The sequence below is a fragment of the Bufo bufo genome, chromosome 3, assembly GCF_905171765.1.
Source record: "Bufo bufo chromosome 3, aBufBuf1.1, whole genome shotgun sequence".
NCBI classification, from domain to species: Eukaryota; Metazoa; Chordata; class Amphibia; order Anura; family Bufonidae; genus Bufo; species Bufo bufo.
The window spans coordinates 395,152,592-395,224,680 of NC_053391.1; the positions used below are offsets into that span (position 1 = coordinate 395,152,592).

General features: G+C 43.7%; 1 long non-coding RNA gene across 1 annotated transcript; it reads right to left on the reverse strand.

Annotated features, from left to right (window-relative positions):
- Positions 1–8,623: 8,623 nt before the first annotated feature.
- LOC120993439 lies at positions 8,624–37,666 on the reverse strand. The gene is made up of 3 exons (XR_005777261.1): positions 37,631–37,666; positions 22,899–22,902; positions 8,624–8,888 (listed from the first exon to the last, which is right to left on the reverse strand). It is a non-coding gene; the product is annotated as an uncharacterized LOC120993439 (long non-coding RNA).
- Positions 37,667–72,089: the final 34,423 nt, after the last annotated feature.

A 72,089-nucleotide genomic window follows, 5' to 3' on the forward strand; every position in this document is an offset into this window, starting at 1 on the left:
TCATTCCATGTGGGGTCTAGGACCTCATCGTCCCCTGCATCGTCTTCCACCCAGTCTTGATCCCTGACCTCCTGTTCAGTCTGCACACTGCAGAAAGACGCAGCAGTTGGCACCTGTGTTTCGTCATCATCAGAGACGTGCTGAGGTGGTATTCCCATGTCCTCATCATCAGGAAAAATAAGTGGTTGTGAGTTAGTGCATTCTATCTCTTCCACCCCTGGGGAAGGGCTAGGTGGATGCCCTTGGGAAACCCTGGCAGCAGAGTCTTCAAACAGCATAAGAGACTGCTGCATAACTTGAGGCTCAGACAGTTTCCCTGATATGCATGGGGGTGATGTGACAGACCGATGGGCTTGGTTTTTATGCGCCATCTGTGCGCTTTCTGCAGAAGACTGGGTGGGAGATAATGTGAACGTGCTGGATCCACTGTCGGCCACCCAATTGACTAATGCCTGTACCTGCTCAGGCCTTACCATCCTTAGAACGGCATTGGGCCCCACCAAATATCGCTGTAAATTCTGCTGGCTACTGGGACCTGAGGAAGTTGGTTCACTAGGACGTGTGGCTGTGGCAGAACGGCCACGTCCTCTCCCAGCACCAGAGGGTCCACTAACACCACCACGACCATGTCCACGTCCGCGTCCCTTATTAGATGTTTTCCTCATCCGTTCACCACAATTTTGAGAATGGCAAATTTGGGAATGCTTTTTCAAGCCAGAACAAAAAGTCTGCTTTTACGGTCACTACAAATAACTTGACCAGCTAAAACTGTGCAGATTTGGTTGAATAGAGATGTGAGACCTGGTTTTTTCTTGCGCTCTGTGACAGTTATAGGTTTAATCACAGAATTACACTTCTATCAGCACGCTAGCGTGTGTCTTAGGTTTTTCTGAATGACACTATCAATACCTTCAATGTAAGATTTTCTTTTTGGGATAGATTTCAAGTAGGCCTCAAATACCACAAACTAGTTATTTTCAGAATGGCAAATTTGGGAATGCTTTTTCAACCCAGAACAAAAAGTCTGCTTTTACGGTCACTACAAATAACTTGACTAGCTAAAACTGTGCAGATTTGGTTGAATAGAGATGTGAGACCTGTTTTTTTTTTGCGCTGTGTGACAGTTATAGGTTTAATCACAGAATGACACTATTATCAGCACGCTAGCGTGTGTCTTAGGTTTTTCTGAATGACACTATCAATACCTTCAATGTAAAATTTTCTTTTTGGGATAGATTTCAAGTTGGCCTCAAATACCACAAACTAGTTATTTTCAGAATGGCAAATTTGGGAATGCTTTTTCAACCCAGAACAAAAAGTCTGCTTTTACGGTCACTACAAATAACTTGACCAGCTAAAACTGTGCAGATTTGGTTGAATAGAAATGTCAGGTCTATTTTTTAGGCGCTGGGTGACAGGCTCAACTTGCCCCTGATGTAATATATGGCCAAAAAATAACCACACTGTTGATGGTTAAATGCACTTGGGTGACACAGGCTCAGCCTGCAGCTGATGTAGTATATGGCCAAAAAATAATCAGACTGTTGATGGTTAAATGCACTTGGGTGACACAGGCTCAGCCTGCAGCTGATGTAATATATGGCCAAAAAATAACCAGACTGTTGATGGTTAAATGCACTTCGGTGACACAGGCTCAGCCTGCAGCTGATGTAGGATATAGCACAAAATAACCACACTATCGATGGTTAATTACACTTGGTGATAGCTCGTGCTGGCGCACCACAAGTCACAAAATGGCCGCCGATCACCCCAGAAAAAAAGTGATCTAAAAATGCTCTGGGCAGCCTCAAAAAAGTGAGCAAGTCAATAATAGCACTTCAATGATCCACAGCTGCAGATCGATCACAGAATGAAGTCTTTTGGAGGAGTTAATCTGCCTAATCTCGCCCTAACGTCGCAGCTGCAACCTCTCCCTATACTGATCATAGCAGAGTGACGTGCGGCGCTACGTGACTCCAGCTTAAATAGAGGCTGGGTCACATGGTGCACTGGCCAATCACAGCCTTGCCAATAGTAGGCATGGCTGTGATGGCCTCTTGGGCCAAGTAGTATGACGCTTGTTGATTGGCTGCTTTGCAGCCTTTCAAAAAGCACAAGGAAAGAGCCGAACACCGAACCCGAACCCGGACTTTTACGAAAATCTTCGGGTTCGGGTCTGTGTCACGGACACCCCAAAATTCGGTACGAACCCGAACTATACAGTTCGGGTTCGCTCATCCCTACTCATTACAAAAGCCATTAAAACCAATTGAAAAGTCAGTTAACGTTTTCTTGCCATTCTTTACTTAATGAGTTAACCATCAAGTTTAGCTCGGCTGCATCTGTATATATAAATCTTTGATTTTTCTGCTCTACTGCGCACTGTTCGGAACGCGTTGAAAGTTTGGCAATCACAAGTACCCATAGCTCTGATAGTGACGTCACTATTCGCTCCACATAAGCACGAGCTTATAACTATATGGAACGGCGCCACCGGTCGGGGCATGCTCCATGATATAGATACCAGACCGATATCCCCTGGACTTAAGACCTCAGGAAAAAAAGAAAATATTCAATATCAACAACAAGGTAATCTTGGGTTTTGGATTGATGTGTACTATGGCCGTTTTTAGTGGGGGAACCTGCAAGAGTACCGGGAGTGGTAGTGAGTGGTTTATACAATTGAAAAGTCAGTTAACATTTTCTTTCCATTCTTTATTTAATGTGTTAACCATGAAGTTTAGCTCAACTGTATCTGTATATATAAATCTTCTTATATTTTTCTTCTCTATAACATGCTGCCTTGAATAACTAGATTGCAGACTTTAATTTGTAGATATGTGCATCCTAATTGGAGGACAGGTTTGGGAATTACAGCTCTTTAATATGTAGCTGCCTCTTTTTCAAGGGACCAAAGGTAATCTGATAATTATTTCAAAAGCTTTTTAATGGGCTGCATGGGCAATTCCCTCCTTCTTTAATCCAGTATCAATTAAGCAGTTAAAAGGTCTGGAGTTGATTCCAGGTGTGGCATGTGCATTTGGAAGCTGTTGCTGTGAACCCACAATATGTGGTCAAAGGAGCTCTCAAAGGAAGTGAAACAGGCCATCATTAGGCAAAAAAAATAAAAAAAATCCATCAAAGAGATAGTGGAAATGTGAGGAATGGCCAAATCAACAGTCTGTTACATTCTGGTAAAAAAGAGTGCACTGGTGAGCTTGGGAACTCAAAAAGGCTTGGACGTCCACAAAAGACAGGAGTGGTAAATGATCGCAGAATCCTTTCCATTGTAAAGAAAAACCCCTTCACAAAATCCACCCAATAGAAGAACACTCTCCAGGAAGTAGGTGTATCAGTAGCTAAATCTACTATAAAGAGCAGAGGGTTCACCATAAGGTGCAAACCATTAATCATCCTCAAAAATAGAAATGTCAGATTAGACTTTGTCAAAAAAACATCTAAAGAAGCCAACCCAGTTCTGGAACAGCATTCATTGGCAGATGAAACTAAGATCAATCTGTACCAGCAATGACAGGAAGAAGAAAGTATGGCTAAGCCTCAAAGTTCATGAGTAGCGTAGATCGTGAATATTGTAATCGCTAATTTTTATCGCAAATTTTCCATGCAAATGGTTTTTCAGCTGAAAAACAATGCAGATTCTGCTCATTTGTATGTCTTTCCCGTATGCTCATGTTTATGCAAATTAGTTTACATGACAAAACTGTATAGAAAGGTTATTGAATATTATGTTAGGACAATCAGAAAACTTTTTGTCACCCTAATGATAATGATCCAGGTGCGCAGGTCCACCCAAGCCATCCAACAGTTATGATGCAACTTTGAGGCTTACTGGCTCTCAGTCAGATGAGAGCTGGTTTTGAATGTCTCATAGTGCACAAGGCTGCCATTGTAAGGTATGCTGACAGTATCTGTCTCATGGATATAATGTTGGCTTGCACATACCCAGCTTTTTGCATATAGCCTTTGTGTGGTTGTCTATTGTTTGTCATAGATAATGGGAGCCCAAGAAGCATCCAGACATCCTTCCCATGCTGTTTTCAAACCATTACAGTGGTGTTTCCATCAATTTCTAACCTTTTTCTATGAACCAGAAACCCTCTCTTCTTCAGAGCAGGGGGTGCCTGATTTATTGCTTGGGTCTCCTATTTATTTTCATTGTGTTCAGTTGTGCTCGAGCATACACAGTATTCGGCCGAACACTGCGATGTGTCAAGCATAGCAATGTTCGAGCCGAACTGCTCGCTCAACACTACTTGGAACGGCTCATGATCCAAAGCACACCACATCCTCTGTAAAACAGGGTGGAGGCAGTGTGAAAGCATAGGCATGGACAGGCATGTCTTCCAATGGCACTAGGTCACTTTATTGATAATGTGACTGAAGACAGAAGCAGCCGGACAACTTTTTAAGTGTACAGGGATGCACTTTCTACACAGATTCAACCAAATGCAGCAAGGTTGTACAGCGCTTCACAGTACAGATAAAAAATGACCCAAAGCATACTGCGGAGGCAACCCAGGAGTTTTTTAAGACAAAGAAGTGGAATATACTGGAAATCACCAGATCTCAACCAGATCGAGAATGCCTTTCACTTGCTTAAGACAAAACTCAAGGTAGAAACAAACAAGGAGGAAACCCAGCATTTGGTGAAGTCCATAAGTTTCAGACTTCAGTCAGTCATTGTCTGCAAAGGATTCTCTACAAAGTATTAAAAATTAACATTTTATTTACGGTAAGATTAATTTCTCCAATTACTTTTGAGCCCCTAAAATAAGGAGGCTTTGTAGAAAAATGGTTGCAATTCCCAAAGGTTTCATAGGATATTTTTGTTCAACCCCTTGAATAAAACTTTAAAGTCTACACTTCAATTTAGTGTTGAGCGCATAGAAGTTCGATCCAAATTTCTGGAAAAATTTGATTGGCCACGAAGCTGAATTTCCTATGGCTTCGTGGTAACGAATAAATTTTTCCTAAAATTGCAGTAAAAAAAACAAAAAAAAACAACAACACATAGTCACCTCATCCATTTGCTCCCAGAGAGACCGTCCTAGTCATCTTGATTGAAGAAATGCACCAAATCTCGCGTGCGCTGAAATGTGATGTCACCACATCATCACGCTGGCCGGGCGTGAGATTTTAGGGGCATTTTCTTCAATCAAGATGGCCGCAATGGCCTGTCCGCAAGCAAATGGATGAGGTGAATATGTATTTTTTTGTTTTTAACCCCTGAAAGGCCTGAATGTGATAGTCAGATGCCGCTATCAATGCGGCTTGAACTCGGCACCTGAGGGGTTCAATGACGGAGGGCCATCATTGCGCCCCCTACATACTATCAAATACGATTCATGGCAAAGTAATTCCTAATGAATTGAATTTCTTTGTGGACTTTGGCTAAGCAGCCAAATCGAATTTTTGATAACTTCGCTCATCTCTACAATTGCATCTCAGTTGTTTTATTTCAAATCCAATGTGGTGGCATGCAGAGCTCAAATCATGAATATTATGTTATATATATATACTAGCTGAAGGACACAGCTTTGCTCGGGTATATTTAATCTATTTAATTTAATGTATGTGTGTGTCGTTAAAAGATATCAACACTATCTATTATAACAGTGACATCTACAGCATTCCGCCCCCTTAACAGAGACCTCCACAGCCCCCCACCCCTTAACACTGCCCCCCCACAGGCCTGTCACTTAAAATTGGACCTCCACAGCAGCCCACCCCCTGACGTTTACAGCAGCCTTCCCCTTTAACAGTGAGTTTCACAGCACACCACCCCCTTGACAGTGACCTCCACAGGGGCCTGCCGCCTTAAAAATGGCCTTTACATCAACCTTCCCCTTAACACTGACCTCCATAGCGGACCATCACCTTAACTTTGACCCCCACAGAAGCCTGCCCCTAGGGTGGCCAGAGGTCCAGTTTTAGGCCAGACAGTCCGGCTTTCAGACTCCCTGTCCTCCGTCTGGTGCAGGGCCTGGACAGACACAAGGATGTCTTTTTGAACAGCTCACTCTCAGACAGCAGCACTGGGCTGTCTGAGTGTGAGCTGCAGGAAGAAAGTCACCGTCCCTCCCACCCCTGCAGCTGACAAAAGTTGATTTTTAACTTCATTTTTACAATCCCTGTAAGCTGAGGAGTGGGAGGGGGCATGGCCTAACCAGATCGGGGTGTGGTTTAGCGGGACCTAGAAGTTAATTTTTAACTTCATTTTTTCAATCCCTGTCGGCTGAGGAGTGGGAGGGGGTGTGGTCTAACGAGATCGGTGGCGTGTCCTTTTGAACAGCTCACTCTAAGACAGCAGCACTGTGCTGTCTGAGTGTAAGGTGCAGGGAGAATGTCACCCTCCCTGCCACCTCTGCAGCTGACATAAGTAGATTTTTTACTTAATTATTTCAATCCCCATTGGCTTAGGAGTGGGAGGGGAAGTGGCCTAACTGGATCAGGGGCATGGCTTAGCAGGACCTGGGGACTGGGGTTTTAAGTTTGTCTTTTGAGGATGGACACATTGTGGCAGGGGGCGTGTCTGGGCTCCTTCCTACAAGAGTGACGCCCCTCTGGGCACCTTACTGGCTCATTTGCATACCAAAAATGTTGGATTAAAAACATCTATTGCTGGAACAAAGGCACATCTTAAAATAAGGTACTAACTGCTATTAGGCCATGGCTTTACTTCAATAGTGATTATCCTGGTGACAGATTTTCTTTAAAGTTCACCTACAGCAGTGAAGAAAAATGGCTGGGTTGTTATGGAAACCTGGTGTAAAGCTGTGTGTGTGTGTGTGTGTGTGTGTGTGTGTGTGGAGAATGGTCTGCGAGCTTCAATTGGCTGATAAGGGTCATGTGACCAAGCTTCTATTGGCTAATGCATTTTTTAGGAATATCTCAGGAACGGTGTGTCCTAGAGAGCTGAGACCTGGTCTAAAACCTTCCCGGACACCTGATGTACCTGTGTGCCAAATTTTGTGATTGTAAATGCAACATACATACACACACATACACTCAGCTTTATATATTACAGCGGTTGTGTCGCTACTCTAAACCAGACCGATCATCTTGAACATTGCATAGTAAAGCTTCTCTTTACACATATGATAGGAGAGAGGGGGATTGGGAGCCATGCTGTGCTCTTTTGCTGTTGGGGGATGGAAGATGTCCATAGAGGAGGCAGATAAGTACCTGGTGTTGGAACCAGACCGACATAAATGTGCTGGTATCAATAAGACATGCCCTTATTGCTGCGGTGTTGCCATGAAAACATTGACCCAGTGGGCCATGAAAGACATGTAATCTCCCTGCCCGTAACACACGAGTGCACACCATCAGCTGCTTTAAGGCAGCACAACCCACTAAATGTTTAGCGAATCGAAGCATCCAAAGTGGAATTCGATCCGAAATTTAGAAAAAAAAATTGGTTCGCAAAGAATCCGAATTTCCTGTTGCTTCATGGTAGTTAATTATTAATTTTATTCCTAAAATGGCGGTGACATGTGTTACAAAGTGAAAATAAAAGTCCGGGCACAAGAGATCACCCATAAGGCAGAGCAGCCAGCCAATCAGCAGCTATCCAACCCCTGTGATGTCACAGCCCTATAAAAATCCTAATCCTGCCCGGTCTTAGCCATTTTACAGTGAACTGAGCATAGGGAGAGACGTGAAAAGTACTAGGGGCAGTGTTTAACAAAGAAACTTGGATAAGGACACTGCAAGGACAATGTAGGGTTTAGGGAGATCATAGGGAGAGTTTTTACACACTAGGAATAGCATAGGGAGAGTGCAGGGACAGTGCACGCTGTGTAATCAGAAACTGAAAGAGTCCCTGCACTGAGCTATCTAATTGAACAGTGTCCACCTTGTTTAATAGATGCGCAATTCTAATACTCCTTGTTTATCATATTGGGGTTAATAACTTGTCTAATTTAACTGTTATTGGGGTGTCCCCCTTATTTAATAGATATGCAATTCTATCACGCCTTGATTCTCAAACTGGGGTGAATAAGTAGAGTAATTCAACTGTTATTGGGGTGTCCCCCTTATTATATAGATAAGTAATAGATGAGTAATTCCATTAAGCCTTGCAATTCTATTACTCTTTGCTTCTCAAATTGGGGTGAATAAGCTCTCTAATTTAAATGTTATTGTGGGGTTCCCTTTGTTTAATAGATATGCAATTTTATTGCGCCTTGATTCTCAAATTGGGGTGAATAAACTGTGTAATTTAACAGTTATTGTGGTGTCCCCCTTGTTTAATAGAAACAGAATTCTATTACACCTTGATTCTCAAATTGGGATGAAGCAGTAGTGTAATTTAACTGTTATTGGGGTGTATCTCCTATTTAATAGATGAGTAATTCCATTACGCCTTAATTCTCAAATTGGGGTGAAAAAGCTGTCTATTGGTTCTGTTATTGGGGTGTCCACCTTGTTTCTTAGATAAGCAATCCCATGAGGCCTTGATTCTCAAATTGTGGTTAATGAGGTGTCTATTTTTACAGTTATTGGGGTGCCCACCTTGTTTCATAGATAAGCAATCCCATTAGGCCTGGATTCTCAAATTGGGGTTAATAAGCTGTCTAATATTACTGTTATTGGGGTGTCCACATAGACATTGAATAGCTTATTTTACATATATATTTACTGTTACTGTACAGTATGTCAAACAGACAGGTGCCAGGGCCCTCTGAGGGAACTGGCAGTGGCAAAAATGTTGCTGGAGCCAGCAGGAGTAGCAACAGAAGAAGAGGAGGTGGGTGGTAGCAGCAGTCGCAGTGACAGGCCAGAGATGCCAGTGTCATCCAGTGGTCGTGTTTTGACCAGCAACCCAGCTGTCCTTGAATGGTTGACTGAGTCTTCAACATCATCTCACGTGACATCAGAAACTCACTGTCAGAAATAGGTGGGTTCCTCTGACATCACACTTACTTGGCATGGCCCAGGAACAAGCTCTGTGCCCTCACCTGACCTGAACCTGCCTCTTCCTTTTTACACTCCTTCTGATCAGGAAGTATTGTATGCTACCGGCTCTGCTCTGCTTTTCAGCGAGGACAAGCTTATTGAGGACAGCTACTGCCCAGCCCAGATTTGGAGGAGAGGTCTGCTGCAAGTGTTGCGGGGGATCAGGGACGCGGCCAGGAGACTAATGAGTGTGACATAAGTGAGGAGCAGACAGTAGTGGATAACCAATCGCATGCAGGAGCCAGGTGAAGAGGGGGCTTCATCACCCTCATCATCAGTGGGTAAGGGTGTCATCTTGCCCGTGAGACAGCAGCAGGGTGGCAGCGGCGTGTGGCTGAGCCCACATTGTGCAAGCATGGCCGTGAGTCAGCAGGGTGGCAGCAGTCTAAGATCTGGAGTTAAACATGCCTGTGGTAGACCGTCTGCTACTCAGGAGCCTACCTATCCAGAAACAACTAGTGATGCATGGGTTCATAGATACAGCGGCAGGCAGTCAGCATGCAGTGGTGGGGGAAAAATGCCATACTTGCCGGTGTGGTAATTTTTTTATCAAGTCAGAGGAGGACGTCAACGTCACTGTCTGTAGGATGTCTGGGCAGAGTGAAGAGCAGACAGGTTGCTAATGTTGGCACCATGGCCCTGCGTCAACACATGGAATGTCATAAAGTGGCTTGGGAAAACCGTGATACCAATGTAGGGATATAGTCTGACGTAGCAACTGCTGAATCTCCCAGTTGCCTGCACCCCTTCTCCAGCAGTCAAGGCTCCACCACCTCAGCAGAAGGGAGTTTGTTTTCTTCCCATTGTTTACAGGTCCTAATGCTCCTCCTCCTCCTCCTCTTTGTCACACATTTTGACAGAAATCGATCACCAAGGCGATTGCAAAAAGATTGCAAAATTGTATGTGTGCACTCAACCAACACTGCAGAAGTTCTTGGCCAAATTGATGGTACTACAGTCCCTCCCTTTCCATGTGGTTGACTCTGCCCATTTCAGAGAACTGATGGCTTGTGACAAGGCAAGGTGGAAAGTCCCAAGCCATCATTACTTCTCTAAAAAAGCTGTATGAGCTCTACACACATATGTTGAGCAGAAGGTGGGCCAGTCCTTGACCCTGTCAATGTCTGGTACAGTTCAAGACAGCACCAACATGTGGAGCTATAACTAAGGTCAAGGACAATAAATGTCCTTTAAGGTCCACTGGGTAAACGTGGTTCCTGCCAAGGCAAACCAGCAACTTGGCGAGGTGATGGCAATGCCACCTCCCTTATTCTGTGTGATTGTGGCGCCAATGTCCTCCTCTACCTTCTCGTCCTCCACCTTGTTCTCAACCTCCACTATAGACACAGTTTGGAGTGGTCCTCGAGCATACTACCTATGTAGAGCATGGCGGTGTCACCCTCTTCTGTACCTAGCCTGCTTGGGCGAATGTACTCACTGGGGAGGAACTGCTCCGCGTCATCAACCAAGAAATAGAATGCTGGCTGCCTCCACACCAAATGAATATCGGTACCATGGTTCCACTCCTTTCACGTCCTGGAGGAGATGCTGATAAATCTGGCTGGCCAGGAGACATGCTGCCTACATCTAATCGCCACCTGAGTCCAGTGGGGGCTGCACTGGTGGAGGAGGAGGATGAGGAGGACATTAATGCCCAGGAAATGTATACAGAAATATGTGGTTTATCTGCACAAGTGACAGAATAGGAGCAGGGGAGTAGGAGGAGCTAGAGGTCATTGAGGAAAACCAGGCAGATGACCCTGACAGACCATGGCAGTATGCAGTGGAGATGGAGGCAAGAAGTCCCTGCGAATCCCTTGCACAAATGGGAAGATGTATGCTGAATTTCTTGCATAGTGATAGCCGCATTACCACCAATCGGCAGAGGGATGACTACTGGCTCTCCACAATGTTAGACCCTTGCTACCGGGCCATAATGGGGACTTTTTTTTTACACCTGCTGAGACGGATGATAAACTCAACTACTAAAGAGACAGCCGAGGAAGTCAGTTGGTCGCTGCTATTGTACCCATAGAGATGTATTAGGGCAGAGCAAAACGGAATGCCTCTTAAAGGGTTTCTTTTTTCATTCCATCCTAAAATTCTATTATATTACGTTATAACTTGTCACAAACCAGCGGGTCTGAACCCACTGTGCCATGCATCCTACCTCCTCTCAGGGCATTGCTTAAGTGAACCCATCGTTCTTCACAGTCCCCCTGATGGGAACACCAGGTCGCTACCTCCTGAGAAGGATTGGCACACGAGGCAGTACCAGGAGGTACCAGAGGTACAGACGTAGTCAGCAGGCCGAGTCGTAACCAGGAGCAACAGTTCAGGACCGAAAGATGAGGCAGAAGCAGAGTATCCCACTAAAATCATATTGACTTCTGTAAGCTTTATATCATAACAAACAATGTGCCGCTAACAAAATAAAATAATAATTATTATAAATAAAATTTTACTGAAAATCAACAAATGACAATCAGACATTGCTTTTGAATTGTGGTGCAACAGAATAATAATAAAAAAACTAACGAAAATGCCCTGAACAAAAATTATGGTAACCCTAGAAAAGATTGAATATAATTTGACCATAGGGACATATTAACGCCTTCAGGACCCTGCCATTAAGGATCAGGCCATTTTTTGCATATCTGACATGTGTCACTTTATGTAATAATAACTTTAAGAAGCTTTTACTTATCCAAGCCATTCTGATCACATATTGTACTTCATGACAGTGGTAAATTTTTTTTTACACCTGCTGAGACGGATGATAAACTCAACTACTAAAGAGACAGCCGAGGAAGTCAGTTGGTCGCTGCTATTGTACCCATAGAGATGTATTAGGGCAGAGCAAAACGGAATGCCTCTTAAAGGGTTTCTTTTTTCATTCCATCCTAAAATTCCATTATATTACGTTATAACTTGTCACAAACCAGCGGGTCTGAACCCACTGTGCCATGCATCCTACCTCCTCTCAGGGCATTGCTTAAGTGAACCCATCGTTCTTCACAGTCCCCCTGATGGGAACACCAGGTCGCTACCTCTTGAGAAGGATTGGCACACGAGGCAGTACCAGGAGGTACCAGAGGTACAGACGTAGTCAGCAGGCCGAGTCGTAACCAGGAGCAACAGTTCAGGACCGAAAGATGAGGCAGAAGCAGAGTATCCCACTAAAATCATATTGACTTCTGTAAGCTTTATATCATAACAAACAATGTGCCGCTAACAAAATAAAATAATAATTATTATAAATAAAATTTTACTGAAAATCAACAAATGACAATCAGACATTGCTTTTGAATTGTGGTGCAACAGAATAATAATAAAAAAACTAACGAAAATGCCCTGAACAAAAATTATGGTAACCCTAGAAAAGATTGAATATAATTTGACCATAGGGACATATTAACGCCTTCAGGACCCTGCCATTAAGGATCAGGCCATTTTTTGCATATCTGACATGTGTCACTTTATGTAATAATAACTTTAAGAAGCTTTTACTTATCCAAGCCATTCTGATCACATATTGTACTTCATGACAGTGGTAAATTTGATTCAAAATATTTAATTTTTATTTATAAAAAAATACCAAATTTACCAAAAATTTGGAAAAATTAGCAATTTTAAAGATTTCAATTTTTCTGCTTTTGAAACAGATAGTGATACCTCCTAAAATATGTATTACTTTACATTTCCCACATGTCTACTTCATGTTTGGATCATTTTGTAAATTACATTTTCTTTTTTTGGGGACGTTGGAAGGCTTAGAAGTTTAGATGCAAATCTTGACATTTTTCAGAAAATTTCCAAAACCCACTTTTTAAGAACCAGTTCAAGTTTGAAGTCACTTTATGAAGCTTACATAATAGAAACAACCCATTAATGGCCCCATTTTAGAAACTACACCCATCACTTTGTTAACCCTTTAGGTGTTCCACAAGAATTAAAGGAAAATGGAGATGAAATTTCAGAATTTCAAATTTTTTGGGCAGATTTTCCATTTTAATCCATTTTTCAAGTAACAAAGCAAGGGTTAACAGCCAAACAAAACTCAATATTTCTTACACTGATTCTGTAGTTTACAGAAACACCCCATATGTGGTCGTAAACTGCTGTACGGGCACATGGCAGGGCGCAGAAGGAAAGGAATGCCATATGGTTTTTGGAGGGCAGATTTAACTGGGATAATTTTAAGTTGCCATGTCACATTTGTGGACTCTCCGCATCTACATATAGAGCAACCATAAATCATATGTACCCTAAAATAGTGCCAACAAAACTGCCTCCTTATCCCGTAGTTTCCAAAATGAGGTCACTTTTTTGGAGTTTCTACTCTAGGGGTACATCACCCCTAGAGTAGAAACTCCAAACAAGTAACCCCATTTTGGAAACTACAGGATAAGGAGGCAGTTTTATTGGTACTATTTTAGGGTACATATGATTTTTGGTTGCTCTATATTACACTTTTTGTGAGGTAAGAGATCGTGTGCTAATTTTATAGAGCAGGTTGTTACGGGCGTGACAATACCAAATATGACTTTTTTTTTTATTTGTTTTTTTCAATTTTACATAATAAAGCATTTAAAAAAAATAGTTTTTACTGTCTCCATATTCTGAAAGCCATAGTTTATTTTTATTTTTTGGGCGACTGCATTATATAGGGTCTCATGCAGCAGGGACCCAGCTGTCAGTGGCTGCCGGGTCTGTACCGCTGATAGGGTGGGAGCAGCTCCTTCACCCGCCCGATCAGCCTGCTGTACATGTACGTCGCTGGTCCTTAAAGGGGTTGTCCGGGTTCAGAGTTCTGCGTCTGGAGGAAAGAAGGTTTTTACACAAACATAGAAAAGGATTCTTTATGGTAAGAGCAGTGAGACTATGGAACTCTCTTCCTGAGGAGGTGGTGATGGTGAGTACAATAAAGGAATTCAAGAGGTGCCTGGATGTATTTCTGGAGTGTAATAATATTACAGGCTATAGCTACTAGAGAGGGGTCGTTGATCCAGGGAGTTAGTCTGATTGCCTGATTGGAGTCGGTAAGGAATTTTTTATTCCCCTAAAGTGGGGAAAATTGGCTTCTACCTCACAGTTTTTTTTTTTGCCTTCCTCTGGATCAACTTGCAGGATGACAGGCCGAACTAGACGGACAAATGTCTTTTTTCGGCCCTATGTACTATGTTACTTATGTACTATGTTACCCTTATTTTCACCCAGGCAGCCCCCCTGAGCCTAGCATCGGAGCATCTCATGCGCGCAGGGCACGAGCTATTTTGTTTTCAGTAACACACTGCCGGGCGGAAACTTCCGCCCAGCAGTGTGTTCGGTGACTTTACCGTCTCTGATGGGCAGGCTTTAGCGCTGCCCTAGCCGTCTTACTGATAGTAAGCAGCTGTTGGTGGGCGATTCTATCATAAGAGGTGTGAAGTTTGAAGAAAATGGTTTTGTGAGATGTCTCCCTGGTGCTACCGCTAGCAGGGACAGACGACGTATCCTTAATATTGTTAGGCAAGCAAAGCAGGAAAGGGAGGTGGATGTTATTGTCCATCTTGGAACAAATTATCTGGCTTGCAATAAGGTTTCAAAGGTGAAGGAAGCTTTTCAGACACTTGGTATTGATATACGGGAGGTTGCATCGACTGTTTCATTCTCTGCAGTTTTGCCTGTGCATAACCTTCAGCATGACAGGAAGATGCGCATTAAGGAATTCAATGTATGGCTTGGTGAATCGTGTCTGAACCAAGGGTTTGGCTTTGTGTCTCATGTTAGCTCTTGTTGGAATGGAAAAGAACTGTACAAGAAAGATGGTTTGCATCTTTCTCTCAAGGGAACGAATGTCCTTAGTGAACAGTTCAAAGTATTTGCAAAGGAGCATTTAAACTAGGAAAGGGGGGCAAAAGAGTGATAATCCAGCAGTCCGACTGACCCCTGGAACAATGCCAGAAGATGCCAGTAGCACATAGGTTAAGAAATGACAAGCTCAGAAGGGAAGCGTGGCCTGAGCATGGAGCCGTGAACACGCATTTCTCAGAGCTCCCGGACCCTGGGCCCTTTCATCTGCTTTTAAAAGCATTGATTCAAATCCAACTGTTCCGAAGAGAATGGTCAGACGTTCGGGTCCCTGAGGGTCCACATACATGGCCTCGGAACCTCACATTATGAGGTACTTTTCCTACACGCTGGCTCCCATGCCAGAACCCTCCAAAATGGCGCAGATGGATGAAGAAACAGCAGAGCCACCCACTCCCTTAAGTCCCAATCAGGCTGACAACTTACCGGCTCTTACACAGTCGGTCTCCCCATCGCAGCTGACTCCAGCAGCTGATCTTGCTGCAGTGGCCTCCACAACCATAGGTCACACTCACCTCCCAGGCAAGAAGGCGCAAGTTCAGTCGGCCCTCCGATCCAAGATGGCGCCCGAGGGAGCGCAAGAGACGACTGCTCCCGCCTCCCAGGACTATGTTCAGGGCCTTGCCAGGCCGACGTCTCTGCATAAGGCCCATTTGCCTCTCGCATCAGCCTCCGGAGACCCACACTCGCAGCTCTCTGAGACCACGCCTGAGTTCATGGGTACAGATGGGACTCCCACACTTACCCCGTTGGGTTAAATACCCTATGGCACCGCATCTGGGCCTCATACCGGCATCTTGCCGGCCTTGCCACATCTCTTCTGCTGGCCTGATACGCTGGCCCCACAGTCTGGCGGTATCCAGCATCCGCTAGTGGCTCAGCTATGTATGTGGACCCAAAGCTACTTACCCGCCGCAAACAGGGATGATCGGCCCTCCCAAAATCTGCAAGTAGATCTCCCCTCTACCCCGGCTTTTTTTGATTCTTCAGCCGTTTCTGATTCCTCAGAGACTCCATCCTCTGCCTCCTCTTCTCAGGGTAGACATTCCAAGCGTCCGAAATTAAGAGATATATGGTCACTCCTCGGTACGCTTCCTACTAAAATGAATCTGGAGGCGATCATACAAAGGGTTGAAGCTAAGCATGATCAGGCTATTGCAGTAGTCAAGGCAGAACTAACAGATATTTCTACTAAACTGACTTCACAAACTCAAGTTTCAACTGAGTTGGATGTCCGACTCACCAATGTGGAAACAATCATTGCCTCGCAACAGGCCTTAAACAGACATCTACTTTTACAGCTAGACAACCAAGAAAACAGGGGCCGATGAAATAATATCAAGCTACGTGGGATCCCTGAAGAGGACTCCGCCACAGATTTACGCCCAGAGAACTCAGCTCCACGCGACGTTCTATGCAGAGTTCACTTCTTCAGAGAAAAAGAGGAACTTTTACAAAGAGCCTGGAGGCAGGGCCCAACATTATTCGCTGGATCACAGATTCAAATCATACCTAATGTGTCTAGGAGAACCTTGCTTAGGAGCCACTCTCTCAAACCTCTCCTGCAAGTTATTACCAATGCTGGAGCCACTTATCGTTGGGGCCACCTGTTCCACCTGATCATCCGTAAGAATGGAACTACATTTGGCCTACACTCCCCGGACCAGACAGGAGAGCTTGGTCAATTTCTGGACATCCCACCCTTCTCACTGCCGGACTGACTTGACGTTCCAGTCTTCTCAACTCCAGCATCTGGGCACCCACCACAGCTGAGAGGTGGACCTCAACGAGACCACTCCCAAGACCCTCAACCTCCAGGACAGGGGACTCTCTCAAAATAGTTCCAGGTCCTTTGGGTTGAGAAGGACCCCTGCTATTTGACCTACAATGCCTAGTATAGAGCTAGAGGGAATGTAGATGCAGAGTCCAGTATGTGGTACCGACACGCTCGACAGTTTTTTTTCCCGTTGATGGCTGTTAAATCTTAGTTTCCTGCTGCTCTCTATATCTACTATCTTAAAGGTAGTCTGTCACCTAATCTGAGCCTTTTAGACCGCTCAGATCAGGTTATAGACTCCTGTGCCCTCATTACAATGGTACCTTTATTTGTGCTGTCCCTCGCCGAGATCTTCCAAAAAAGACTTTTAAAACATATGTTAATGAGATTCGGCAAGTGCCCAGGGGCGGCGTTACTGCAGCAAAATGTGCCCAAAAAAACCACACCTATTTCACCCCTCTGGCCCGCCCTCTTTTCCTATTATTACCTCCTCCTCTCCCTCACAAATCTCGCGCCTGCTAGAGGAAAGATGCTGCTGCGCCGACCCGCCCCTTCTTTGGCTTCACTGCAGTCCTCTGCAGTGGCTGGTTACTTCCACCCACTGGATTTCGAGCTACGGACCGGTGCATGCGCAGTCCAACTCCCTGTTCCTCTGCCCATAATGGGCACAGCAGTGCGCAGGTGCAAGACAAGTGTGGAGTGGCGCAGGAGCAAGATTTGTGAGGGAGAGAAGGAGGTAATAATAGGAAAGGAGGGCGGGCCAGAGGGGTGAAATAGGTGTGGTTTTCTGGGCACATCGCCGAGGGGCCTGGGCACTTGCTGCAGTAATGCCGCCCCATGGCACTTGCCGAACCTCCTTAGCATAAGTTTTAAAAGTCTTTTTTGGACAATTTCGGCGAGGGACAGCACAAATTAAGGTACCATTGTAATGTGGGCAAAGGAGTCTATAACCTAATCTAAGCGGTCTAAAAGGCTTAGATTAGGTTACAGATTCCCTTTAAATCTCCTTTCGTTGTCTGAATATGTCCGGTCAAGGGAAAGGGACGCTTCTAAGATAGCTCGCCTTCACCCCTACTACAGTAGTACCATGAGTCTTGGTTCGTTCAAATTGGGCTTACCAAGAGTCGCATAGTGGATACCATCTTCCACAGTTTTGTTTTATCTGATCCGGATTAAGCGGTTTGGGTATTTGACCTTATAGGCATATTTGTCTTCTTTTGATTTAAATTTTGTGCACTGTCCACCTTACCTCTTGTTTCTCTAGATATTACCTTTGCATCAATCAACGCCAACGGGCTGAATACACCTGAGAAACGCTCCTCCATTCTCTGGCTCCTGTGGTGTAAAAAGGTACAAATTGCCTTCATTCAAGAGACTCATTTTCGCAGGGATGTGATACCGAAGTTTAGATCCCCCAGATACCCAAATGCTTATCATAGCTGTTACAACGTATCAAAGTCAAGAGGTGTGAGTATCCTCATTGCTAGATCCACCCCCTAGGAATTGCTGGACACTAGCTCAGATGACACTGGCAGGTTTCTGTTTGTCAAAGGTCGTATAGGGAGTCAGGTGTATACCTTGGCTAATATATACTTGTCCAATACTAAACAACTAAGGGCCTTAACTGGAATCCTATCTAAACTGGATAGTTTTGCAGAGGGCACACTTTTGGTCGGAGGAGATCTAAATGTCGCTTTGGACCCACTTGTAGATGTTTCCAAGGGAACTTCTTATCTAGCCTACTCCTATATACGTCGCATTAAGATCTTGGCAACTATTTTTTCTTTTTCCGTACCAAACCCGCCAGTTTTTTTCTTATTATTTCTTTAAAACTTACCCCTGAGCTTACTCCGTCGGTCCTGCTTGCATCATTTGGTCATTGTGGCTAGGTCCTGAATCCCAGTGAAATGGAAATCTCCTGTTCCACCATCCACTGAGCTTTGGGTACAGAAAGTGGAAGAGATCCGGAGAATGGAGGAACTAACGGCGTTATTAAAGAACAATCATAAAGCCTTTGTTACTACTTGGACTCCTTGGTTTGTTTTCCAAGACTCCTTGGAATACCAATCCTTACTGGCTTTACCACTGTTACCTGCTTCGTCCTATTATTGTTCTCTTTTACCTTTATGTGCTCTACCTTTCCTCATGTGTGTTAGTCTTGTTATCCCCCTCTATCTGTTCAGTCATTATTATGTTTCACTCCCTTTTTTGTTGGATCAAGTTCTAATGTTTTGTACCGCTCATAGAGTGGTTGTATTTCTTTCTCATGCTAGTCCTTTAATATGACTGCTGTTTTACCTTGTATACATTTGGACCTTGATGACAGGATGTAAATGTGTTACTTATGATTTTTTATCGGCCAGGTGCCAAGATATCCATCCTGTTATATGTGGATTAACATAATGTAACCTTAATCATATTTCTGAAAAAACATAAATAAAGAATAAAAAAGAAAAAAAAGAAAAAAAGAAGTGACAAGCTCAGAGTCTTGTTTACAAATGCTCTCCGTTTAGGGAATAAGATCAATGAACTTGAGTCTATAATGGCATCTGAGAATATAGATTTATTGGCTGTTACTGAGACATGGTTCAATGGGAGTAATGACTGGCATATAACAATACCAGGGTTCTCTCTATATAGGAAAGACAGAGAAGGCAAGAAAGGGGGAGGGGTGGCCCTGTATGTGAAAGATAGCATAAAATCGAATTTAATACAAGTTAGCGAGACCAATTTAGAGTCAGTTTGGGTTACGTTGCAGCTTGATAATCATAAGGTAAATCGTGTAGGTGTGATATATAGACCACCTAGCCAAGTCCAAAAATTTGATGATATACTAGTTGAGGAAATAGCTAAAATGACATTGAAAGGGGAAGTTATCATTATGGAGACTTTAATCTTCCTGATGTAAACTGGAAAACCAAAATAGCTAGTTCTGCCAGGAGTACAGATATTCTAAATTCCCTACTGGGATGATCTCTACAGCAAGTAGTGGAGGAGCCAACCCTGAAGGAGGCCATTTTAGATTTAGTATTCACAAATGGGAATTTGGTATCTGATATTACTGTAGGTGAAAGCTTGGGATCTAGTGATTACCAGTCAGTGTTGTTTACTATAAGTACAGTGACTGAGTCACACCACACAAAAACAAAAGTTTTAGATCTTAGAAAAACTGACTTTTCTAAAATTAGATTAGTGGTATACGAGTCCCTATCAGATTGGAACAGTTTCAATGGAGTCCAGGAGAAATGGGACTACTGAAAAGTGGCACTATTGAAGGCAACAGATAATTGGATTAGGCTTGTCAGTAAAAGCAAAAAAAGGAAGAGACCACTGTGGTACTCAGCACAAGTGGCCAAAATCATTAAAAGCAAAAATATAGCTTTTAGTAATAATAAATAAAAAAAAAACGAGGATGACAGGCAAATTTATAAGATTAGGCAGAGAGATGCCAAGCAAGTTATAAAAGCTTCTAAAGCACAGGCAGAAGAGAAATTAGCTCAGTCAGTGAAAAAAGGCGATAAAACATTCTTCAGATACATAAATGAAAAAAGGAAACTAAAACAAGGAATTACCAAATTAAAAACAAAAGAAGGAAGGTATATGGAAGAAGATAAAGAACTAGCTGACTGCCTCAATGAATACTTTTTACAAAGGAAAATGAAGGAAAAGGACCTCAGTTAGGAAGGAAGACTAATGAATCTTTTGATGCATGTGTCTTTACAGAGGAAGAGGTTCTAAGTCAGGTGTCTAAAATTAATACAAATAAGTCACAGGAGGCTGATGGGATACACCCAAAGCTATTAAGATAGCTTAGCGGTGAACTAGCAAAACCATTAACAGATTTATTTAACCAATCACTGGTAACAGGAGTTGTCCCAAAAGATTGGAAATTAGAAAATGTTGTGCCCATTCACAAGAAAAGTAGTAGGGAGAAATCGGGCAACTATAGGCCAGTAAGCCTGACTTAAATAGTGGGGAAATTAATGGAAACCATACTTAAGGAGAGGATTGTGGAACATCTTAAATCCCATGGATTAAAGATGAAAAACAACATGGGTTTACTTCAGGGAGATCATGATAAACTAATCTTATTGATTTTTTTGATTGGGTGACTAAAATAATAGATGGCGGAGGTGCAGTAGACATCTCTTATCTAGTCTTTAGTAAGGCTTTCTATTCTGTCCCACATAGAAGGCTTATCAATAAATTGCAGTCTTTGGGCTTGGACTCTCATATTGTTGAATGGATTAGGCAGTGGCTGAGGGACAGAGGGTTGTAGTCAATGGAGTATATTCAGACCATGTAATAAAAAGAGAGAATTGTAATGGCACACTCGCACTTGGTTTAAATTAAAAGATATTTATTATTATTGGTTAAAATATTTGATTAAAATAAAAATGCTATTAATAAAATTATAAGAGGAAAATAATGGTAGGAATCTCTAAAAATTGCAAATAGTAAAGTGAGATGATAATTCGTGATGTTGCTTGGGATAAGGTCTGATTGAACTGCTTTATGTGAAAGAATGGGCAATAATAAACAAGATCAGGGTATTTATGGCAGGGATGATGTTCCAATGTCCAAAAGTTTTTTTCAATATATTCTAGAGTCTGTGAAAATATAGTCACATAAATATTTAGTGCTGCGTAGATTAAATTTTATAAAGTGGTAGTAGTCTTTAAAAAGTGTGAGATATCTTCTCATATAACATCCAATAAAGAAAAAATATATAAAAAATGTCCGTGCAAAACAATTGTGAGAAAATGCTGCTCAATTGAGTAAAAATGTTTTGTGCACAACAAAAATATTAAATAGCAAATCAGTGCTCTTTGAAAAAATTAATTAAAATATAAACCATAGCATGTATGTCGCATAGATAGTGTTCATGTGTTGGAACACTTAGGGTTAACTGCTATTATAGCCTTATAGGTTATATAGTAGGATGCTCGTCTTTTAAAAAAGAGAGCGTCACTCCTGGTAATTTGCTGGTTCGCTCAAATTTGCATATAGGCTTTCCAATTAATCTTAGTGGATATTGCCTATATTGTTATAAAAAGTACATTCCATAAAAATGCATATGAGCAATTAGGGTTGCGTTGTACTTTACCCCTCTTCGGTTTATTGCAGTGTCTTCTGTTCTGCAAGGACCTGCGTGGCGTCCCACGTGATCGCTTGCCTTACCATGTGATGCTGCACGTGATAGTGCACGTGATGATGATGCAGCTTGGTGTCACACGGATCCTGGTTGTTGATTGGCCAATCCTTTGACTGTGGGAAGATTTGAAAATTTATAGCGGTAGCGAATATTTTCATCCAACAATCTTCACTTTCAGGGTCGGATCCTTTGAAGTCCTCACTGTTTCCCCAGACCAGACGCGTTTCGAGACACTTTCTGGTCTCTTCTTCAGTGGTCAATTACTGGTGTATCCGGAACAAGTGAGGATTTATGTGCGGGTTTCTTTAAGGGGTGTTACCCTAGTTGTATTGGGTTGATTCGGAATCCTGGACTGGATTTCCTTGGCAACAGCATTGTTTATTTTGGGTTGTGATTGGAAACATAATGCCTTGGAATTATTTTATGCTATAAATATAAGTAAAATATGTTCCTGTATTATGAAGTTTGTACAGGCTGTTTCTATTGTATTGAGTGCATTGTTTGATACTTGCGGTATGTTGTGCGGTTATGATGCGTTTTTTTCCCCTTAATTTAGAGTGCGTTTTTTTCCCCCTTTAATTTAGAGATGATTATTTTATCTTGCAGTTATAGATATACTTCTTTATTGCTGGTATTTGTCAATAGGTATTTAGGAGTGTTTGTTTTATAGTTGAGATGTTGTTATAGGATTTCTATGCTTTTTTTTTTTTTTTATGTTCTTACCAATCTATTACTGGTAAGTGACTTATATTTTTGTGCTTTCTTTTTGCTCATTGGGTGAATCCTATTCTTTGGGTGTATGCTTGTATCTATATATATTTTGCACTCTCCATTGCTGGTGTTCAATCTGTTCGTGCGGTTCTCATGCGGTTATGAGGTTCTCATGCGTTATTTTAGATATAAAATAACGCATGAGAACATAAATAACATCTGCATATATTATGTGTTCCATTGTTGTTACTTTAACAGTTCTTGCATTTGTTGTGCGGTTCTCATGCGTTTTTTTTGGATGCGTTTTTTTAATGCGTTTTTTTTTTATGCGTTTTTTTAACATATAACGGGTATGTGTGTGTATGTGTACATCACGTATTCCCTTGTTAGTGTTTCAATGATCCATAGGTTTTATAGTACAATTCTGATGTATTTTTTATATATATATAAATGTAGATTGTTTTCTAATAGCATTTTTTTCGCAATGTTTTTGAGGGCAAGATTGTTTTAGAGTTAAAATTTCTTATTTTAACGGTGTTCACTTCAAATTGTGTTTGTAGTTTTCTTATTTGCTGATGGGTGGTATGGGATTGATAGTTACGTGTGGGAGGGAGAGGGACCTTAATAGGAGAGGAGATAGAGGTGCTGATAGACAGCCAGACCTCTATTTCACTTTCCCAGAAAGGCACCACCCCATTTATAGGAATCCGAATATTTCTAATTCCGCGTTTAGACCTGCGGGTATTAAAGTGTCAAATTCGTAGATTCTCTTGGATTCATTACGTGACATGTTGTTTATATGATTTCCTCCTCTCCAGGATTTATTAATTTTTTTGGAAGCTACGTATTTCAAAGATGAGGGGTCACTGTTGTGGTGGGTTTTGTAGTGTTTAGATAATGTATGTTGTTCATATCCTTTTTTGATATTGGATATGTGTTCTGATATTCTTTTTTTCAATTGTCTTTTTGTTCTTCCAATGTATTGTTTGTGGCAAGGGCATTCCAGTAAATATATGACATCGGTTGTGTTACACGTTATGCATTCTTCTATTTGTAATTTGAATGAATTATGTGTTGAACAGACTTTTTGGGGAAATTGGTCTGTCTGCAATTATTACATCGCCCGCACCGGAAGAATCCCTTCAGGGAAAGCCAATTATTATGTGTATTTTTTGTTGTTTTTTGTTTTACTGTGGGAGCTATTTTTAATCCTAGGTTGGGGGCTTTTGTGTATACTATCGGTGGTGTGATGTTGAGTGATGAACCTATAATTTTGTCCCTGAGCAGGTGGTGCCAATGTTTGTTAATGATTTTGACGATGGATTTGTGTTGGGCGTTATAAGGGACGATTAATCTAGCTTCCTCATTTTGTTCTTTATTTGTATCCTCTTTTTCTTTGAAGAATTCTTGTCTGTCCATTTTTTTAACTTTGTCTAGTGCGTTGTTTAAGAGTTTATCTGGGTATTTTTTACTTACAAATTTCTCCTTCATTTGGGTCGCTTCTTCTTCAAATTTGGTATTGATTGTACAATTTCTTTTTAATCTTCTGAATTGATTGGTTGGAATGTTGGTTAGCCATTGTGGGAGATGGCAACTAGAGAAAAGGATGTGGTTATTTTTCATTACAGGTTTTTGGTACGTGCTACATATTAGTTTATTGTTTTCCACTTGAATGCATAAATCTAGGAATTCTATCTAGATCAAATAAACTTACTTAATAAGGGACTCAACTTTGCACCTACAACAAATATAAACAAATTTGCAACTTATATAGGCATAGAAAAATATATCAGAAAACTGTGCCTAAAGAAATACCATTTAAAAAATACACTTTCCTCACAGGAACCAAATAGTAGTGAATTTGTACATACATCCCTAAAGAACAAATCAAAATCCTTTCCCAGGCAAGAAATAAGCCAGGAAATTGCAACATTCTGCAAAAGTGTAGAACAAGATATCAGGAAGCTAAGAACACATCCCACCTTCAATAATCTAACAAGAAAAGAAAGGGAATCAATGAAACAGCTTCAAGCAATGGAATCAATCACTATCAGACCAGCAGACAAAGGAGGGGCGATAGTCATACTGGACTCTGCTAACTATAACCAAGAATGTATCCACCAACTCACAGATGGTCTAACATATCGAAAATTGAAACAGGACCCGACAGAAGAGTATCAAAAGAAACTAGTAGAATATTGCAGCATAGGTCTAAATAAGGATATACTTTTAGAACGAGAACATAAATTCATTATATCTACTCAAAAACGATTACCAGCATTCTACTGCATACCCAAATTACACAAAAATCCGATTGCACCCCCTGGGAGACCCATTATATCAGGTATAGGGTCAATAACATCAAATTTATCAGAATATATCGACAAAATGCTGCAACCATATGTAAAAATCATCCCCTCCTACATAAAAGACACTACAACTATCATCACTACATTGGAAACAATAGAGTACAATGAAAACTGGACACTTGGAACACTCGACGTCAATTCCCTATATACGATAATCGACCATACACAAGGTATATCAGCTCTCAGAAAACACCTGACAGACTTTTCACCACTCAAAGAGGATCAAATAGATTTCATCACATCCGGTGTTCACTTCATACTGACACATAATTACTTTCAATTCCGAATACTATCAACAACAAGTAGGCACAGCCATGGGCACCAGATTCGCCCCGAGCTACGCCAACATCTTCATGGCCCAATGGGAACGGGACGTGGAGGGTCCGCGGCTCGGGAAGAGTCTGGTGCTATGGAGAAGGTATATAGATGACGTGATCTTCATATGGCAAGACACAGACAGCTCCCTACAAACTTTTTTTAACTAAATGAATGTCAATAACTTAAATCTAAAATTCACATCCAACACAACCAAGACCCAGATAGAATTCCTAGATTTATGCATTCAAGTGGAAAACAATAAACTAATATGTAGCACGTACCAAAAACCTGCAATGAAAAATAACCACATCCTTTTCTCTAGTTGCCATCTCCCACAATGGCTAACTAACATTCCAACCAATCAATTCAGAAGATTAAAAAGAAATTGTACAATCAATACCAAATTTGAAGAAGAAGCGACCCAAATGAAGGAGAAATTTGTCAGTAAAAAATACCCAGATAAACTCTTAAACAACGCACTAGACAAAGTTAAAAAAATGGACAGACAAGAATTCTTCAAAGAAAAAGAGGATACAAATAAACAACAAAATGAGGAAGCTAGATTAATCGTCCCTTATAACGCCCAACACAAATCCATCGTCAAAATCATTAACAAACATTGGCACCACCTGCTCAGGGACAAAATTATAGGTTCATCACTCAACATCACACCACCGATAGTATACACAAAAGCCCCCAACCTAGGATTAAAAATAGCTCCCACAGTAAAACAAAAAACAACAAAAAATAAACATAATAATTGGCTTTCCCTGAAGGGCTTCTTCCGGTGCGGGCGATGTAATAATTGCAGACAGACCAATTTCCCCAAAAAGTCTGTTCAACGCATAATTCATTCAAATTACAAATAGAAGAATGCATAACGTGTAACACAACCGATGTCATATATTTACTGGAATGCCCTTGCCACAAACAATACATTGGAAGAACAAAAAGACAATTGAAAAAAAGAATATCAGAACACATATCCAATATCAAAAAAGGATATGAACAACATACATTATCTAAACACTACAAAACCCACCACAACAGTGACCCCTCATCTTTGAAATACGTAGCTTCCAAAAAAATTAATAAATCCTGGAGAGGAGGAAATCATATAAACAACATGTCACGTAATGAATCCAAGAGAATCTACGAATTTGACACTTTAATACCCGCAGGTCTAAACGCGGAATTAGAAATATTCGGATTCCTATAAATGGGGTGGTGCCTTTCTGGGAAAGTGAAATAGAGGTCTGGCTGTCTATCAGCACCTCTATCTCCTCTCCTATTAAGGTCCCTTTCCCTCCCACACGTAACTATCAATCCCATCCCACCCATCAGCAAATAAGAAAACTACAAACACAATTTGAAGTGAACACCGTTAAAATAAGAAATTTTAACTCTAAAACAATCTTGCCCTCAAAAACATTGCGAAAACAATCTACATTTATATATATAAAAAATACATCAGAATTGTACTATAAAACCTATGGACCATTGAAACACTAACAAGGGAATACGTGATGTACACATACACACACATACCCATTATATGTTAAAAAAAACACATAAAAAACGCATTAAAAAAAACGCATCCAAAAAAAACGCATGAGAACCGCACAACAAATGCAAGAACTGTCAAAGTAACAACAATGGAACACGTAATGGAACGTGTGACCTGCAAGGACCTGTAACTCTGTATGGTCTAACATCTCAAAGTCTAAAATAATCATTTTGAAATAGATCACATATAAGTCTGCTAGAAAGCGCATGCGCGCACGCGGCAGACTATAAATACTTCAAGATATGATTCTTGATCTCTATGCTCGCCTCCGTGGACGTATGTATGAAGTGTGTTTACATTTATCCTGCAAGGACCTACCGGGGACGCGGTACTAGATCCCCATAACAACTGATACACCCCCCACCAACGTCACTTCCGGTTGTAAGCGAAGCTCTGCTGACTGGGCAAGACACAGGGTAACGGCCCAATGAATGTGCGTCCTCGCTCTGGATGATATGACGAATGAGTGGGAGGGATTCAAAGAGCGCTCACCCTGCAACCATAGGTAAATTAACCAGGTGGGCAGGGTTGAGACGCTATAAAAAATGGACACTTTGACTCAGTTAGTTGCCACTGCCTTTATATACGTGCGGGAGCGCTGCCACTGCACCGGGCGCTCCAGCGTTTCATTCTGTGTCTCTGAAGAACCAGGAATACAGCCTATTAGGGTTCTCCCAGCTCTCCACGACTAGCTTATTTAGTGATAGAACCGAGGTCGAGTAATCCGCAGAAATACTTTGTTGAAAGCGACCCCTCTGACATACTGCCGCTTGACCAATGGGACTAGAGCTGCCAGCCATATCTGACATACTTCCAATAAAGCAGTGCAACGTCAGCATTGTTTTTGTATAGTGTCACAATATTCTAAAATTAGATGAAATAAAAGTTATGTTTTAAATAACTACAATAAAGCAAACTCAGCTCAATAGTGAAAATTAACCTCTCCATACACTGGCAAAACACTGAATGTAAAATGACGGCCAGATCAGGTTTATTTATAAGGTAGGGGGTATGTCCATGTGCTGAAACGTCTCAATTGGCTGTCCTGTACCACCTGATGGATGTGTCATGGGTCAAAGTTCTTCATAATGTAAAAGAATATGGCGGGCGCGAATTTCTCCATATGTTCGCATGTTTGACGAATCGTGAACACGCAAAGTTCGCCGCGAAATGACCGCCGGATGAACCGCAAGGCCATCTCTACCAGTGGGGTACCTTAGGGATTTGTTCTGGGACCCATATTGTTTAATATCTTTATCAACGAAATTGCAGAAGGCCTCGATGTGTCTTTTTGCTGATGACACAAAGATTTGTAACAGGGTTGATGTTCCTGGAGGGATACACCAAATGGAAAAGGATTTAGGAAAACTAGAGGAATGGTCAAAAATCGGACAACTAAAATTGAATGTTGGTAAGTACAAGATAATGCACCTGGGGTGTAAAAACCCAAGAGCAGAATATAAAATCAGTGATACAGTCCTAACCTCACTATCTGAGGAAAGGGATTTAGGGGTCATTATTTCAGAAGACTTAAAGGTAGGCAGACAATGTCATAGAGCAGCAGGAAATGCTAGCAGAATGCTTGGGTGTATAGGGAGAGGCATTAGCAGTAGACAGAGGGAGGTGCTCATGCTGCTCTACAGAGCACTAGCGAGACCTCATTTGGAGTATTGTGCGCAGTACTGGAGACCATATCTCCAGAAGGATATTGATACTTTGGAGATAGTTCAGAGAAGAGCTACTAAACTAGTACATGGATTGCAGGATAAAACTTACCAGGAAAGATTAACCACCTCTGGACCGCCTAACGCAGGATCGCGTTCCGGAGGAGGCAGCTGCAGGCAGAGTCACGCATATACGCGTCATCTCGCGAGACACGAGATTTCGCTCAAAAGTTAGAGGAGTATTTCGTCAGCAACCTGCCAGCCAATGATCGTCGCTGGCAGGTTGCTGATTTTTTAAAAATCAAATCACAAGCCATCTAACACCTTATATTTATAAATATAAGGTGTTAAATGGCTTCTCTGCTCCTCTGCTGGTCCTTTTGGTCGGTTGGTTCCAGCAGAGGAGCAGACATCACAGTGAGTACCCACCAACACCACACTTAGCCCCCAGATCACCCCCCATCACCCCAATTAACCCCTTGATCACCCCTTGATCACCCCTGTCAATCACTAGTGAAAGGGAAAAAAGTGATCAGTGTAAACTGTCACTTTTTTTTCCCACTAGTATTGACTGTTAGGTTTTAGGATAGTTTAGGCCCCTTGGTTAGGTAGTTAGCGTCAGTTAGCGCCCAGCCCACCGCACCACAGTCACTTATTCGCTGATTAGCGTATCGCTAATCAGCATTTGTACTTTTATAGTATCTGTAAGTGATCAAAACTGATCACAGTCAGATCTATAATAGTATTAGTGTCACCTTAGTTCGCCCTCCACCCAAAACGCAGTGTTTCCCCGATCAGGGCAGTGACACTGGTTCTTTAAGGCAGCAGCTAAGTGTTGAAGTGACACGCCCCTTATGATGTCACCCTGCCTCAGTGTGAGCAGGATGAAGGAGGAAGAGAGACTGGAACTGCAGCTGCCGCCATATTGGCAAGATAGAAAACAAGTTCTGTGTAAGACGTGTGTGGAGATACTAAAGGACTTCCCTGTGTGGCCAAGCTGTGTGAACTTCGGTCTAGAGACGGATGGAGTACAAATAAACCGTGCATTTATTGAAACCAAGTTAAAAAGGACTGTGTGCAGCAACTAACCTGTGGAGCCGACATTGGGCTGAGTGGATTGCCCCAAACAGTAAAGAGACTCACAGTGCTGTCGAGGTTCCGACAGTAACTGTAAAATTCTGGATTATATTCAACCTGTTTTCCGGCCTGCTGAGGAGGACTTCTTTGTTGGAGATCCTGCGCTGGTTAAAGGAAAAGGACGACATCGGGCCCCACCGTGCACTTCCACAAACTGTAAGCGGTCCACCTGGACCACTGGGATAAGGGGAGTGCGCACCCGCTTGAAAGTTAGGGTCAGTTAGGGACAGTTTCTGGGACTATTATTTCTTAGTGTCCGCACTGCGAATACGGACACAGCAAAGGTGAAAATTGTTGCAGTGATTAACTTGTATTGTTTATACTGTTTTGAATATTTTGCTTGTCTTTACCTCTGTAACTTCACTGTTAACCTGCTTTTATCAATTTATAGTAAATGCAATTTTCTTAATCTTGACTTCTGCGTACGCACTCTTTTCTGGTGGCGGAGTCAAATCACCTGCCTTGCTCTCGGTTCACACGTAGACCAGACAGGGTTTATCCCTGGGCGACAGATCCAGACTAATATACGTAGAACATTTTTGAATATACAGATTGGGAGGGGGGGACCGCTCCATCCTGCCAAGGCCTTCGACGGGGTGGAGTGGTCCTTCCTCTGGCAGCCCCCAGATCACCCCCCATCACCCCAATTAACCCCTTGATCACCCCTTGATCACCCCTGTCAACCACTAGTGAAAGGGAAAAAAGTGATCAGTGTAAACTGTCACTTTTTTTTCCCACTAGTATTGACTGTTAGGTTTTAGGATAGTTTAGGCCCCTTGGTTAGGTAGTTAGCGTCAGTTAGCGCCCAGCCCACCGCACCACAGTCACTTATTCGCTGATTAGCGTATCGCTAATCAGCATTTGTACTTTTATAGTATCTGTAAGTGATCAAAACTGATCACAGTCAGATCTATAATAGTATTAGTGTCACCTTAGTTCGCCCTCCACCCAAAACGCAGTGTTTGCCCGATCAGGCCTGATCGGTCGCCCACACGTGCATTCACCCACGCCCGCCCTGCCGCAGTGACAAAAACTATATATTTTTTTGATCACTGCACAATCACTTTACAAGCGCTGCAGCGATAAAAAAAAATCTGTTTTGATATTTTTTATCAATCGCAGCGGCCTCCGTTACTTCGCTAGCCTCCCATTTGTAAGACAGGCTTGCTTTTTTTCTTGGATAGTCTCAGGGAATACCCCTAAATTTAGTAGTCCAAATGTCAAATAGGGGGTATTCTTCTGAAGAGGCCTACAGGCTTCTGACCCAGAATATGAACCTGTAGAAAGCAGTGGCAGTCTGACCCAAAGTTCGGACGAGGAGGTTGAGGCCCCTGATAGCACCAGGCGTACCCGGCCCCTTGTTGCTAGACCACAGGTTGCGCAGGATCCGCTTCAAGAGCAGCAGAGTGGGGCTGGATTACGTGGTGAGGCATACACCAGCAGCGCAGCCCTCCCTGGACCTAGTACCAGCACTGCCGTACAACATGGTGAAGTGGCGAGCACCAGAAGGGCAGTTGAAGCTGGTACGGTGGCACGTGCAATAGTTACCCCATCGCAGCCACCGCACAGACAGGCCCGTAGAGCCCCTAGAGTCCCTGAGGTGCTGGCAAACCCTGATTGGCAGTCCCCAAATTCAGCCGCACCTGTAGTTTCCCCTTTCACCGCCCAGTCTGGAGTTCGGGTTGAGACAGCTCAGATCGGTTCGGCACTGGGATTTTTTGAGCTGTTCTTGACTGCGGAGCTCTTGGACTTAGTCGTGGCAGAAACAAATCGGTATGCCACTCAATTTATAGCCGCCAACCCGGGAAGCTATATGCCCAGCCTTTCCGGTGGAAACCAGTCAAAGTTTCCGAATTAAAAAAATTTCTGGGCCTTCTCCTCAACATGGGTCTAACCAAAAAGCATGAATTGCGGTCATATTGGTCCACGAACCCAATTCATCACATGCCCATGTTCTCTGCTGCTATGTCCAGGGCACGATTTGAGGCCATCCTGCGTTTCCTGCACTTTAGCGACAACACCACCTCCCGTCCCAGATGCCACCCAGCTTTTGACCGGCTCCACAAAATTCGGCCCCTCATAGACCACTTCAACAACAAATTTGCAGATTTGTATACCCCTGAGCAAAACATCTGCACGAGTCCCTTATACATTTTACCGGGCGCCTTGGCTTCAAACAATACATCCCAAGCAAGCGCACCCGTTATGGGGTCAAATTGTATAAGCTCTGTGAAAGGGCCACAGGCTATACCCACAAATTTCGGATCTATGAGGGAAAAGATCAGACCCTGGAGCCGGTCGGTTGCCCTGACTACCTGGGGAGCAGTGGGAAGACAGTCTGGGACTTGGTGTCACCCTTATTTGGCAAGGGGTACCATCTTTATGTGGACAATTTTTACACAAGTGTGCCCCTCTTCAGGCATTTGTTCCTAGAACAGATTGGCTGCTGTGGCACCGTGCGACCTAGTCGCCGGGGCTTCCCCCAACGGCTCGTTACCACCCGTCTTGCAAGGGGGGAGAGGGCTGCCTTGTGTAACGAAGAACTGCTCGCTGTGAAATGGAGAGACAAGTATTTGTTTGGTCAATAGATGGCAGCATAGGACCAATTTGCATTGGAGTTTACCATAGAGAAAGTGTATTACTGTGACACTGGTTCTTTAAGGCAGCAGCTAAGTGTTGAAGTGACACGCCCCTTATGATGTCACCCTGCCTCAGTGTGAGCAGGATGAAGGAGGAAGAGAGACTGGAACTGCAGCTGCCGCCATATTGGCAAGATAGAAAACAAGTTCTGTGTAAGACGTGTGTGGAGATACTAAAGGACTTCCCTGTGTGGCCAAGCTGTGTGAACTTCGGTCTAGAGACGGATGGAGTACAAATAAACCGTGCATTTATTGAAACCAAGTTAAAAAGGACTGTGTGCAGCAACTAACCTGTGGAGCCGACATTGGGCTGAGTGGATTGCCCCAAACAGTAAAGAGACTCACAGTGCTGTCGAGGTTCCGACAGTAACTGTAAAATTCTGGATTATATTCAACCTGTTTTCCGGCCTGCTGAGGAGGACTTCTTTGTTGGAGATCCTGCGCTGGTTAAAGGAAAAGGACGACATCGGGCCCCACCGTGCACTTTCACAAACTGTAAGCGGTCCACCTGGACCACTGGGATAAGGGGAGTGCGCACCCGCTTGAAAGTTAGGGTCAGTTAGGGACAGTTTCTGGGACTATTATTTCTTAGTGTCCGCACTGCGAATACGGACACAGCAAAGGTGAAAATTGTTGCAGTGATTAACTTGTATTGTTTATACTGTTTTGAATATTTTGCTTGTCTTTACCTCTGTAACTTCACTGTTAACCTGCTTTTATCAATTTATAGTAAATGCAATTTTCTTAATCTTGACTTCTGCGTACGCACTCTTTTCTGGTGGCGGAGTCAAATCACCTGCCTTGCTCTCGGTTCACACGTAGACCAGACAGGGTTTATCCCTGGGCGACAGATCCAGACTAATATACGTAGAACATTTTTGAATATACAGATTGGGAGGGGGGGACCGCTCCATCCTGCCAAGGCCTTCGACGGGGTGGAGTGGTCCTTCCTCTGGCAGACCATACATAGGATGAATCTGGTGAATAGTTTTATTGATTTGATTCGAATGCTGTATTGTGGCCCAACAGCGAGAGTTAACATCAACGGGGTGATTTCCTCCGTCATTCTCCTGCAGCGTGGTACCAGTCAGGGTTGCTCGCTCTCCCCCTTACTTTTTGCAATTTTTATGGAACCCCTCGCCTGTAGAATTAGAGGCGATGAAGAAATAGTGGGATTTGGAGTAAATGGGGTAAAAGATAAGATCAATCTATACGCGGACAATGTTCTGCTGTATTTACATGATGGTTGGAGCAGTGTTCCCCGCGTTATGCAGACAATTGATGAGATTGGTCTGTTTGCAGGCTACGAAATTAGCTGGTCCAAATCTGTGCTCCTCCCTTTGAATCGTATCGCCCCACAAAGAGACATTAAAGTCAAGGTATTATTGCCATCAGACCATATTGAGTATTTGGGGAAAAGGATTGGTGGGCTGTTATGTGATTATAATAGATTAAATGTCATCCCTATGATAAATAAAATAAAGGAGAAGGTTAGGGTTTGGCAGAAATTGCCCCTTTCACAGGTCAATAGAATTGCTTTGATTAAAATGATTTTACTGCCATTGATATTGTATGTGATCGGTCCCTGCCCCATCTGGATCTAAGATAGTTTCTTCGGTTGGATGGAGAGATTGATTAACGATCTGATTTGGCGCAGAAAAAGAGTGCGAATTAAACTAAGATATCTTTGGCTAGTTAAAATCGATGGCGGCCTTGGCCTACCATATTTTCAGGGATACTATTTGTGTTCACAAATACAATGGTGTATCAATTCCGGGGAAAGTTTCTTAATAGCGTATCTCATCAAACAACATAATCGCCCTATACAGAACATATTTAGTACACTTGAAGCCAGTTGTCTAGGTGGCAGGGGAAATACCTGCCCTATAAGCATAATGCTCCAGAAAGTATGGAATAGGACAAAGTCCATTTTGAAGGTTACATATGCTTTACATTTTATCCCCCTTTGGGATAGTACATTCCTAAGCGAGTTTCTGGCCTTAAATGAAAACAATTACTGGAGTCGGAGAGGTATTACTATGGTGTCACACATTTGCACAATAGGTGAACTAAAATCTATATCGGAAGTATTTCATGACACACCAATCACGGCATTAAATAGTTTTAGATATGCTCAATTTAAGCACGCTTTTGAACACACGAGCAATAAAATTTTCCATTCAACTGGATTGTACGGATTGTATGGATCATAACAGAAAATCTGGTGGGAATCGCCCACTACCCAGACGACATCCGCGGCAGGGTGGAGGGTTGGGAACGGGTGGGAATATTGGGGGGGGCACAAGTACGATTTATTTTTGTTTTGTTTTTTTCTACTTGAGATCTCATTGTTTTAGCTTGATGAAATTTCTGCTGTGTCAGATCTTTGTAATATATACATGTAGACATTGATGTTTTGTACTTTATATGTTATTGTCCTCCTTCTTAGAAAACAATAAAGAAATATAAAAAAAATATAAAAAAAATAATGAAGTACACAAAGAAAAGAACATTGTACCTACAGTTAAACATGGAAGAGGCTTGGTTATGTTTTGGGGGGTACTTTGCTGCATCTGGCAATGGTTGTCTTGAACCTGTGCAGGGTACAATTAAATCTCAAGACAATCAAGGCATTCTGGAGTGAAAGGCGCTGCCCAGTGTCAGAAAGCTTGGTCTCAGTCAAAGGTCATGGGTTCTCTAACAGGATAATGACCCAAAACACACAGCTAAAACATCCCAGAATGGCTAAGCGCAAATCATTAGACTATTCTGATGTGGCCTTATATAAACCTTGATTTAAATCCTATTGAACATCTGTGGAAGGAGCTGAAATATGGAGTCTGGAGAAGGCACCCTTCAAAACTGACAGCTGAAGCAGCTTGCTCATGAGGAGTGGGCCAAAATACCTGTCGACAGCTGCAGAAGTCTCATTTAGAGTTACAGAAATCTTTTGATTTCAGTGATTGCATCAAAACATTATGCAACAAAATGCAGTATTAAGTTGAGGGTATCATCATTTTTGTCCAGGCCAGTTTCATTAGTTTTATAAAGTATTCTGTTGAACTACAATTCAAAAGCAATGTCTGATATTTATTAGTTGTTTTTTCAGGTTAATTATTAGTTGATTTTTTATATATTATTACTTTTGTCAGTTTCAGTTTATTTCAGTGACCATTGTGGGTGTTTCTTTTTTTAACAGAAGAGTCCCAACAATTTTGTCCATATTCGTATCTTCTTAGAACAGCACCAGGTGGTCCCATGAGGCTGTCACTCCAGCACTGGGTTGGGATAGTAAAATGCTTATTAGAGGCTCCAGAAAGTATCTCTATTCCTCTGTCTCTCTAATCTATGGCCAGAAAAGAACATGATCCCTAGGTGAGCTGATAATCCATCTTGTCTCTCTTAGCTGTAAATTTAAGATAAAAGGATCAGTTCAGAGGCCAGGGACAATAGAAAATGTGGTTAGTAAGTTGCAAAAGAGGCATTTTTCACTCATATTACAAAGTTTATTCTTCAAAATGAAATGACATTTAACTTTTACCTACTATGTCTGTTTAGCATTATGTCTAGTAATATCTGTTATTACAGTGGGTGTGGAACCACTGTGTCAACCAATCAGTTTGACTTTGGCCTAAACCTAAAGGTGGTATCAAGGCATCTCCCCAATATTCACCTTTTAACCCCTATACAGGGATCTGGACTTCACAGCAAGGATCCACAAGATTGCTAACTCCTGGAGTAGTACAGAAGAAACGAAAAAAGTATACGGCACTTGCCAAAAATCTTCACAGCTTTATTCACCAATAAAACAAGATGGATGCGGGCACAGCACATACAGAAAGGCCTTTCTGTCTGTGCTGTGCCCGCATTCATCTTGTTTTATTGGTGAATAAAGCTGTGAAGATTTTTGGTGAGTGCCATATCCTTTTTTAGTTTCTTCTGTACTTCCCATTGAAATTTGTGCATCTTTCATATACTGAGCACCACCAGATGTCACCAGTGTACGACGCAGAGTCCATTTAAATGGTTTAGCCCCACCACGCAATGTTGACCACAACCTTCTTCTGTTTACACCTAACTCCTGGAGTAGTCCCAGTATGGTTGACAGCTGACCCACAGGGGTTAGAGACACTGGTGCAAGGCACCAAAGAACCAGGTAAACATGTAGTCAGTAACAGGCAATCCTGTGCTGTCCTCCTCCCTGCTTCAAGCTGCCATCAATTTCAGGTGTCCATAGTGACTGCCACCAGTGATGATGTCTGATAGCATAGTCTAAGGGGAATATTCATGTGCTTCTCACCTTCATATTAAGTCACATATTTTTTAATTTTCTATTGCGACTCTGAATCTGATTGTAATCTAAATCTTGACAATGGCTTTGTTTCTAGATTACACTTCCATCTTGCTTCTTAGATTTGCTGCTTGGGACCTGTTTACCTAGTTCTGTTTCTTACCTGAACTATTAGATTATGCTGTAACTCTTGATACAAGGACAGACAGTTTATATAGCTGTATCCTTCCAGCTGAATTTCCTGGACTTTTTTAAATGATAAAAAATAAAAGCACTAATATCTCTGAATCTGAATTGTAAATTAAAGCTTCACAAACATAAGTGACTTATCTACTGTTTTGCAGGACAAAGAGGTCATCTCATTCTAAGGTGCTGGAATGGTAGGCAGACTAGAGCTTTCTGAACTGCTTCATCCCACACATTCAGTTCTCATTTTAACCTCTGTGTCTTGAATATGTGTTGGGTGAAATCTTTCATTCTCTTTTGTGTTTCGATATGCTAGCTATCGAGATCATAGGTTCCTAACATTCCATCTTTGATCTCTTTATCACAAAGCCAACAGTTGGTGAACATCAGAAGATTGGGAAAATGGGACTTTTCAATCACAAATTGGCTTCTTTTTTAGTTCTTATTTTGTTTGTTTATATTTACTCTTCATTAGTGGATCTAGTTTTCATTCTTCATCCACAGAGCTATCTGTAAAGGCCTAGCTGTCCCACTCTTTCATTAAATCAGATGTAATTTCAAAGTTGTCACTACCTTTATGACCCTTGTGATATTCTCTTCCGACACACTTTATCCTTATATCATGAACTAATTTTTAATTATTTGTCCTGCTCCTATTGCTGAATCTCAATTCTGACCCACAGTCTATGATATTCTTCTCTCACACATTGTAATCGCACATACAATTTTGAGGAGTTTCTTTTGCAATGCTCTGAACGCTAATTTATTATTAGGACTGAAATGCTGTTGGTGTAATGCTGATATGAATAAATGTATTGCAGTAAAGCAGAAATTAAATCTTTATGGGAGCTGTCACTGAAGAGCACAGGGGCTAATTCAGAGTTTAAAAGTTGTAGCAGTGACTGTAAAACTTTATTTCTTCATATAATTGGGAGGCCTCCTAAGATCTAGTAAGTAACCCAAATTAAAAAAAGTTATGACTAGAGATGAGTGAATCGAAGTTGACAAAGTGGAATTCGATCCAAATTTCAGGAAAAACTTGATTCGCACCGAAGCCGAATTTCCTCGCACTTCGTTTTAACGAATCACATTTTTTCCTAAAATGGCTGATGCACATGTGAGGACATGGATCAAGGAACTCTGGGAAGGCGGGATCACCCATAATGCCATGCATGCTGCCAATCAGAAGCCAGCCCTGTGATGTCACAGCTCTATAAATAGCCTCAGCCATCTTGGGTTCTGCCATTTTCCAGTGTACTTAGTGCAGGGAGAGACTTCAGCAGGCGCTAGGGACAGTGCTAGAAAAAACTTAATTGTGCTAAAAAAACGATTTACAAGTGCAGTGAAAGATTATTAGAGGTGTAGGGAAAGGGTAGGGAGGAATCATTCCACAGCATTTATGTTGAACAGGGTTCAGTAGGGAAGGTTGCAGTCTGGGTAATAGAAACAATCCTATTACACCTTGCTGCACTGACTGGGCAACCAAATTACCATTATACAGCTCTGTAATTCCAGCAAACCGTTCTTGCTATTGGGGTGTTACAGCCATTAACAGGGTTTATTACAAGGAAATATTTCTACTTCTTATTTGCGCTTGTGCTGTGCAGTTATATGTTCTAAAGCATTTTTTGGCTTGTATTAGTGGGAAAAAAGGGCTTTTTAGCTGTTGTGTGGTGAATTGCTAAAATTACAGCCCTTTTTGTCATGTATTAATGGCAAAAAATATATTTGTCATTCAGCGGTGCAGTTATATGTTCTAAAGCCTTTTGTGGCGTGTATAAGTAGAAAGAAATTAGGGCCTATTTGCCATTTAGCGGTGCAGTTATATGTTCTAAATCCCTTTTTGTCATTTATTAGTGGCAAAAGTAAAATATATTTGCTGTTCAGCGGTGCAGTTACATGTTCTAAAGATGTTTTTGTTTTGTAATGGTGGCAAAATAAAAATATATTTGCCATTCAATGGGGCAGTTATATGCTCTAAAGCCCTTTTGTCATGTATTAGTGGCAAAAGTAAAATATATTTGCCTTTTAGCGGTGCAGTTATATGTTCTAAAGACCTTTTTGTCATGTAATAGTGGCAAAATAAAATATATTTCCCGTTTAGCGGTGCAGTTATATGTTCTAAAGCCCTTTTTGTCGTGTATTAGTGGCAACATAAAATATATTTGCTGTTCCGTGGTGCAGTTATATGTTCTAAAGCCCTTTTTGTCGTGTATAAGTGGCAAAATAAAAATATATTTGCCGTTCAGTGGTGCAGTTATATGTTCTAAAGCGTTCTGTGGTGTGTATAAGTGGAAAAAAATAAGGGCCTATTTGCCGTTCAGCGGTGCAGTTATATACTCTAAAGCACTTTTTGTCGTGCATTAGTGGCAAGATAAAAATATATTTGCCGTTCAGCAGTGCAGTTATATGTTCTAAAGCCCTTTTTGTTATGTATAAGTGGCAAAATAAAAATACATTTGCCGTTCAGCGGTGCAGTTATATGTTCTGAAACCCTTTCTTTCTTGTATTAGTAACAAACGTAAAATATATATGCCGTTAAGTGGTGCAGTTATATGTTCTAAATACCTTTTTGTTGTGTATTAGTGGTAAAAGTAAAATATGTTTGCCTTTTAGCGGTGCAGTTATATGTTCTAAAGCCCTTTTTGTTGTGTATTAGTGGCAAAAGTAAAATATATTTGCCGTTCAGTGGTGCAGTTATATGTTCTAAAGACGTTTTTGTTGTGTAATAGTGGCAAAATAAAAATATATTTGCCATTCAGTGGTGCAGTTATATGTTCTAAAGCCCTTTTTGTTATCTATTAGTGGCAAACGTTAAATATATTTGCCGTTCAGCGGGGCAGTTATATGTTCTAAAGCCCTTTTTGTCATGTATTAGTGGCAAAAGTGAAATATATTTGCCGTTCAGCGGTGCAGTTATATGTTTTAAAGACTTTTTTTATGTAATAATGGCAAAATAAAAAATATATTTGCTATTCAGCGGTGCAGTTATATGTTCTAAAACCCTTTTTGTCATATATTAGTGGCCTACATTTTTCTGGTGCAGACATAGGTCGCAGTAGAGTAAGATGGCGTGCCAGCAGGAGTCGCAGCGAGATGCCTAAGCTCCTGGTGTCAGCTAGCGGTTGTGTCTTGACCAGCAACCCAGCGGTTCTTGAATGGTTGACTTGATCTTCGACTTCGTTGCAAGTGACATCAGACACCCCCAGCCAAGAGTCGGTGGGTTCGTCCGACATAACCCTTAGTTGGCATGGCCCGGGAGCAGGACCTGTGCTTTCACCTGTCATCAACCTGCCTCTGTCCTTTTCTGTTCCCTCTGCCAGAGAAGTAGTGTATGCTGTGGGCTCAGCTTCACTATACAGTGAGGACGAGCTACCAGAAGACAGTCAGCAGCTACTGGCAAGCCAAGATGTGGAGGAGACATCCGCCGCTTCCTCCGCTAGGTGGGCAAGTAGTGATGAGGAGAATGGCGTGGGAGTTGGTGTTGCGAGCGGTCAGGCCACTGACGCAGAGACGGTTGAGGAGGACATAAGTGAAGTGCAGACAGTACTCGATGATGATGATGTAGCTGATCGCACTTGGGAGTCGGGTGACGAAGGTGTTTCATTTTATTTATTTATATAATAATGTAATATTATAAAATCCGGTGTCTCCATAATAGATCTGCAGCATGGGGGCCCCGTATGGCTTTTACACACTTTCAAAATAATCCTTCAGCGGGGCGAATAGATGCCGGATGACCGGAACACTCCATGATCTTCCCAGGAGCTTCTGTCAGGAGGAGCGGTTCATTTCTGAGACGTTTGTATAGTGCGGGGGGAATCTGAAGACCCTCTCCATCTCCGTGCACCAAAGGATGTTCTCCTTCCCATCCATGATGACTGGGAACTCGTGATGTTTTCCCTGACGAAGATACCAGGGGCTGGTAGTTATGGTTTGAATCTTGATGAACTTCGCAACTCTTCCGGGCTCCAAGCAATCTTGAAGCTTTGTCTTCTCATTGTCTGTAACTACTAGAGGCCTGTTCATGCCAGACAGGTTCCCCCAAAAGTATATGGCTCGATGAGCAGCCGATACCGCACTTGCATCAATATTAACCACCTCAGCTCCCCTAGCTTAAACCCCCTTAATGACCAGACCACTTTTTACAATTCTGCACTACACTAGTTTCACGGTTTATTGCTCGGTCATACAATTTACCACCCAAATGAATTTTACCTCCTTATCTTCTTACTAATAGAGCTTTCATTTGGTGGTATTTCATTGCTGCTGACATTTTTACTTTTTTTGTTATTAATCAAAATTGACCGAAACTTTTGCAAAAAAATGAAATTTTTCACTTTCTGTTGTAAAATTTTTCAAACAAAACTACATTTCTATATAAATTTTTCTCTACATTTATTGTTCTACATGTCTTTGATAAAAAAATTTGCAATAAGTGTATATTTATTGGTTTGGGCAAAAGTTATAGTGTTTACAAACTATGGTCCAAAAATGTGAATTTTTTTTTGCACAAGTTAGCGGAAATTATTATTATTATTTTTTTTTCTTACAAAGTCTCATATTCCACTAACTTGTGACAAAAAATAAAATCTCACATGAACTCACCATACCCCTCACGGAATCCAAATGCGTAAAAACTTTTAGACATTTATATTCCAGACTTCTTCTCACGCTTTAGGGCCCCTAAAATGCCCCACATGTGACCCCATTTTGGAAAGAAGACACCCCAAGGTATTTTGTGAGGGGCATGGCGAGTTCATGTAAAATTTTATTTTTGTCACAAGTTAGTGGAATATGAGGCTTTGTAAGAAAAAAAAAAATTTAAAAAATCATTTTCCGCTAACTTGTGCCAAAAAAAAAAAATATTCTAGGAACTCGCCATGCCCCTCACGGAATACCTTGGGGTGTCTTCTTTCCAAAATGGGGTCACTTGTGGGGTATTTATACTGCCCTGGCATTTTAGGGGCCCTAAAGCGTGAGAAGTAGTCTGGAATCCAAATGCCTAAAAATGCCCTCCTAAAAGGTACTCATTGGAATTTTGGCCCCTTTGTGCACCTAGGCTGCAAAAAAGTGTCACACATGTGGTATCGCCGTACTCAGGAAAAGTAGGGCAATGTGTTTTGGGGTGTCTTTTTACATATACCCATGCTGGGTGAGAGAAATATCTCTGTAAAATGACAACTTTGTATAAAAAAATTTGAAAAGTTGCCTTTTACAGAGATATCTATCTCACCCAGCATGGGTATATGTAAAAATACACCCCAAAACACATTGCCCTACTTCTTCTGAGTACGGCGATACCACATGTGTGACACTTTTTTCCAGCCTAGGTGCCCAAAGGGGCCCAAATTCTAAAGAGCACCTTTAGGATTTCACAGGGCATATTTTAGGCATTTGGATTCCAGACTTCTTCTCACACTTTAGGTCCCCTAAAATGCCAGGGCAGTATAAATACCCCACAAGTTACCCCATTTTGAAAAGAAGACACCCCAAGGTATTTCGTGATGGGCATAGTGAGTTCATGGAAGTTTTTTTTTTTTGTCACAAGTTAGTGGAATATGAGACTTTGTAAAAAAAAAAAAAAGAAAAGAAAAAAAAGTTCCATGAACTCACTATGCCCATCAGCGAATACCTTAGGGTGTCTACTTTCCGAAATGGAGTCATTTGTGGGGTGTTTCTACTGTCTGGCCATTGTAGAACCTCAGGAAACATGACAGGTGCTCAGAAAGTCAGAGCTGCTTCAAAATGCGGAAATTCACATTTTTGTACCATAGTTTGTAAACGCTATAACTTTTGCGCAAACCAATAAATATACACTTATTGAATTTTTTTTATCAAAGACATGTAGAACAATAAATTTAGAGAAAAATTTATATAGAAATGTAGTTTTAATTGAAAAATTTTACAACCGAAAGTGAAAAATGTCATTTTTTTGCAAAAATTTCGTTCAATTTCGATTAATAACAAAAAAAGTAAAAATGTCAGCAGCAATGAAATACCACCAAATGAAAGCTCTATTAGTGAAAAGAAAAGGAGGTAAAATTCATTTGGGTGGTAAGTTGTATGACCGAGCAATAAACCGTGAAAGTAGTGTAGTGCAGAATTGTAAAAAGTGGTCTGGTCATTAAGGGTGTTTAAGCTAGGAGAGCTGAGGTGGTTAATTGTGAACAGACCAAAAGCGATTGGCTGGATAATTTTGCATAGAAAAAACATTAATTTTCTTTGTGATCATCTAAGGTGATCATTAAAGCCTACTAGGCCAACAATGGGCCCACACTGCAGAATCATTGTTTTCTGGGTCACTTAACTGTCACTGAACTACCTCAGCACGACCATAGGCTTTGAAAAACTGCCATCGCATGCAATCTCCCAAACGTACACACGAGCACAGTCATCACTACACCAAGATTGACGCATAGAGGAATAAAATTTATGTCATGAGTGTGTCAACTATTGACAACTCTTTGCGGTTGTCTAAACTCTATTCGATACACGTCCCCTGATAGGGGACGTAATAGGGATTAAACTGCTAAGAATAGTACTACTTAACACACCACTCATATAGGGTGGCACAGTACATTGCACGGCGCACGCGCAGTGCCCCAAATTGGAAGTAAGAGGACCGACCAAGCATCTTTTTCCATCTCCCGGTTCCTAAAATCTATTCCATACACCGGCCCCTGATAGGGGACAAAACAGAGATTAAACTGGTAAGAACAGATTTTTTTAATAAGAGAAAACAGCCTCTGCGGAACTGGGTATTTTTTGGCCGCGTTACTGAACGCTCATGCACAATGGCTGTAGGCTCATGCGTCCTTTTGCGGAGGTGACAAACCTGGTCAGTCAAACCCAAGGCAACATCATCGACCTAATCCCATATGCGTTTTTTCTGGAGCGTGCCCTGCGAAGAGTGCTGGATCAGGCCGTAGATGAGCATGAAGAGGAAGAGTTGTGGTCACCATCACCACCAGAAGAAGCCTTGTTGTCGTCGATTGCTGGACCTGCAGCAACGCAGAGAGAGAAGTCTGAAGAAGAGGAGTCAGAGGAGGAAGGTGGCTTTGAGGAGGTGGAAGACCAACCACAGCAGGGGTCCCAGGGGGCTTGTTGTCACCTTTCGGGGACCCTTGGTGTTGTACGTGGCTGGGTGAAGAAAGAGACCTTCAATGACGTCAGTGAGGACAAGGAACGGGACATGGCTAGCTTGGTATCCAACCTTGTGCAAATGGGGAGTTTGCGGTTGTGCAAATGGACTGTTTGCGGTGCGTTAAATGAGGAGTTTGGTCTGTCAGAGTTTGGTCTGTCACTGTGAAGCGGGCGTAACCCTTACAGTACCTGATCGATCCAACATCATACCTGATCGTATACACACACTGGATGTTTTAAAGCACGTTATTCCAAACTACACTGCTCAAAAAAATAAAGGGAACACTTAAACAACACAATGTAACTCCAAGTCAATCACACTTCTGTGAAATCAAACTGTCCACTTAGAAAGCAACACTGAGTGACAATCAAATTTCACATGCTGTTGTGCAAATGGGATAGACAACAGGTGGAAATTATAGGCAATTAGCAAGACACCCCCAATAAAGGAGTGGTTCTGACCACTTCTCAGTTCCTATGCTTCCTGGCTGATGTTTTGGTCACTTTTAAATTCTGCCGGTGCTTTCATTCTAGGGGTAGCATGAGACGGAGTCTACAACCCACACAAGTGGCTCAGGTAGTGCAGCTTATCCAGGATGGCACATCAATGCGAGCTGTGGCAAGAAGGTTTGCTGTGTCTGTCAGCGTAGTGTCCAGAGCATGGAGGCGCTACCAGGAGACAGGCCAGTACATCAGGAGACGCGGAGGAGGCCGTAGGAGGGCAACAACCAAGCAGCAGAACCGCTACCTCCGCCTTTGTGCAAGGAGGAACAGGAGGAGCACTGCCAGAGCCCTGCAAAATGACCTCCAGCAGGACACAAATGTGCATGTGTCTGCTCAAACGGTCAGAAACAGACTCCATGAGGGTGATATGAGGGCCCGACGTCCACAGGTGGGGGTTGTGCTTATAGCCCAACACCGTGCAGGACGTTTGGCATTTGCCAGAGAACACCAAGATTGGCAAATTCGCCACTGGCGCCCTGTGCTCTTCACAGATGAAGAAGGTTCACACTGAGCACATGTGACAGACGTGACAGAGTCTTGAGATGCCGTGGAGAACGTAATGCTGCCTGCAACATCCTCCAGCATGACCGGTTTGGCATTGGGTCAGTAATGGTGTGGGGTGGCATTTCTTTGGAGGGCCGCACAGCCCTCCATGTGCTCGCCAGAGGTAGCCTGACTGCCATTAGGTACCGAGATGAGATCCTCAGACCCCTTGTGAGACCATATGCTAGTGCGGTTGGCCCTGGGATCCTCCTAATGCAAGACAATGCTAGACCTCATGTGGCTGGAGTGTGTCAGCAGTTCCTGCAAGACGAAGGCATTGATGCTATGGACTAGCCCGCCCGTTCCCCAGACCTGAATCCAATTGAGCACATCTGGGACATAACGTTTCCCTCTATCCACCAACGTCACGTTGCACCACAGACTGTCCAGGAGTTGGCAGATGCATAAGTCCAGGTCTGGGAGGAGATCCCTCAGGAGACCGTCCGCCACCTCATCAGGAGCATACACAGGCGTTGTAGGGAGGTCATACAGGCACGTGGAGGCCACACACACTACTGAGCCTCATTTTGACTTGTTTTAAGGACATTACATCAAAGTTGGATCAGCCTGTAGTGTGTTTTTCCACTTTAATTTTGAGGGTGACTACAAATCCAGACCTCCATGGGTTAAAAAAATTGATTTCCATTTTTTTTTTTTGTGTGAATTTGTTGTCAGCACATTCAACTATGTAAAGAACAAAGTATTTCAGAAGAATATTTAATTAATTCAGTTCTAGTATGTGTTATTTTTGTGTTCCCTTTATTTTTTTGAGCAGTGTATTTAGGAATGTTAGGTGATTTATGCCCTTTATGGATTAAAACCCGACTATGCGTCAACTACGTAATTTTCCATGGGAGTTTTGCCATGGATCCCCCTCCGGCATGCCGCAGTCCAGGTGTTAGTCCCCTTGAAACAACTTTTCCATCACTATTGTGGCCAGAAAGAGTCCCTGTGGATTTCAAAATTCGCCTGCCTATTGAAGTCTATGGCGGTTCGCCCGTTCGCGAACATTTGCGGAAATTCACGTTCGCCGTTCGCAAACGTAAAATGTTATGTTCGCGACATCTCTAATGTTCATGTCCCTCACTTATGTTTTCACGGAGAGTGGGCTTTAGACAAGACTTTACATAAAGGCAAACCCTTCCCCCTCTCTGGCTTTGACGATCCTTTCTAAACAGACTGTAACCTTGTACATTAACTGCCCAGTCATAGCTATCATCCAGCCATGTTTCTGTTATTCCCACTATGTCATAGTTCTCCTCACACATCACTAATTCCAGCTCCCCAGTTTTATTAGTCAGGCTTCTGGCATTAGTATACACTGCGTGCAGAATTATCAGGCAAATGAGTATTTTGACCACATCATCCTCTTTATGCATGTTGTCTTACTACAAGCTGTATAGGCTCGAAAGCCTACTACCAATTAAGCATATTAGGTGATGTGCATCTCTGTAATGAGAAGGGGTGTGGTCTAATGACATCAACACCCTATATTAGGTGTGCATAATTATTAGGCAACTTCCTTTCCTTTGGCAAAATGGGTCAAAAGAAGGACTTGACAGGCTCAGAAAAGTCAAAAATAGTGAGATATCTTGCAGAGGGATGCAGCACTCTTAAAATTGCAAAGCTTCTGAAGTGTGATCATCGAACAATCAAGCGTTTCATTCAAAATAGTCAACAGGGTCGCAAGAAGCGTGTGTAAAAACCAAGGCGCAAAATAACTGCCCATGAACTGAGAAAAGTCAAGCGTGCAGCTGCCAAGATGCCACTTGCCACCAGTTTGGCCATATTTCAGAGCTGCAACATCACTGGAGTGCCCAAAAGCACAAGGTGTGCAATACTCAGAGACATGGCCAAGGTAAGAAAGGCTGAAAGACGACCACCACTGAACAAGACACACAAGCTGAAACGTCAAGACTGGGCCAAGAAATATCTCAAGACTGATTTTTCTAAGGTTTTATGGACTGATGAAATGAGAGTGAGTCTTGATGGGCCAGATGGATGGGCCCGTGGCTGGATTGGTAAAGGGCAGAGAGCTCCAGTCCGACTCAGACGCCAGCAAGGTGGAGGTGGAGTACTGGTTTGGGCTGGTATCATCAAAGATCAGCTTGTGGGGCCTTTTCGGGTTGAGGATGGAGTCAAGCTCAACTCCCAGTCCTACTGCCAGTTTCTGGAAGACACCTTCTTCAAGCAGTGGTACAGGAAGAAGTCTGCATTCTTCAAGAAAAACATGATTTTCATGCAGGACAATGCTCCATCACACGCGTCCAAGTACTCCACAGCGTGGCTGGCAAGAAAGGGTATAAAAGAAGAAAATCTAATGACATGGCCTCCTTGTTCACCTGATCTGAACCCCATTGAGAACCTGTGGTCCATCATCAAATGTGAGATATACAAGGAGGGAAAACAGTACACCTCTCTGAACAGTGTCTGGGAGGCTGTGGTTGCTGCTGCACGCAATGTTGATGGTGAACAGATCAAAACACTGACAGAATCCATGGATGGCAGGCTTTTGAGTGTCCTTGCAAGGAAAGGTGGCTATATTGGTCACTGATTTGTTTTTGTTTTGTTTTTGAATGTCAGAAATGTATATTTGTGAATGTTGAGATGTTATATTGGTTTCACTGGTAAAAATAAATAATTGAAATGGGTATATATTTGTTTTTTGTTAAGTTGCCTAATAATTATGCACACTAATAGTCACCTGCACACACAGATATCCCCCTAAAATAGCTAAAACTAAAAACAAACTAAAAACTACTTCCAAAAATATTCAGCTTTGATATTAATGAGTTTTTTGGGTTCATTGAGAACATGGTTGTTGTTCAATAATAAAATGAATCCTCAAAAATACAACTTGCCTAATAATTCTGCACTCCCTGTACATACATTTGAAAGGTTTTAAAGGTAGAGGTATTAAAAAAATTACCCATTTAGGGCAAAAATCTTAATTTTGCAGCCTTTACTACATATGTCATTGTGAGATACACCCTTTAGATACTGTTGTTCTATTCTGCTATTAAAAAAAACACCTATTTTGGGCAAAAAACTTAATTTTGCAACCTTTGCTGCATCTGTCATTTTGAGATACATGCGTTAGATACTGTTTTCTATTCTGTTATTAAAAAAACACCCATTTTGGGCAAGATCCTAAATTTGAGAAATATGAGGAGAGCATCAAATAAGGGACGTGACCCCGGTTGTGGTGCTGCTGGTGGAGTTCCTGTTGCAGGGAGAGGACATGGTCGATCTGTGCCAGCTACACGCACAAGTGAAACACCTTCCTCAGGTACGAGTAGGAGACAGAACCTTCAGCGGTATTTGGTCGGGCCTAATGTGGCGCTACGAATGGTGAGGCCAGAACAAGTACAGGCGATAGTAGATTAGGTTGCTGACAGTGCCTCCAGTTCCTTTACATTGATCTTTTAGCAGGAGACTGGGTGGGAGACAGAGTTGGCACCTGTAGCTGATGTCCACACAACCTGCATGACCAGGCATCTGAGGGCAAAGCACGAGCTGCAGTGGAGTAGACACCTCAAAAACCAAGAAAGGTCTCTGGCTCCTCCTGCTTCCTCTTCTGCTGAAGTCTCGGCCTCTTCATCCACCTCTGTAATGACAGTGCCACCTGCCACCCCGCAAACAGATCTGCCAGCAACACCACCACCTGTGTCACCACGCATCTCCACAATGTCACACGGAAGCGTTCAGCTCTCCATCTCCCAAACACTGGAGCGTAAGAGGAAGTACCCCCTACCCACCCGCGATCCCTGGCCCTGAATGCCAAAATTTCTAAATTACTGGCCTTTGAAATGCTGTCATTCCGTCTGGTGGAGACGGAGAGTTTTAAAAGCCTTATGGCGGTGGCTGTCCCACAGTACGTCGTGCCCAGCCGCCACTACTTTTCCAGGCGTGCCATCCCTTCCCTTCACAACCAAGTGGGGGATAAAATCAGGTGTGCACTGCGCAACGCCATCAGTGGCAAGGTGCACCTCACTACGGATACGTAGACCAGTAAGCACGGTCAGGGATGTTATATTTCCATAACAGCACACTGGGTAAATGCAGTGGCGGCTGAGCCTGAGGCGGATAGCAGTTTGGCGCATGTTCTTCCACCACCGAGGATTGCAGGGCGCTTCAGTTTGCCTCCTGTTGCTTCCTCCTCCTACTTCGCTTCCGCATCCTCTACCGGCTCCTCATCCATTCAGCATAACACCTTCACCACCAACTTCAGCACAGCCACGGGTAAACGACAGCAGGCAGTTTTAAAACTTATCTGTTTGGTGGACAAACCCCACACCGCGCAGGAGCTGTGGACGGGCCTTGAACAACAGACCGATGAGTGGTTGGTGCCAGTGAGCCTCAAGCCCGGCCTGTTGGTGTGCGATAATGGGCGAAATCTTGTATCAGCTCTGGGACTAGCCGGTTTGACGCACATCCCTTGCCTGGCGCATGTGCTGAATTTGGTGGTGCAGAGATTCTTTAAAAATTACCCCGATATGTCAGAGCTGCTGCATAAAATGCGTGCCGTCTGTGCGTGCTTTCGGCATTCTCACCCAGCGCTGCAGCATAACTTCGGCCTACCTGCTCGCCGCCTAATATACGACGTGCCCATAAGGTGGAACTCTACCTTGCACATGCTGGCCAGACTGTGCAGGCGATAGTGGAGTTTCAGCTGCAGCACGCACGGGTGAGTCGTTCTGCAGAACAGCACCACTTGACTGGGCCTCCATGCAAGACCTGTGTTCCTTGTTGCGCTGTTTCGAGTACTCCACCAACATGGCCAGTGCCGATAACGCCATTCTCAGCGTTTCTATCCCACTTCTATGCCTCCTTGAAAAACTGCTGCTTGCGATGATGGAAGAGGATGTGTCCTTTCCATCATCTACCGGTCCTGATGCTCCTGCTCCTCGTTTTCCTACTTATCGTCACTCATTTCGTCAGCAATGGATCACCGAAGCGATTGCCAAGAGACAACAGTATGTGTGCACTCATCCAATGTCACAGAAGCTGAACATGCTTCTTGCCAAGTTGCTAGTGCTGCAGTCTCTCCCTTACCAAGTGGTGGACTCTGCACCTTTCAGAGAACTGATGGCTTGTACCGAGCTGAGGTGGAGAGTTCCAAGCCGTCATTTCTTTGTCAAAAAGGTAGTACCAGACCTGCACACACATGTAGAACAGATGGTGGGCCAATCCTTGAGCCTGTCGGTGTCTGCCAAAGTGCATCGCAGCGCCGATGTGTGGAGCTGTAACTACGATCAGGGACAATACATGTCCTTTACGGCCCACTGGGTGAATGTGGTTTCTGCACAGCCACACCAGCAACTTGGCCAGGTGACGCCGCTTCTGCCTCCACATTTTCACGCCATTGATCCTGCAACAATGTCTACCTCTGCCACCTCATCCTCCACCGTGTCCTCAGCCTCCACTGCAGGGACAATTCACAGTGTCCCTCCAGCATTCCACATGTGCAGGGCACGGCGGTGTCACACTGTTCTGCACCTCGTTTGCTCCACAGTCAGGATCCGTTTTTTGGGGGTTATTGTTCTAACGGATCAGAGGGAGGGCAAAATAATCACTGACGTCAACACAAACTTACTGCTGACACCCTCTCCACTCTGTCGGGGGGCTCTACTTGCATAAGCGTTTAATAAAACAGGTTCTGTAGACATCTATGTGGAATCAGCTGACGGCGATGTAAATGAGTGTGCTTCTTCTTGGCGCTAACATTGACCTGTAAGGCTGAGTTCATACTTGAGTTATTTGGTCAGTTTTGGCCCCGTGACTGCCCAAACAAGTGAAGTGTGCAATGATTCTAAGAGCGACGCCTGTCATGTGCTTCTCATACGGACTCACAGTATTATTTCACTACCACAGCAGACTCCCTATGCGTGTTACTGCAGGCACAGTGTTCTAAACCACTATAAAGGCTCTCTGAAGCCAGGAAATAGCCTTTTTTTAACAAAATTCACCGCAAATATATTCAGATAGAACTTAACAAATAGTAAATGCCTTTATTTGTAGAATATTAGTAATATATTTTTCACATTATACAAATGTTACCTCTGGTTTCATTAAAGTTATTGTTTTAGTGTGAATATTTAATGATAACTTACTTTCACTCCAAACAGTTGTGGCCAGCCATATTTTAAAATACCACCATAGGTTCTTTCTGCAAAACTAGATTTGGTGTGTAATGCATATGTGACAGAGAGAATATTATTATTATTATTTATTATTATTAATAATAAAAATAATAATAATAATTACAGATGAGAGAAGTTTTAAAAAATTAGATTCAGCTGCTTTGCTGAATTTCGTAAAGAGAAATTTGATTTGTTACAATTTACTTTGTAACAAATCGTGTTCCATTTTATAGAGAAGGTGCAATGGCAGGGAATGGCGATAACATTGCCCCCCTCTTCCTCGTCATTTATTCCCTCAGATACCGCGATCAGTGCTGATTGCAGCATCTGAGAGTCACATTCAGCCTATCAGGGGGTTAATCAGGAGTTAAAACAAAAAATATATAAACTCACTTGATCTCAGAAAGGCCATTGCGGACTGTAACGGACCGTTTCAGCAGACAAGGGGTTAAAATCCGTTTAGGCGATGTGCCCCTTTCTGAGAGACAGGCACAGCTACTGCAGGATACACCAAACTCCCGAACTGGATACAAAGTAGCACTCCAAACTGGAACCTCACGAATAGCTGCTAGCAGACGAACAGGAAAAGCATACAATCCTGGCAATCGGTCTTCTAACAGCATACGGCGAATCCCCCCAATAACGAGACAAGGCTCAGTTTTGAGGGTCAAGCAGTGGTCTGACTGTACTTGAAGTACAGCCTCTTTTATTCATAAAAAACAAACATAGTACTGCCCACAGGGGTTTGAAATACAACCAATCAGTATATTACAAGACATACAATGTAACTACAGCAACCAATCGTTCACGCCCCCAGAGGACCAGAATGAAGACTGTAACATAGGACAACATATCCCCACAATGCATCATGGTTTCCTCCTCTCTGTCCAGACAACCTGAAGAGCAATCCAATTATCTCTGAGGACAAAAGGAGATCGCCAATACACATGTGAGGACAACAGAACAGACATCACCATTTTAAACACACAATGGGACAATAGAAACACACCCAGCATATTCCCTCCCCTTATCCTGAGAGGAGACTCAATTATACATACAGTTAAACATACTTTCTACCCAACTTTCATAACTCTAAAACCATACATCACATAAAAATTACATATTCGCAATCAATCCATTCAGAGGAACAACATATAAAAAAATGGCATGAATCAGACCAGGGGTTCAAAAGTTAGTAAAATATCTTTTGGGCCCTGGCTGGCACATGGCTATCTGGCTCAAACCAGTTTTACAGAGCCCTCTTTCCTGGAGACAATGGGAAATAATCAAATTATATCCAGGGATAGAGGCAGACTCCATTGAGCACATGGTTGCAAAAAGACATAAAATACAATAAAATACACAAGGTTACATTTACTACATAAAATAAAGACATGCAACATATCCCCAGATAGCTTAGGTCTGAGCGCATATTATTGAATGGCGCTCAGACCACACACATACAGTTCAATTGCCATGGAGCTTAAGTTTTGTATGGGCTGATGATAGGGCCCATAATCCTGGGGCAAGAGGCCAGCAGCCAGTCCTCTCCAAAGCCCAGTGGCGAGGTTGGTTTCGCCACACGGACATCTTGATTGATTAAAACACGTCAATTGTGGTGCACGCTGATGTGCACTGATGATGTCACCACATCATCATGCTGGTCAGGTGCGGTGACGTCATCACTGATGACATCACCGTGCCTGCCCAGTGTGATGAAGTGGTAACGTCACAATCAGCGGTTGTGAGAATTGGCATGTTTTCTTTAATCAAGACTACCAGACAGGAGAGCCTCTTCGCCTCTATGTTTTATTCGTTACCAAGAAGCGCCAAGAAATTCGGCTTCGCGGCAAATCAAATTTTTTATGAAATTCGGATCGAATTTTACTTTATTAATGTTGATTCACTCAACACTAATAATAATTTATTTGAATGCACCATTAATTCTAATGGGCTGTAAATCAAGATATAAGAACAAGAGTGTACGTAGATTTACCAATTGCTGTCATTGTAGAGACCATAGAGAAGTTGGCTGTATCTTAACTCCCTATTAGAGTTGAGCGAACACCTGGATGTTCGGGTTCGACGAGTTCGGCCGAACTTTCGAAAAATGTTCGGGTTCGGGATCCGAACTCGACCCGAACTTCATCCCGAACCCGAACCCCATAGAAGTCAATGAGGACCCGAACTTTTGGGCACTAAAAAGGCTGTAAAACACACCCGGAAAGGGCTAGAGGGCTGCAAAAGGCAGCAAAATGTAGTTAAATCCCCTGCAAACAAATGTAGATAGGGAAATGATGAGTTAACATAAAATAAATAAAAATTAAACAATATTAATTGGAGTGAGGTCCCATAGCACAGAATCAGGCTTCAAGTCACCCACCAATGGAGAAGGTCACTTACTATTATTTTGACCACAGCACCCAGACAAAGGAGAGAGGTCCCACAGCAGAGAACCAGGCATCATATCACCCACCACAGGAGTAGGCCACCATTTAGTTACTTTGACCCCTACACCCAGACGGAGGAGAGAGGTTACACAGCAGAGAATCAGGCATTTAGATCACCCACCACAGGAGTAGGCCACCATTGAATCAGACCCCGGCAACCATGTCAGATGGCACAAACATAAGCTTTATATCAATCAGCACAGGAGAAGGCGACTTTGACAGACTTTGACCCCTACACCCGGACGGAGGAGAGAGGTTTCAAAGCAGAGAATCAGGCATTTAGATCACCCACCACAGGAGTAGGCCCCAATTTAATGGGACCCCGGCAACCATGTCAGATGGCACAACCATCAGCTTCATATCAATCAGCACAGGAGAAGGCGACTTTGAAAGACTTTGACCCCTACACCCAGACGGAGGAGAGAGGTTTCACAGCAGAGAATCAGGCATTTAGATCACCCACCACAGGAGTAGGCCCCCATTGAATCAGACCCTGGCAACCATGTCAGATGGCACAACCATCAGCTTTATATCAATCAGCACAGGAGAAGGCGACTTTGAAAGACTTTGACCCCTACACCCAGATGGAGGAGAGAGGTTTCACAGCAGAGAATCAGGCATCATATCAACCACCACAGGAGAAGCCACCATTTAGTTACTTTGACCCCTGCACCCAGGAAGAGGAGAGAGGCACCACAGCACATATTCTGGCATCATATCAGCCACCACAGGAGAAGCCACCATTGAGTTACTTTGACCCCCGCACCCAGGAAGAGGAGAGAGGCACCACAGCACATATTCTGGCATCATATCAGCCACCACAGGAGAAGCCACCATTGAGTTACTTTGACCCCCGCACCCAGGAAGAGGAAAGAGGCACCACAGCACATATTCTGGCATCATATCAGCCACCACAGGAGAAGCCACCATTGAGTTACTTTGACCCCTGCACCCAGGAAGAGGAGAGAGGCCCCACAGCACATATTCTGGCATCATATCAGCCACCACAGGAGAAGCCACCATTTAGTTACTTTGACCCCTTCACCCAAACAGAGGAGAGAGGTTCCACATCAGAGAATCAGGCATCATATCAACCACCACAGGAGTAGGCCACAATTTAATGGGACCCCGGCAACCATGTCAGATGGCACAACCATCAGCTTCATATCAATCAGCACAGGAGAAGGCGACTTTGAAAGACTTTGACCCCTACACTCAGACGGAGGAGAGAGGTTTCACAGCAGAGAATCAGGCATTTAGATCACCCACCACAGGAGTAGGCCCCCATTGAATCAGACCTTGGCAACCATGTCAGATGGCACAACCATCAGCTTTATATCAATCAGCACAGGAGAAGCCACCATTGAGTTACTTTGACCCCTGCACCCAGGAAGAGGAGAGAGGCCCCACAGCACATATTCTGGCATCATATCAGCCACCACAGGAGAAGCCACCATTGAGTTACTTTGACCCCCGCACCCAGGAAGAGGAGAGAGGCACCACAGCACATATTCTGGCATCATATCAGCCACCACAGGAGAAGCCACCATTGAGTTACTTTGACCCCTGCACCCAGGAAGAGGAGAGAGGCCCCACAGCACATATTCTGGCATCATACTAACCACCACAGGAGAAGCCACAATTGAGTTACTTTGACCCCTGCACCCAGGAAGAGGAGAGAGGCCCCACAGCACATATTCTGGCATCATATCAGCCACCACAGGAGAAGCCACCATTGAGTTACTTTGACCCCCGCACCCAGGAAGAGGAGAGAGGCACCACAGCACATATTCTGGCATCATATCAGCCACCACAGGAGAAGCCACCATTGAGTTACTTTGACCCCTGCACCCAGGAAGAGGAGAGAGGCCCCACAGCACATATTCTGGCATCATACTAACCACCACAGGAGAAGCCACCATTGAGTTACTTTGACCCCTGCACCCAGGAAGAGGAGAGAGGCCCCACAGCACATATTCTGGCATCATATCAGCCACCACAGGAGAAGCCACCATTGAGTTACTTTGACCCCCGCACCCAGGAAGAGGAGAGAGGCACCACAGCACATATTCTGGCATCATATCAGCCACCACAGGAGAAGCCACCATTGAGTTACTTTGACCCCTGCACCCAGGAAGAGGAGAGAGGCCCCACAGCACATATTCTGGCATCATACTAACCACCACAGGAGAAGCCACCATTGAGTTACTTTGACCCCTGCACCCAGGAAGAGGAGAGAGGCCCCACAGCACATATTCTGGCATCATATCAGCCACCACAGGAGAAGCCACCATTGAGTTACTTTGACCCCCGCACCCAGGAAGAGGAGAGAGGCACCACAGCACATATTCTGGCATCATATCAGCCACCACAGGAGAAGCCACCATTGAGTTACTTTGACCCCCGCACCCAGGAAGAGGAGAGAGGCACCACAGCACATATTCAGGCATCATATCACACACCACAGGAGAAGGCCTCTTTCAGTGATTTAGGCCTTTGGACCCAGACAGAGGAGAGAGGCACCACAGCACATATTCTGGCATCATATCAGCCACCACAGGAGAAGCCACCATTGAGTTACTTTGACCCCTGCACCCAGGAAGAGGAGAGAGGCCCCACAGCACATATTCTGGCATCATATCAGCCACCACAGGAGAAGCCACCATTTAGTTACTTTGACCCCTGCACCCAGGAAGAGGAGAGAGGCACCACAGCACATATTCTGGCATCATATCAGCCACCACAGGAGAAGCCACCATTTAGTTACTTTGACCCCTTCACCCAAACAGAGGAGAGAGGTTCCACATCAGAGAATCAGGCATCATATCAACCACCACAGGAGTAGGCCACAATTTAGTTTATTTGACCCCTGCACCCAGGAAGAGGAGAGAGGCCCCACAGCACATATTCTGGCATCATATCACACACCACAGGAGAAGGCCTCTTTCAGTGATTTAGGCCTTTGGACCCAGACAGAGGAGAGAGGTCAGAGATTAGCTTCATATCCCCCAGCACAGCAGAAGACCGCTTTATTTGACTTAGGCCTCAGCACCCAGACAGAAGACAGAGGTAGCATGGCAGAGGTTATGGCTTCATGTCACCCGTTAGTTTAACCGGCCACTTTCATCTGGTTAGGCCCCGGCGCCCAGACAGAGAAGAGTTTCATTCAACTGTGGGTTTCATAAAATTTGTATCAAATAAAGAAGTGGCCCGTAGCACAACAAGACATGTTTTAGGCAGTTAATAAGAACTACTCTGCACAAGGGAGGGACAGGTCCTGTGGGATCCATGCCTGGTTCATCTTTATGAAGGTCAGCTTGTCCACGTTGGCTGTGGACAGGCGGCTGCGCTTGTCAGTAATGACGCCCCCTGCCGTGCTGAATACGCGTTCAGATAAAACGCTGGCCGCCGGGCAGGAAAGCACCTCCAAGGCATAACATGCTAACTCTGGCCACGTGGACAATTTCGAAACCCAGTAGTTGAATGGGGCCGAACCATCCGTCAGGATGTGGAGGGGTGTGCAGACATACTGTTCAACCATGTTAGTGAAATGCTGCCTCCTGCTAACACGTTCCGTATCAGGTGTCGGTGCAGATAGCTGTGGCGTGGAGACAAAACTTTTCCACATTTCTGCCATGCTAACCCTGCCCTCAGATGAGCTGGCCGTGACACAGCTGCGTTGGCGACCTCTTGCCACTCCTCTGCCTTCACCTTCCACCTGTTCCCCTGTGACATGTGGGAATGCTCTCAAGAGCGCCTCTATCAGCGTGCGCTTGTACTCGCGCATCTTACGGTCGCGCTCCAGTTCAGGAATTAAAGTGGGCACATTGTCTTTATACCGGGGATCCAGCAGGGTGGCCACCCAGTAGTCTGCACACGTTAAAACGTGGGCAACTCTGCTGTCGTTGCGCAGGCATTGGAGCATATATTCGCTCATGTGGGCCAGGCTACCCATGGGTAAGGACAAGCTGTCCTCTGTGGGAGGCGTATCGTCATCGTCCACCGTATCCCCCCAGCCACGCACCAGTGATGGGCCTGGGCTGCCACCCCGCTGTGAACTTGCGTCATCCTCGTCCCCCTCCACCTCCTCCTCCTCATCCTCCTCGTCCTCCAGTACAGTGCCTTGGCTGGCGACTTGTGAACCTGTCCTCTGCTGCTTAAACAAACCTCCCTCTGAGCCACTTCGAACAGACTGGCCCGAAAGTGTTAGAAACGAGCCCTCATCCTCCTCCTCCTCCTCCACCTGGGCCACCTCCTCTAACATCATTGCCCTAAGTGTTTTCTCAAGGAGACATAGAAGTGGTATTGTAACGCTGATAACAGTGTCCTCGCCACTGGCCATGTTGGTGGAGTACTCGAAACAGCGCAGCAGGGCACACAGGTCTCGCATGGAGGCCCAATCATTGGTGGTGAAGTGGTGCTGTTCGGCAGTACGACTGACGCGAGCGTGCTGCAGCTGAAACTCCACTATGGCCTGCTGCTGCTCGCACAGTCTCTCCAGCATGTGCAAGGTGGAGTTCCACCGGGTGGGCACGTCGCATATGAGGCGGTGAGCGGGAAGGCCGAAGTTCCGCTGCAGCGCAGACAGGCGAGCAGCGGCAGGATGTGAACGGCGGAAGCGCGCACAGACGGCCCGCACTTTATGCAGCAGCTCTGACATGTTGGGGTAGTGGTGAATGAACCTCTGCACCACCAAGTTCAGCACATGCGCCAGGCAAGGGATGTGCGTCAAACCGGCTAGTCCCAGAGCTGCCACGAGATTTCGCCCATTATCGCATACCACCAGGCCTGGCTTGAGGCCCACCGGCAGAAACCACTCGTCGGTCTGTTGTTCAATACCCCGCCACAACTCCTTTGCGCTGTGGGGCCTGTCCCCCAAACATATGAGTTTCAGAATGGCCTGCTGACGTTTACCCCGGGCTGTGCTGAAGTTGGTGGTGAAGGTGTGTGGCTGACCGGATGAGCTGGTGGAAGCAGTGGAGGAGGAAGCCGAGTAGGAGGAGGAGGCTACAGGAGGCAGAGAATGATGCCCTGCGATCCTAGGGGGCGGAAGGACGTGCGCCAAGGAACTGTCCGCCGGGGGCCCAGCCGCCACTACATTCATCCAGTGTGCAGTTAGTGAGATATAGCGTCCCTGGCCGTGCTTACTGGTCCACGTATCTGTGGTTAGGTGGACCTTGCCACAAATGGCGTTGCGCAGTGCACACTTGATTTTATCGGACACTTGCATGTGCAGGGAAGGCACGGCTGTCTTGGAGAAGTAGTGGCGGCTGGGAACCACATACTGCGGGACAGCCATGGCCATCATCTGTTTGAAGCTGTCTGTGTCCACCAGCCGGAATGACAGCATTTCAAAGGCCAGCAGTTTAGAAATGCTGGCGTTCAGGCCAAGGGCTCGAGGGTGACTCGGGGGGAATTTGCGCTTCCTCTCTAAGGTTTGAGATATTGAGAGCTGAACGCTGCTGTGTGATATAGTGGAGACGCTAGTTGACGGTGGCGGTGGTGGTGGTGTCGGTGGCACATCCTCTGTTTGCTGCTCGGCAGGTGGCAACATTCCTCTCGAGGCGGAAGCCGAGGCAGCAGCGGTAGAGGGAGCAGGGGGAGCCTCAGCGAGTGCCTGGTTTTTAAGGTGTGTACCCCACTGCAGTTCATGCTTTGCATGTAGATGCCTGGTCATGCAGGTTGTGCTGAGGTTCAGAACGTTAATGCCTCGCCTCAGGCTCTGATGGCAGAGCGTGCAAGTCACTCGGGTCTTGTCGGTAGGACATTGTTTAAAGAAGTGCCATGCCAGGGAACTCTTTGAAGCTGCCTTTGTGGGGCTGGGTCCCTGTTGGCGATGTCCAGTAGCAGGCGAACTCTGGGGGCGGCGGCTCGTCTGCTTTGGCCCCCTGCTCCCTCTTTGGCTTCGCTGTTGTCTCGGTCTCACCACTACCTCTTCCTCTGAACTGTGAAAGTCATCGCCACGACCTTCAGTCCATGTGGGGTCTAAGACCTCATCGTCCTCTGCATCGTCTTCCACCCAGTCTCCCTCCCTGACCTCCTCCTGTTCAGTCTGCACACTGCAAAAAGACGCGGCAGTGGGCACCTGTGTTTCGTCATCATCAGAGAGTCGGTGACTCTGCTGTGGTGGTATTCCCATGTCCTCTTCATCTGGAGACATAAGTGGTTGTGCGTCAGTGCATGGTATGTCTTCCTCCACTGGGGAAGGGCTAGGTGGACGCCCCTGGGAAACCCTGGAAGCAGAGTCTTCAAACAGAAGAAGAGACTGCTGCATAACTTGTGGCTCAGACCGTTTCCCTGATATGCTTGGGGGTGATGTGACAGACTGATGGGCTTGGTTTTCAGGTGCCACCTGTGCGCTTTCCGCAGAAGACTGGGTGGAAGACCATGTGGTGAACGTGCTGGAAGCACTGTCGGCCACCCAATCGATTAATGCCTGTACCTGCTCAGGCCTTACCATCCTAAGAGCGTCATTGGGCCCCACGAGATATTGCGGTACATTCTGCCGGCTAGTTGAGGGAGTTCGTTCCCTACTGTGTGCGCCTGGGGCCGAACGGCCACGTCCTCTACCAGCAACAGAGGCTCCACGGACACCACCACGACCGCGTCCTCGTCCCTTAATAGTATTTTTCTTCATTGTTGCGATTCAACTCGCACCACAATGAAATATATTATTTTTTATAAGCAAAATCCCCTCACTGGAATACTTTCAGTCTTTTGACTGTATGGATTACAGATGGAATGACTGTTATATGTGAGTACCGCTTTCTTTGACAGATTCTAGTATGGGTACATATATGTTTTCCCAACCCCAGCACATTAGTTTGCTAATTCCAGATGTATGAAACGCAGGCCTAACTGTATCTAGTATATTGAATGCCATATAAACTAACTTGGCCTTTTTTAAATAAAAAAAAAATTCCCTCACTGGAATACTTTCAGTCTTTTGACTGTATGGATTACAGATGGAATGACTGTTATATGTGAGTACCGCTTTCTTTGACAGATTCTAGTATGGGTACATATATGTTTTCCCAACCCCAGCACATTAGTTTGCTAATTCCAGATGTATGAAACGCAGGCCTAACTGTATCTAGTATATTGAACGCCAGATAAACTAACTTGGCCTTTTTTAAATAAAAAAAATTCCCTCACTGGAATACTTTCAGTCTTTTGACTGTATGGATTACAGATGGAATGACTGTTATATGTGAGTACCGCTTTCTTTGACAGATTCTAGTATGGGTACATATATATTTTCCCAACCCCAGCACATTAGTTTGCTAATTCCAGATGTATGAAACGCAGGCCTAACTGTATCTAGTATATTGAACGCCAGATAAACTAACTTGGCCTTTTTTAAATAAAAAAAAAATTCCCTCACTGGAATACTTTATGGCTTTTCACTGTATGGATTACAGGTGGACTGGTATTAGTAGGGGTGACACAAGCACACCCAAGTCCCTGATGTAGGATTTCTATGGCACAGACCACTATTACAAGTGATTAATGGACGTTGGGAGAGATTGTGCTGCAGCACTAGTCCCAAGATGGCCGCCGCCTATCAGCCCAGTAACATGTGCCACAAAATGGTCTGCACAACCTTTAAAAAAAATAGCCTTGGACTGTGCTGCTAAATCGCTATTGGTCTGAATCCCAGGTGTAGATGTCTGACTTGTTTGGAGCTTTGGAATGCACACTGTGGCAGCTTCTGCTGCAGCACTACAAGTCGCAAAATGGCGGCCGGCGGTCAGCCCAGGTACATGTGGATGGAAAAATCACTCTGGCCACTCTAAAAATAGCCAATCCCTATCAAAAAAGCAGCTCAGCTGCAGTTGTTCAGATGAATCACAGGTGGAGGAGAGAAATTTGCTTCCAGTTATTCAATTATCCCTGCCTATTCTCGCCCTAGCATCAGCTGCGTCTATCCCTGTTCTATTCACATCGGGAGTGAGCACGTCCCGACGTGCGCACAAGCTTATAAAGAGGCTGAGTCACATGCTGCACTTGGCCAATCACAGCCTTGCCAATAGTAGGCATGGCTGCGATGGCATCTTAGGGCAAGTAGTATGATGCATGTTGATTGGCTGCTTTGCAGCCTTTCAAAATGCGCCAAAATACATGCCGAACGACGAACCCGAACCCGAACTTTTACGAAAAAGTTCGGGTTCGGGTCCGTGTCACGAACACCCCAAAATTCGGTACGGACCCGAACTATGCTCGAACTGTTCGCTCAACACTACTCCCTATGAGTCATTAGATGAATCAAAGCAAGGCAGGCAAGTAAAGATAACCAGCCAATACATTATGCCAGTTATATCCTGGATGAGGTGCCCCTGAAAGTGTCTACGGCTACGTCCACATCTCCGTTGAGGCATTATTCTATTCTGGCAGACGACCAGAATTACCATATCTGGCATAGCCAAACAACGCAGGGCACCACCGGATACCCATTGATTATAATGTGATCTGGTGGACAAATATTCCTGCATGCAGCAGTATTTGTCCAGCAGAAAGCAGGCATTTATGCTGGAAACCCGCCTGATCCCATTATAGTCATTGGTGTCCAGAAAAAGAAATGTAAATGTAGCAAAAACCAGAGCCAAATTGGGAGTCCCATATTATCAGGTTTTCTCTAGCTTTTTTTTGTAGTGTAGATGTTTCCAAAAACTTGCATCCTCAGAATTTTACCACATTAGCTGACAAGCATAAAGTTTCCTGCTGTAATACAAATTATTGTGCATGATTAGCCTAATATGCTGTGTATGAGGTTGGACACAAGAGAAACTATACTATACTATTCTATAACCAAGGTTCTTCTTCTCTGCCTCTTGCATGTAGTAGATATAATCATGCTATGCTCTGGTAATTGTTGTTAGCCTTAACCACTTCAGCCCCCAGTGCTTAAACACCCTGAAAGACCAGGCCACTTTTTACACTTCTGACCTACACTACTTTCACCGTTTATTGCTCGGTCATGCAACTTACCACCCAAATGAATTTTACCTCCTTTTCTTCTCACTAATAGAGCTTTCATTTGGTGGTATTTCATTGCTGCTGACATTTTTACTTTTTTTGTTATTAATCGAAATTTAACGATTTTTTTGCAAAAAAATGACATTTTTCACTTTCAGTTGTAAAATTTTGCAAAAAAAACGACATCCATATAGAAATTTTGCTCTAAATTTATAGTTCTACATGTCTTTGATAAAAAAAAAATGTTTGGGTAAAAAAAAAATGGTTTGGGTAAAAGTTATAGCGTTTACAAACTATGGTACAAAAATGTGAATTTCCGCTTTTTGAAGCAGCTCTGACTTTCTGAGCACCTGTCATGTTTCCTGAGGTTCTACAATGCCCAGACAGTAGAAACACCCCACAAATGACCCCATTTCTGAAAGTACACACCCTAAGGTATTCGCTGATGGGCATAGTGAGTTCATAGAACTTTTTATTTTTTGTCACAAGTTAGCGGAAAATTATGATTTTTTTTTTTTTTTTTTTTTCTTACAAAGTCTCATATTCCACTAACTTGTGACAAAAAATAAAAAGTTCTATGAACTCACTATGCCCATCAGCGAATACCTTGGGGTCTCTTCTTTCCAAAATGGGGTCACTTGTGGGGTAGTTATACTGCCCTGGCATTCTAGGGGCCCAAATGTGTGGTAAGGAGTTTGAAATCAAATTCTGTAAAAAATGACCTGTGAAATCCGAAAGGTGCTCTTTGGAATATGGGCCCCTTTGCCCACCTAGGCTGCAAAAAAGTGTCACACATCTGGTATCTCCGTACTCAGGAGAAGGTGGGGAATGTGTTTTGGGGTGTCATTTTATATATACCCATGCTGGGTGAGAGAAATATCTTGGCAAAAGACAACTTTTCCCATTTTTTTATACAAAGTTGTCATTTGACCAAGATATTTATCTCACCCAGCATGGGTATATGTAAAAAGACACCCCAAAACACATTCCTCAACTTCTCCTGAGTACGGGGATACCAGATGTGTGACACTTTTTTGCAGCCTAGGTGGGCAAAGGGGCCCATATTCCAAAGAGCACCTTTCGGATTTCACTCCTCATTTTTTCCTGAATTTGATTTCAAACTCCTTACCACACATTTGGGCCCCTAGAATACCAGGGCAGTATAACTACCCCACAAGTGACCCCATTTTGGAAAGAAGACACCCCAAGGTATTCCGTGAGGGGCATGGCGAGTTCCTAGAATTTTTTATTTTTTGTCACAAGTTAGTGGAAAATGATGATTTTTTTTTTTTTTTTTTTTCATACAAAGTCTCATATTCCACAAACTTGTGACAAAAAATAAAAACTTCCATGAACTCACTATGCCCATCAGCGAATACCTTGGGGTCTCTTCTTTCCAAAATGGGGTCACTTGTGGGGTAGTTATACTGCCCTGGCATTCTAGGGGCCCAAATGTGTGGTAAGTAGGTAAATGACCTGTGAAATCCGAAAGGTGCTCTTTGGAATGTGGGCCCCTTTGCCCACCTAGGCTGCAAAAAAGTGTCACACATCTGGTATCTCTGTATTCAGGAGAAGTTGAGGAATGTGTTTTGGGGTGTCTTTTTACATATACCCATGCTGGGTGAGATAAATATCTTGGTCAAATGCCAACTTTGTATAAAAAAATGGGAAAAGTTGTCTTTTGCCAAGATATTTCTCTCACCCAGCATGGGTATATGTAAAATGACACCCCAAAACACATTCCCCAACTTCTCTCGATTACGGAGATACCAGATGTGTGACACTTTTTTGCAGCCTAGGTGGGCAAAGGGGCCCATATTCAAAAGAGCACCTTTCGGATTTCACAGGTCATTTTTTACAGAATTTGATTTCAAACTCCTTACCACACATTTGGGCCCCTAGAATGCCAGGGCAGTATAACTACCCCACAAGTGACCCCATTTTGGAAAGAAGAGACCCCAAGGTATTCGCTGATGGGCATAGTGAGTTCATGGAACTTTTTATTTTTTGTCACAAGTTAGTGGAATATGAGACTTTGTATGAAAAAAAAAATAAAAAAAAAAATAAGCATTTTCCACTAACTTGTGACAAAAAATAAAAAATTCTAGGAACTCGCCATGCCCCTCACGGAATACCTTGGGGTGTCTTCTTTCCAAAATGGGGTCACTTGTGGGGTAGTTATACTGCCCTGGCATTTTCCAGGGGCCCTAATGTGTGGTAAGTAGGTAAATGACCTGTGAAATCCTAAAGGTGCTCTTTGGAATATGGGCCCCTTTGCCCACCTAGGCTGCAAAAAAGTGTCACACATGTGGTATCGCCGTATTCAGGAGAAGTTGGGGAATGTGTTTTGGGGTGTCATTTTACATATACCCATGCTGGGTGAGAGAAATATCTTGGCAAAAGACAACTTTTCCCATTTTTTTATACAAAGTTGGCATTTGACCAAGATATTTCTCTCACCCAGCATGGGTATATGTAAAATGACACCCCAAAACACATTCCCCAACTTCTCCTGAGTACGGCGATACCAGATGTGTGACACTTTTTTGCAGCCTAGATGCGCAAAGGTGCCCAAATTCCTTTTAGGAGGGCATTTTTAGACATTTGGATACCAGACTTCTTCTCACGCTTTGGGGCCCCTAGAATGCCAGGGCAGTATAAATACCCCACATGTGACCCCATTTTGGAAAGAAGACACCCCAAGGTATTCAATGAGGGGCATGGCGAGTTCATAGAAATTTTTTTTTTTTGGCACAAGTTAGCGGAAATTGATATTTTTAATTTTTTTCTCACAAAGTCTCCCGTTCCGCTAACTTGGGACAAAAATTTCAATCTTTCATGGACTCAATATGCCCCTCACGGAATACCTGGGGGTGTCTTCTTTCCGAAATGGGGTCACATGTGGGGTATTTATACTGCCCTGGCATTCTAGGGGCCCTAAAGCGTGAGAAGAAGTCTGGAATATAAATGTCTAAAAAATTTTACGCATTTGGATTCCGTGAGGGGTATGGTGAGTTCATGTGAGATTTTATTTTTTGACACAAGTTAGTGGAATATGAGACTTTGTAAGAAAAAAAAAAAAAAATTCTGCTAACTTGGGCCAAAAAAATATCTGAATGGAGCCTTACAGAGGGGTGATCAATGACAGGGGGGTGATCAATGACAGGGGGGTTGATCAATGACAGGGGGGTTGATCAATGACAGGGGGGTTGATCAATGACAGGGGGGTTGATCAATGACAGGGGGGTTGATCAATGACAGGGGGTTGATCAGGGAGTCTATATGGGGTGATCACCACAGTCATTGATCATGCCCCTGTAAGGCTTCATTCAGACGTCCGGATGCGTTTTGCGGATCGGATCCATCTATCAGTGCATCCGTAAAAATCATGCGGACATCTGAATGGAGCTTTACAGGGGGGTAATCAATGACAGGGGGGTGATCAGGGAGTCTATATGGGGTGATCACCACAGTCATTGATCATGCCCCTGTAAGGCTTCATTCAGACGTCCGGATGCGTTTTGCGGATCGGATCCATCTATCAGTGCATCCGTAAAAATCATGCGGACATCTGAATGGAGCTTTACAGGGGGGTGATCAATGACAGGGGGGTGATCAGGGAGTCTATATGGGGTGATCACCACAGTCATTGATCATGCCCCTGTAAGGCTTCATTCAGACGTCCGGATGCGTTTTGCGGATCGGATCCATCTATCAGTGCATCCGTAAAAATCATGCGGACATCTGAATGGAGCTTTACAGGGGGGTAATCAATGACAGGGGGGTGATCAGGGAGTCTATATGGGGTGATCACCACAGTCATTGATCATGCCCCTGTAAGGCTTCATTCAGACGTCCGGATGCGTTTTGCGGATCGGATCCATCTATCAGTGCATCCGTAAAAATCATGCGGACATCTGAATGGAGCTTTACAGGGGGGTGATCAATGACAGGGGGGTGATCAGGGAGTCTATATGGGGTGATCACCACAGTCATTGATCATGCCCCTGTAAGGCTTCATTCAGACGTCCGGATGCGTTTTGCGGATCGGATCCATCTATCAGTGCATCCGTAAAAATCATGCGGACATCTGAATGGAGCTTTACAGGGGGGTGATCAGGGAGTCTATATGGGGTGATCACCACAGTCATTGATCATGCCCCTGTAAGGCTTCATTCAGACGTCCGGATGCGTTTTGCGGATCGGATCCATCTATCAGTGCATCCGTAAAAATCATGCAGACATCTGAATGGAGCTTTACAGGGGGGTGATCAGGGAGTCTATATGGGGTGATCACCACAGTCATTGATCACGCCCCTGTAAGGCTTCATTCAGACGTCCGGATGCGTTTTGCGGATCCGATCTATCTATCAGTGGATCCGTAAAAATCATGCGGACATCTGAATGGAGCTTTACAGGGGGGTGATCAATGACAGGGGGGTGATCAGGGAGTCTATATGGGGTGATCACCACAGTCATTGATCACGCCCCTGTAAGGCTGAATGGAGCTTTACAGGGGGTTGATCAATGACAGGGGTGTAATCAATGACAGGGGGGGTGATCAGGGAGTCTATATGGGGTGATAACCACAGTCATTGATCACGCCCCTGTAAGGCTTCATTCAGACGTCCGGATGCGTTTTGCGGATCCGATCCATCTATCAGTGGATCCGTAAAAATCATGCGGACATCTGAATGGAGCTTTACAGGGGGGTAATCAATGACAGGGGGGTGATCAATGACAGGGGGGTGATCAGGGAGTCTATATGGGGTGATCAGGGGTGATCAGGGGTGATCAGGGGCTAATAAGGGGTTAATAAGTGACGGGGGGGGGGGGGGGGGGTGTAGTGTAGTGGTGCTTGGTGGGACTTTACTGAGCTACCTGTGTCCTCTGGTGGTCGATCCAAACAAATGGGACCACCAGAGGACCAGGTAGCAGGTATATTAGACGCTGTTATCAAAACAGCGTCTAATATACCTGTTAGGGGTTAAAAAAAACACATCTCCAGCCTGCCAGCGAACGATCGCCGCTGGCAGGCTGGAGATCAACTCTCTTACCTTCCGTTCCTGTGAGCGCGCGCGCCTGTGTGCGCGCGTTCACAGGAAATCTCGGCCATCGCGAGATGACGCATATATGCGTGACTCTGCGCAGGGCTGCCACCTCCGGAACGCGATCCTGCGTTAGGCGGTCCGGAGGTGGTTAAAATGGTACTCCAATTTCAGACCTTTATGGCTGAGATTGGAATACCTGTCACATGCGATGGCTAGAGGTGGTCAGGGTTGAGGGAATACCTGACCAACACTGCTTCCATAACTCCCATATTAGTAGCACAGCGAGCTCAGCTGTTTCCATAACCTCTGCCATATCTGGCTGTAACATATGACAGGTGTTCCTATTTAAGTAATGGATATCTGGCATGGGAATGCCCCTTTAAGGGCTCATGCACATGAACGTGTGCTGGCCATGCCCGTATTGCAGCTGCAATCTGGAAGATACAGTGTGTACTCTACAGAGTGCTTCCGTGGGTTTTCTGTCCGTGCCTCTGCACCACAATAAAGTATTGCATGCACTACTTTTGTGCAGTGTGGATCGTCATTTGCGGATCACAGGCCACATTCAAAATAACAGCACGGGCACGACTGGCACACAGTTGTGTGCATGAGGCCTAACAATGATCCTCCAGTACTACTCCATCATTAGTTTATTGGGCTTGTGAAAAAAAAATTCAAATTTATGAGGTGTTTGTGGGGCATTTTTCAGGTGTTTTTCTTTTTCTGTAGGGATGTGTATAAGAAAATGCCTGTGAAAAAAGGCTTACATTTTGAAAACAATCGATTTAAAAAGGAAGAAACCACCGCAAAACTTCTACAGTTTGAAGTGCAATTCAGAATTCCCTAACTGAGCTACAGCAAACATCTGTACAGTAGGTTCTCCTACTTTGCTTATCTACCAGGACCCTGGACAGGCAACTTCACATGGGGATATTTTAAGGGCATGTCAAATAATACAATATTCCACTATTTGTTTCTGTAATAACCTTTTAACGACCGGGCAATTTTCCATTTTTTTTATTTTAGTTTTTTACTCCCAACCTTCCCAAAGCCATAACTTTTTATTTTTCCATTCACATAGCTGTACAATTTTTTTTGCAGAACAAGTTGTACTTCCTAATGACACCACTTACAGTTTCATACAATGTAATGGGAAGCAGGAAAAATATTCTAAATAAAGTTTCATGGGTTTTATTTTTACAATATTTCCTATGTGGTAAAACAGACCTGTTACTTTCATTCTCCGGGTCACTACAATTACAACAATACCCCATATATATCGTTTTTCTTCTGTTTAATATTAAAATAAATGAAAAACATCACCATATTCTTACTTTACATTTCTATGTGTACAGAGCTGTGTGAGGGCTGTGTATGACTTAATTTTTTTTATGGGAAGTGAAGCAACCAAAAAAGGGCAAATCAGCCATTTGGACTTTTTTCTGATTTGCCATATGGGACTAATATTGTTAAATTTTAATAGTATAGGCATTTTCACACGCAGTGATAGCAATAATGATTTTTTTTTTATTGTTTATGTACTTTTATTTTAATTTTGGGGAAAGGGGGGTGACTTGAATTTTTATATATATTTATTTTGTATTTTTAAAATATATTGGAGTGTATTAGAATTATACTGTGTTCCTATGGAGCCTATGAAGACACTACATTTGGCTCCCCCCAATCCTCACCAGGGGGAGCCGGAGCACGTCTGGGAGCCCACACTCACGTTTTTTTATCCTTCTCGATGCCATGGTCACATTTGACCACGGCATCTGAAAGGACTGCCAACTGCCCATCTCTGACTAAAAATATAAGCATATAGATGAAATGATAACTGGAGTCTAGGGTTCATTTTATTGGAAAAGTGTAAGCTGAACTCTTGTTGGTTGCATAGGCAATAAGGTAATTTTTACTGTTAGGTAGTTTTGATTAGAGATGAGCGAATTTCTTGAAAATTTGATTCGGCTGATTCGCCGAATTTCACCTGAAAATTTGCTTTGTGACGATTTACTTTGCCACGAAGCACATTTTTTTTAAAGTAGCCGGTGCAATGAAAGGGAGCGGCGATAGCGCCGCCCCCGTCATTGTGACCCTTAGATACCACGTTCATACATGATCGCAGCATCTGAGTGTACAAAGTGTGAAATTAACATTTAAAAAAAAACATTACATCAAACTTACCGTGACCATTTGCCGAAATCATGTGCGGTGCGAGATTATGTCATAACGCCAGCCGGCGTGGTGACGTAATCTTGTGCCGCACTGGATTTCGGACAAGATCTTCAAGCAAGATGGAGGCTGGCAGCCCTTCGCGCGAAAATGGAGGCAGTAAGTTTGAATTTCAGGATTAATCGATTTGCTGACACGAAGCATGAGGAAATTCGGATTCTAGGCGAATCGAATAATTCCTGAAATTCGGATCGAATTCCACTTGGTGGGATTCGATTCGCTGATCTCTAGTTTTGTTAAATGAGGCCAATTGAAACAAGTACAGTTTGCAAATTCTCTTATGAGTCTCAATGAGTGATGGTTATGCAACAAAGAGAAGCTTGGGGCCCGTTACTATGAATGTATGATTATACTCCAGTCAAGCATCCTAGCTAAGCCATTTGATATTTTTTTTATAACTTTGTGTTTTGATATTTCTTTCAACAAAAGAAAAGAAATATCCCCAAGAGAACTCTTATTTTTGTCTTGACAAACAGTGGATTTATACAGCTTATACGGTATTTGGTAAAGGCAGTAAAAATAAATACTGCTACAATGCTTCTACCATGAGTCTCTAGAGAGGGAACTTAAAAAGATTTCACAATGCTGGATATTTATGTTTATTTTCATATTCTATCTAAAGGGGGAAAAAATCAACAAGTGTATGGCATAACATTGGTCAGTGATGGAATTTTTAGCTTATTTCTAATCTCTTATTTTCTCCTTTACACAAGTCTTAGATCTTGGCGATTTTAATGACCACAGCAAAGTTATTTTGTTTATCCACTTGTCAGTTTCACATTGAACATAATTTTATAACCTATTCTCCCCACACTTACAAAGATTATAATTTACAATATTCTAGTGGGACCTTGTCTGCTTCCCATTGAAATACTTACAATGCTGTGAGCAACTGTCACGGTCTGTAGCAGCCATAACCACACCCTAATGTCTACAGTATGTCTATGGCCACTTTCCCATGGTCAGCGTTTGGTCAGTATATCTCATCAGTATTTGATTTGTAAGCCAAAATGATGAAAATGCCAGAGAAAAAATATAATGGAAAGATTTGTATCTATTCAATGTTCTAGAACCACTACTGGTTTTGGCTTAAGAACACTGATGCAGAATACTGACCCAATACTGACCATGTGAAAGTGGCCTAAAATATTCTGCAACTACATCCTGCAAACATGGTGGTGTATTTCGATGTTTTTGCTGTGGTATGTGAACATTTTTCACAGCATTCTTTAGTGGATTGTATGTAGACAAAGTCTATAGCGTGGTGCCCGTATTCAAAAAAGGATCAAGGTCCTCCACAGGTAATTATAGACCAGTTAGTTTAACTTATGTTGTGGGAAAAATGTTTGAAGGAATCTTAAGGGACTATATACAGGAGTATGTGACTGTAAATAATAATATAAGTGATAACCAGCATGGGTTTACCAAGGACAAAAGTTGTCAAACTGGGGGGCGGAGCCAACTGAGCATGGTGGAAGACGTGTGAGCACTGAGCTCCTCACCATAGCACCCGACCAACAGCCTTTTTTACAGCCCTGACCGAATTAAAAATGGGCAAACTCAACAAGGAGAGAGGTGGAGAGGTCATCCAGTCGACCAAAGTGAAAAAGACTCATGGGGACTTGAATAAATGCATCTATAAGAAGACGGCATCTCCAGCAGTGAGGGGAAAGATAACGGCGGCTGAAGAAACTGCCACGGCTCTGGACATAGAGTCGGATGACGCCAGCTCTTGCTCCCCGTCGGATTTGGACCCTGCTACGATTAACAGAGCCTTCTTGCAGCACTCCCTACAGCAATCTCTGGCTCAGGCGTTGTCACCAGTACTGACGGAGCTGGCGGCCATTAGAACGCAGGTAACACACGTGGGGCAAAGAGTGGAGGCGCTGGAGGATTTCCAGATAGCCGTGATACATCACAGCAAGGGCCTCCAAAGCCAAATGAGGTCTCTCAGTTCCCAGGTGGATAGTGTCTACCTCCACTTAGAAGACCAAGAGAACAGGGGGAGAAGGAAGAACGTGAGGTTAAGGGGCATCCCCGAATCCGTGGCGGCAGAAGCACTATTGGACAGTGTCAGGCAGATATTCGCCATACTTGTGGGCGCAGAGCAGGCTGATACTATCACCATTGAAAGGGCGCACAGGGCGCTTAGGCCTAAGCCTGCTGCAAGCGAACCGCCAAGAGATACCATTTGTGCCCTCTTGAATTATCTTGATACAGCTGCGGTTCTCAAAGCGGCAAGGGAGAGAGAAGAAGTAATCTATGAGGGGAATAAAATCCTGTTGTTTCAGGACTTGGCAGCTAGCACCCTAGCAAAACGCAAGGCGTTGAAACCCCTTACAACTGCATTGAGGGAGAGGAGGCTGCCTATGAGGTGGCTTTTCCCCTTTGGACT